Raw genomic sequence first — 72,089 nt, 5'->3', positions numbered from 1 at the left:
TTTTGTCGAGTGAATTTTCATGGTAGAATTCCGAATGATGATGTAGAGGATGTTTGTCTACAGTCTGATAGGTTGCTCTGCTCTCCGCGGATTTCGTGGGATTCGAATTTTGGGAAGTGCGCCAGACGGACGGAACCGAGGTTATTGGGACGGATTAGGCAAGTCTCCTCGATCCCCGCGCCACCTTTTTCACCACGTACTACGCGCGCGACTCTTGCGGGATTTGTTTAGATCGCCTGGGTCCACCCGTCAGTCACTCAGGTGACGACCTTATAAAAGGCCTCGGTCCAGGCCTCTGTCCTGTGCGCTCCCATTCTCTCTTCTTCTTCTCCCGATCTCTCTGCCACGCTCGCTTACACTCTCGTCGCCGGACTCTCGCTCGAGCTCGACCCGTTGCCATGGGGAAAGAGAAGATGGTGGCGCTGGAGCGCGCGAAGAAGGCGACCACTAAGGCGAAGGGCAAGCGGACCAGCCGGGGCGGATCGTCGTCGAGATCCGGTCTGCCGCCGGGCTGGATCCAGGGCGACTAGATCCGCTCGACAATCACCCAGGACGACCTCGACGACCTGGTGGAGGGGGGACTGATCCCCCACAAGTCGGCATGGCTCCCGGGGAACGAAACCGAGCCGCAACCAAGGGAGGGTGAGTGTGTTCTCCTTGCCACCCACGTAGATCGCGGATTCTCACTGCCTCCCCATCCTTTCTTCCGGGGTTTTTTGAACTTCTTTGGGGCTCAACTTCACCATTTCACTCCAAACACCATAGTCTATCTGCCCGCTTTCGTGTCGATGTGTGAAAATTTCTTGGGCTATCGACCGCACTGGGGTCTTTTCAAACACATCTTCACCTGCCGCTCCCAGTCGGTCAAAAAGGCCAAATCGAGTGACGAGAAGACACAAGTGATCCAGATGTGCGGGGGTCTAGGGATCCAGATGAGGAGCAAGAGTACTTTGCCAGCCATGATCCTTCCCGACTCGGTCCGAGGCTGGCAGTCGACTTGGTTCTACTGTAAGGATCAGCCGACCCCGGGTCAGTCGACTGGATTTCCTCCCTTTTCCTTGGCTGGAGTGGAGAAGCCTGCCCCCTGAAGGTAGTTCCAGAAGAGAAGGCGCAGGTCAAGGTGCTGGTCGAACGGGTCGTCCAACTTGTCCGCGACGGGGTGACTGGGATGGACCTGCTGGAGGTCTTTCTCGGTCGGCGCATCCAACCGCTTCAGGCGCGTGATCATCTGATGTGGATGTACTCTGGGCTCGAGGATTCCACTCGGATTCACCCGGAGGATGTCAGCGAGGATACCTTGGAGAAGTGGTTGATGGGGATCACCAGCAACAAAGACAACCCTCGGGGGTCTAGGAGGGTGATTCCATTCGACAACTCGCACCAGCCGGAGCAGGTATAATTCCGTTTTATCAAGTATCTTTCCGATTCATCGCGTGATATCTTGTTTATGGTCGACTGAATTTCCTTTGACCGTTGTCTTTTCAGGCCCTCATCGACATGTACTCAATGCCCAACGGAGTGCAGGACCAAGACACCAAGGAAGAAGCGAGCACGGGCGAGAGCGGCGAGAAGCATTCGGATGCCGAGGAGGATGAGGAGAGCGACGAATCGACTGATGACGAAGAAGTCGACTCGCGTCCTCGCAGGGAGAGGAGATCCAAACACGCTCACGACCCGGCGAGCACTCTGGACTTGGTGGCCGTGCCGACTGGACAGTCTTCGAAGCATCCCAGGACGTCTTCCCCAACGCCGACTGAGAAGGCTCCAAAGCAGTCCAAAGTTGCGCTGCCTCCAGCGCCGAAAGCGCCGAAAGCCACCTCCTCCAAACTACCAAAAGCTTTGCCCAGGATCAAAGTGACCGTTCCTACTATCTCCGGGTAACCATCTGACTTGTCCTTTTCGTCGACTCGATTAACTGGATGTAACCGATTGAATGCGGGTCTTTGCAGTGCTGCTACGTCAGGAACCTCTTCTTTCCAGTACCGGGACGAGGAAATGGAAGATGTGGTAACCTCCAACCCAGGTATAAACTCTTGCGATTTTGTTCTTGATTCTTTGGTCGATTGCGTTCGAGTGGTTCACTTGGGATCGAATGATCGGCCTTGCAGCTCCACCCAACGTCATCGATCTTCCAGATGACGACGAAGATGTGGCTCTTAAGCCCAGGAAGAGCAAGAAGGTAGCAGCTGGTAGGATGTCTCGGCAAGAACCCACTACGACACCTCCCGTCCGTCAACCTGAAGACGCGGGAAAGGCCTCTGTGACCTTTGCTGCGTCCTTGTCGAGTGAGCACCCCACACTGCTGACTGCACCTGTGATTCCTTCAGTCGTCCAACTCCACACCATGGAGCTCCAAGCTACCGCACCTGGGTCGTCTGCTCACTTTTTCACCAGCTATCCCGTCCCGGACAACCAGTCGGAAGCGGCTGCGGAAGCCATTCGACAGGCTGACATGGTGATGGAGCGGGTGAAGACGGTGCATGAGAACAGCCAGGCTGCCTACGACGCTAGTGCTGCCCTTCAGGCCAATGTCCAGGTGAGTAGACTTTCCGACTGTTTTTGCTCTATGAGAAAATGTTACTCGAAAAACCTTCTTCTGCACAGTCTGCTGTTGTTTGCGTCGAATTAGAGCACCCACTTGGTGTTTTGTTGTTTTTGGTAGTTTCTTTCTTCCACTCGGTCTGGGCGAGTGGGATCTGAAACGGTGGGGGCACGCTAAGTGCACCCACTAGGTGTAGTCCCCGAGACCGCAGTCGACTGCTGGCAGTCGACTGGGGTCTGATTTCTTTTTTCCTTTCTTTTTACTCCTTACACTCGACTCAGGCGGACCGGTCGAGTAGTTTCGTTCTTCCACTCAGTCTGGGCGAGTGGGATCTGAACCGATGGGGGCACGCTAAGTGCACCCACTGGGTGTAGTCCCCGAGACCGCGGTCGACTGCTGGCAGTCGACTGGGGTCTGAGCAGTTTTTTGGTCCGGGCGGACCGGTCGAGTTGAGTCTTAGTCAGCGGGGGCACGCCAAGTGCACCCGCTGGGTGTAGCCCCTGAGACCGTAGTCGACTGTGTGCAGTCGGCTGGGGTCTAAGCGAACTTTTTTAGGTTTTGTTCACTCGGAAGTAAACAACCTTTGATCTTATCGACTGATCCGTCTTTTGCCTTCTGCAGAAGTCTTGCACTCTTATTTCTAAGTTTGCTGAACTTGAGGAGAAGCAGAGGCAACTCAACCTCGACTTGGAATTAGCCCAGCAGAATCTGAAAAAAGCTCAAGACGAAGCCGCTGGTATGGAAGGTAACTGACTGTCGACTGACTTTCAATACATTTCTTTGATCTCTTCTTTGATTTGATTGTCTCTTTTGCAGAGAAAATGAAGTTGGCTCTGTAGAAGAAGGACTCGGACCTTGCCACCGTGCAAAAAGCAGCCCAAGATAAAACTGCTCTCGCAGACCAGAAGCTTGCTTCAATCGGAACACTGGAAGGAGAGGTGAACAAACTGAAATCTTGTCTTAATGAAGCTAACCGCGAAGTGACTAGTCTGAAGAAGGACAAGGTCGTCCTGAATGAAAAGCTGGAGTCTGCGATCTGCTAGAGGAATGACACAGAAGCTTATCTGAGGACTCTTGCCAAGAATCTTTATCTCACGCCGGAAGGTATTTCTTTTAATCCGACTGTGTTGATGCTTGCGATCGGATCTTGCTTGGTCGATTGACTAATTTTTGGCTGCAGAATTCTGTCAAGACTTCCACGAGGAAACTGGAAGGGTCGAGACGGGTCTGGACCCTATCGCTTCTCCAATCTGCGACGAAACTGCAATGAACGTGCTCCGACTGGAGTCCTGTATCGCCGGCGCCACAAGCTACCTCGCGCGCCTGAAGGAGATAGTCTCCCGAATCGACTCATCGCTTTGGCCGGGGCGACACTTCAGAATGGCCTGGAATCCCTGATGACTCGACTGAACGAAATCCCTGACTGAGTGCAAGAATGGAAGAAATCCTCCGCCCAGTGTGGTGCTGACGTGGCGCTGTCCTTGGTGCGAGTCCATTGCAAGGAAGCTTGTGAAGACAAGCTGGCTGCGATCAAAGTCGCTAACACCAAAAAGCATGACTTCCAGTCCTTCATGGAGACTTTCATTGCTGCCGCCACTCGGATCGCTGATGGGATCGACCTGGACTCATTCGTGGAGCCTGCCAGCCCTCCTCCGGCCGAGTGAACAAACTTATGAAATTTGAATCTTCTTTAAATTTGCCTCGGAATGTCGAGTGACTGCTATAACCGTTGAACTCCTTCGGGCTTGATGCCCGAGTACTTTTGATTTGCTGCTTGGAACTTTTAGGTTTTATCTGAATTTGGTTTATTTCCGAATGTGCTTGCATTTGCCTTCGAATGGACTTTGCTCACTGCTTGGCATAGTCTTTGCGCTGGAGACGCAACTCTGAGGTGGCGGCTCCAGTCGACCTGCGCTTCGCCGTCCTTGCGGATAGGGATGGAGCGGACGTTGTACTTGTGTCGTAGCTCCGAAGGAGAAGGTTGCAGTCGACCTGCACCTCGTCGTCCTTGCGGATAGGGATGGACCGGACGTTGTACTTGTGTCGTAGCTCCGAAGGAGAAGGTTGCAGTCAACCTACACCTCGTTGTCCTTGCGGATAGGGATGGAGCGGATGTTGTACTTGTGTCGTAGCTCCGAAGGAGAAGGTTGCAGTCGACCTGCACTTCGTCGTCCTTGCGGATAGGGATGCTTAGGCGAGTACTGGACTGCAGCTAAGCCCCCGAGTGGGAGGATTGCTTTCCACTCGGTAGGATTTTTTCAAACTTAGGCGAGTACTGGACTGCAGCTAAGTCTCCTAGTGAGAGAACTTAGGCGAGTACCAGACTGCAGCTAAGCCCCCGAGTGGGAGGATTGCTCTCCATTCGGTAGGATTTTTCAAACTTAGGCGAGTACTGGACTGCAGCTAAGCCTCCTAGTGGGAGAACTTAGGCGTGTACTGGACTGCAGCTAAGCCCCCGAGTGGGAGGATTTCTCTCCACTCGGTAGGATTTTTCAAACTTAGGCGAGTACTGGATTGCAGCTAAGCCTCCTAATGGGAGAACTTAGGTGAGTACTGGACTGCAGCTAAGCCCCCGAGTGGGAGGATTGCTCTCCACTCGGTAGGATTTTTCAAACTTAGGAGAGTACTGGACTGCAGCTAAGCCTCCTAGTGGGAGAACTTAGGCGAGTACTGGACTGCAGCTAAGCCCCCGAGTGGGAGGATTGCTCTCCACTTGGTAGGATTTTTCAAACTTAGGCGAGTACTGGATTGCAGCTAAGTCTCCTAATGAGAGAACTTAGGCGAGTACTGAACTGCAGCTAGGCCCCGAGTGGGAGGATTGCTCTCCACTCGGTAGGATTTTTTCAAACTTAGGCGAGTACTGGACTGCAGCTAAGTCTCCTAATGAGAGAACTTAGGCGAGTACTGAACTGCAGCTAAGCCCCCGAGTGGGAGGGTTGCTCTCCACTCGGTAGGATTTTTTCAAACTTAGGCGAGTACTGGACTGCAGTTAGGTCTCCTAGTGAGAGAGCTTAGGCGAGTACCGGACTGCAGCTAAGCCCCCGAGTGGGAGGATTGCTCTCCACTCGGTAGGATTTTTCAAACTTAGGCGAGTACTGGACTCCAGCTAACTCTCCTAATGAGAGAACTTAGGCGAGTACTGGACTGCAGCTAAGCCCCCGAGTGGGAGGATTGCTCTCCACTCGGTAGGATTTTCTTTCGAACTTAGGCGAAACGGATTCGCGACTAAGCCCACCCACTAGGGGATTTCAGAAGTACATAAGAACACAACAATCGAATGATAGGACTATAAGCTCTTGTCTTTGATAAACAAATTACAAAGGTGTTTCTTATTACATTTTATTCGAACGAGTGCTTAAGTATAAAAGGGGCGGAGCAGCTCCCCGTTCCAAGCCCGTGGCTCGTCTTTCTGATGCTCAATACTGTAAAGATGGTATGCTCCGTTGTGGAGAACTTTGGTGATGATGAAGGGGCCCTCCCATGTCGGGGCAAGCTTTTGTGGTTTCTGTTGATCCACTCGAAGAACCATGTCTCCTTCTTGAAAGGCTCGACCCCTCACATTTCTGGCGTGGAATTGACGCAAGTCTTGCTGATAAATGGTCGAGCGGATCAAGGCCATCTCTATTTCCTCCTCTAAGAGATCGACTGAATCTTGCCGGGCCTGCTCTGCTTCCTCTTCGGAGAAGAGCTCAACTCGGGGTGCATTGTGGAGCAGGTCACTTGGCAGAACAGCTTCGGCTCCATAGACTAAGAAGAAAGGAGTTCGTCCGGTCGACCGATTAGGAGTTGTCCTCAAACCCCACAGAACAGACGGAAGTTCATCAACCCAAGCACCTGCTGCGTGTTTGAGATCACGCATTAGTCGGGGTTTCAGTCCTTTGAGAATTAGGCCATTGGCTCTTTCTGCTTGTCCGTTCGACTGCGGGTGAGCGACAGAAGCATAGTCGACTCGAGTGCCCTAAGAGGCGTAGAAAGCTCTGAACTCATCGGAATCGAAGTTCGATCCGTTGTCCGTGATGATGCTGTGTGGGACTCAATATCTGAATGTCAATTCTCTGATAAAACTGATAGCGGTGCTAGCATCAAGGTTCTTGATAGGTTTAGCTTCAATCCATTTGGTAAACTTGTTGACTGCAACAAGCACATGAGTGAAGCCGCTCCTGCTAGTTCTCAGTGGTCCAACCATATCCAGTCCCCAAACAGCAAAGGGCCAGATGAGGGGGATGGTCTTCAGGGCTGACGCTGTCTTGTGAGACATGTCGGAGTAAAATTAGCAGCCTTCACATCTGTCCACTATATCTTTCGCCATTTCATTTGCTCGTGGCCAATAGAATCCAGCTCGGTATGCTTTAGCCACGATGGCCCGAGAGGACGCATGATGACGACAGGTCCCCGAGTGGATGTCATTGAGGATCATTCGACCTTCTTCTGGTGTTATGCATTTCTGACCGACTCCAGTCACGCTTTCCCAGAAAAGCTGCCCTCTGATCACAGTAAAGGCCTTGGATCGACGGACTATCTGTCGAGCCTCTTCTTCATCCTCTGGGAGTTCTTTCCTGAGGATGTATGCAATGTAGAGCACCGTCCAGTCGGGAGTAATGGCCAGAACCTCCATGATCAGGTCGACCACGGCTGGGACCTCGACTTCAGTCGGATCTGTGGCGCTCTTAGGTTGCGGGGGCTCTTCAGTAAAAGGATCTTCCTGAACCGTCGGCGAGTGAATATGCTCCAAAAACACATTGCTGGGAATGGCTTCTCTCTTGGAGCCTATATTTGCCAAATCGTCGGCTGCTTGATTTTTCAGTCAGGGTATGTGGTGGAGTTCTAACCCCTCAAACTTCTTCTCAAGCTTTCTCACCGCGTTGCAGTAACCAGTCATGGCTGGGCTTCTGACGTCCCACTCCTTCATCACTTGATTAACTACCAAATCTGAGTCGCCATAGACCATGAGGCGACGGACGCCGAGTGAGATGGCCATGCACAACCCATACAGGAGTGCTTCATATTCTGCTTCATTGTTGGAGGAATCAAAGTGAATCTGGAGGACATATCTGAGCCTGTCTCCTCGGGGGGATACCAGAACTACTCCAGCACCAGAACCGTTCAGCATCTTGGGTCCGTCAAAGAACATGGTCTAGTGCTCAGAGTGAACTTGAGTCGGCAGTTGCTGTTCGATCCACTCGGCGAGGAAATCTGCTATTGCTTGGGACTTGATAGCTTTCTTTGCCTCAAACTTGATATCCAAGGGAAGGAGTTCAATCGCCCATTTAGCCACTCGACCAGTTGCATCTCTATTGTGCAGAATCTCTGACAATGGAGCGTCGCTGATGACTGTAATAGAGTGATCCGAGAAATAGTGTGCAACCTTCTTCGTGGTCATGTAAATCCCATAGACAAGCTTCTGATAATGAGGATATCTCTGCTTTGACGGGGTCAGGACTTCAAAAATATAATAAACTAGGCGTTGAACCTTATAAGCTTTTCCTTCTTCCTCCCGCTCGACCGTAAGTACTGTACTGACGACTTGTCCAGTGGCTGCTATATAAAGCAGTAGAGGCTCTTTGTTGATTGGAGTAGCAAGCACCGGCTGGGTGGAAAGCAGGGCTTTTAGCTCTGCAAACGCTGCATTAGCTTCTGGGGTCCACTCGAACTTGGCTGATTTCTTCATCAGTCGGTAAAGAGGCAGCGCCTTTTCATCGAGGCGAGAAATGAATCGACTTAGGGTGGCCAAGCAACCAGTAAGCTTCTGGACATCATGCACACGCACAGGGCATTTCATTCGGAGTATAGCGCCTACTTTCTCTGGGTTAGCATCGATTCCTTGTTCGGAAACAAGAAAACCGAGTAACTTTCCGCTTGGAACTCCAAACGTGCACTTTGATGGATTGAGCTTGATATCATACCTTCTGAGGTTGGCAAATGTTTCAGCAAGGTCAGTCAGTAGGTCAGAACCTTTACGTGACTTGACCACAATGTCATCCATGTATGCTTCCACATTCCGACTGATCTGAGTGAGCAGGCACTTCTGAATCATCCGCATGAATGTGGCTCCGGCGTTCTTCAAACCGAATGGCATCATGACATAACAGAAGCACCCAAAACGGGTGATAAAAGCTGTCTTTATTTTGTCGGGTCCGTATAGACGGATCTGGTGGTACCCGTAGTAGGCGTCCAAAAAGGACAAATGCTCGCACCCTGCAGTCGAGTCGACTATCTGATCGATGCGAGGGAGAGGGAAGTGATCTTTCGGGCAGGCCCGATTGATATGCTTGAAATCAATACACATGCGAAGTGAGTCGTGCGAAGTGAGTCGTCTTTCTTTGGGACCATGACAACATTGGCTAACCACTCGGAGTGATAAATCTCTCGGATAAACTCAACTGCCAAAAGCCGAGCCACCTCTTCACCGATTGCCTTTCTTTTCTGGACGGCAGACCGTCGAAGATGCTCTTTGACTGGTTTCACCTTCGGGTCGACTCGCAAATGATGCTCAGCCAGTCCCTTGGGAACACCCGACATGTCAGAAGGCTTCCATGCAAAGATGTCCCAGTTCTCATGGAGGAACTGGATGAGCGCTTCTTCCTATTTGGAGTCGAGTGTAGTTGAAATGTGAGTCGGAGCTGCATTGGGATCTGTCGGGTGAATGTGAATCGACTTCGTTTCACCAGACGACTGGAATGCTGAATCTATGGCTGGCTTCTTGGCTCGCAGCAAGTCACTAGGATATGCATTTTTCTGATATTCTTGCAATTCTACCACGGCCATCTGGGCATCGGCGATCTTTGAGCCCTTCTGGAAGCACTCTTCTGCCTTCTTCCGATTACCAGAGATAGTGATCACTCCTCTGGGGCCAGGCATCTTCAGTTTGAGGTACATGTGACATGGTCGAGCCATAAATCATGCATAAGCTGGCCTGCCCAGAATTGCATGATAAGCACTCTGGAAATCCACAACTTCAAACGTCAAATTTTCTTTGCGGTAATTTTTGGAATCACCGAAAACCACGTCGAGTGCAATCTGACCAAGGGATGCAACCTTCTTTCCTGGAATGACCCCATGGAAACTCATATGGCTTTCGCTGAGTCTGGACATCGGAATGCCCATTCCCTTCAACGTCTCTGCATACAGTATGTTCAGGCCACTGCCACCGTCCATCAGGACCTTTGTCAGTCGAGTGCCTTCGACCACCGGTGCTTGCCTCCCAGGGGTGGCTATGTGTGCTGGATGGTCAGACTGGTCGAATGTAATGGCAGTCTGTGACCACTTCAAGTAACTGGGTGTCACCGGAGCGACCATGTTCACTTCCCTATTGATGACTTTCAATCGACTTTTGTTCTCAGCGTCAACAAAAATCATCAGAGTGGAATTCACGTGGGTATAACCATCATCATCCTCTTCCTCATCCTCAGCCTTGTCTGCTTCTTTCTCCTTTTCCTTGGGCTGTTTCTCTCGGAACTGCTGGATTAGGAGCCGACACTGCCGAGTGGTGTGCTTCGGGTAAATGAAATTACCTTCTTCATCTTTTTTGGTGTGGATATGGCACAGCAGATCCAACACGTCATTCCCATCTTGATCTTTTACTTTCTTGGGGTTCCACGGCCCTTTGGGCTTCCCTTTGAACTTTCCTTGAACCACAGCCAAGGCTTCACCCGGAGCAGCTGGCTCGGCCTTGCGCTTATGTTTCCGACTGGAGTTTCCTCCTCCGGCTTCGTGGGCGACTGCTTTGTGCTTGCCGCTTCGGAGTCGCTCTTCTTCTTCACCATTGGTATACTTGGTGGCAATTTCCATCATCCGAGCCAGAGTCATATTTCCTGTCCGGCCGAATTTCATATTCAACTCCCGATACCTGACACCTTCCTTAAAGGCACAAATTGCCTGATGATCTGACACATCTTCTACCATGTGGTGTAGGGTGATCCATCTTTGGATATAATCCCTCAGAGTCTCATTCGGTTTCTGGACACAACACTGTAATTCTGTCAAACCTGCCGTCGTTTGCAAGTGCCCTCGAATGTTCTGACAAACACTCGGGCGAGATCTTCCCAAGTATAGATGCTGCCAGGCGCTAACTGATTCAACCATGCTCTAGCCGAGCCCTCCAACATCAGAGGAAGGTGTTTCATGGCCACTTCATCATTGCTGCCACCAATCTGGACAGCCACTCGGTAGTCTTCAAGCCAACTGTCAGGCTTGGACTCCCCGGTGAACTTACTAACTCCAGACGCCAACCTGAAGTTGGGGGGAATCACCGCAGCTCTGATAGCTCTACTGAAGCACTCTGGACCAGAGACATGCACCCTGTTGCTGGTTTGCTGATCTCTGTCATGGCCCTCTCGGTGAGCTCTATTTCTGTCGACCAAGCCCTGCACGAGAATAGATCTCGCATCAAAGCCTGGCTCCCTGGGGTCGACTGGAATACCTCGTCCGACACTATGAGGGCGTCTGTCTTCATGTGGCCGAGGCACGTATGACCCACTCCTTGGAGGAGGCATGGGCATTCGATGGCGATCATCGCGATCGGCACGGCGATCATACTGCTCTCGGTTTCTGTACTGATCACGTCGATCTCCACGTCCCTCACGCCTCGGGGGCGATCTTGGGCTATGGGCCGACTGAACTGTGTCTGCGACCACGGATCTGCTATGGATCCTATTCCACGACTGAGACACGACCGTATTCTGCTCTCCCGCCGCCCGGAGCAAAGCTCTGATCTGCACCAGACCTCGACCAGCTTCTGATTGGGAAGGTTGGATCGACTCTGCTATCCGGGCAGCAGCTGCTAGATTCTGGATCGGTGTTCGGTATACCTGAGTCAGAGGCGGAAAAAGTTGGCGTCGAGTGTATTCGGGAGCGCGCTGCCGAGCGCGATCATCGAGAGCGCGCTGGAGGTTCTCCAGCCGAGTGCGCTCAGCCAAGTTGGCCAAGCGCACCTGCTCCAAGGCCTGGGCCTCAGGGGTTTCTCCAACTGTAGGAGTATGCAGTGCAACCATGTTCCGGCGGCAAAGTTCCTCCTCTGCTGCGAAGAGAGGGGTTCTGGGCGGTACTCTTCATGAATGCGCGACGGATCGTCGTTCCCGTCGCCTCCGTCTTCACGGGTGAAGCCAGGAGGGCTGCGTGGTCCATTGACCATCAGAACTTCAGCCGCTAGGTCGCTGCTGTCGCACTCGGATGCGGTCTCTACGGAGCCAGTCGACAGATCGAACATGCCGTAGAGAGTTTCGTCGGGCTCGATCGCCGCGACTTGAGGGGTGGCCGACTGGCGGGCCACCGCATGCCTCACCCACCGCTGAAGCCTCGACCGACCGGAGCGTTTGCTCCGGCGAGCTGCAGGGAGGGGGAAAACTGCTGGAGTCGACTGGTACTGGGTCGACGGTTGCCGCAGGAGGACGCCGCGGACGCACGCGCGAAAGTGCGTTGCCCCGCGAACGGGGAGCGCGTCGACGTCGAGTGGAGCCTCCTAAAGCCAAGCGGAGTCGTCGGCGACAAACACGAGCGTGCCGAGACGGATCTCGCGGCCCTCAGCCAAACCTTTGCCTGAAACCATGATGAAGGGGATCGAAAAAATTGCAACTTCTCCAACAAGTCGCTAAGACACCTGCCCCAAGGTGGGCGCCAACTGTCGTGGTTCTAAGACTGACAGTAGAATAGGGGGGGGGGTAGGAATGTAGAGGCAAGATCCTAGCTATGGAGGAGTTGTACACACGAGTTTTACGAGTTCAGGCCCTTCTCGGAGGAAGTAACAACCCTACGTCTCGGATCCCGGAGGCGTTCGATTGAATTTATGTGTGTGAATTACAGAAAGTGCGAACCCTTGTCCGAGAGGAGGGGGGTGGCTTATATAGAGTGCGCCAGGACCCCAGCTCCCCTCCGTTACACAAGGTTCAATGCTCATAAAGGAGGGGCGTTACTGGTAACGTCTGCAATAAAGTATTGTAAATGCCCATAAAGCTATGGTTTAAGTCCTGACCGTTGTAGAGTGGAGGGTTTCTCATGTTCTGGTGGCCGAGTGTCTTCAAGGTGGTCGAGTGAGCACATCTTCATGGTCAAGTGGATGATGGTTTCTCTTCGACTGCTTCTGATTCTTTGTAGAGATGTCCTTGGGGAGGGTATGTTGGACAGATCCATGACCCTACCCTAGGTACATAGCTTCATCACCCGGTGCAGTGCACCAGAGGTGCACCAGTGAGGCTAACTAGTGGGTCTAGTCAACTGCTGACTCAGCAGCTGACCGGTCAGCTGGTCTGGTGGGACCCGCATGTCAACGACCCAAGTTTTAACAACATTTTTTGTTTAGTTTTTTTAACCAACCGGGTTTACTATGCAGTGGGCCCCCCGCTAGTGAATGATTAGGGGGGCATTAGTACTAATTGCGGCCACATCAGCGCTTTAAAGATGTCGGGGCCGAGCACGCCGGAGTTTGGCCGTCCGGCCGTTTCCGTTGACGTGGGGAGGCGCAGCTGATGCCGTTGGGAAGCGGGGAGCCTCGCACGCCGGACGGTGGTCGTGGGACGGCCGGGGGTGCAATGCAGCGGTGCCAGCGGCGAGCGGGGCGGCGAACGATGAAGGCGGGCATGGTCGCCGCATGGGTGCCGGACTCGGGCGGCGCTGGGCGGCACCGTGGGGCAGAGGCCGAGCGGCGGAGGGTGCAATGGGGAGCGGAGGCGAAGCAGGGGCGGCCGCGGCGGCTCAGCGATGGAGGCGGGGCGGCGAGCAGCAAGCGGAGGGAGCCGGGACGCGGGCGGCGCAAGGCGGGAGCAGCACACGGGCGCCGGGCTATGGGGGCGCGCGGGGGGAGCAGTTGCTGGTGGCGGGGCAAAGCCGTGCCGGGGCAACGGAGAGCAGGGACGGGGCGAGTGTGTGGCTGTGAGCAGGGGCGCAGGTAGGCCACGACGGAGCGCATCGGTAGTGAGCGTCGCACGGACCCGGCGATCGAGCGGCGACGTACGGCGACTAAGTCGAGAGGCAATCATGGGGAATGGGGAGAGGAGCTCACGATGAGCCGGGAGAGGTGCTCGAGGAGGTCGGGGGAGCTCGGGGGGCGGCGAATCGAGGCGGGCATGGTAGAGGAAGATGGTTCGATGTCGATGAGGCAGTGCTGCTCCGGTCGAACGAGTCGCCGTAGACGATGCAGAAGAAGATGGCGGTCCTCCAGGAAATCAACTCGCGGCTCGTGGAGGCTCCTGGCCGCGTACACGACGGCGGTGCGGTGACGACTACGCTCGGGTGAGCTCCAGATTGGGCGTGGGAGCAAGAGAGAGGGGGAGTCTGAGGGACATGGAGCTAGGGTTTGACAGCGAGGGCAGCGGGGCATCCTTATCCGCGCGCAGGTCTGGTGGATGGTCGACGGGTGGAGATCGGCGCAGGAACGGACGTGCGAGCTCTAGCGCGATGGGGATGAACATGATGTTGAAGAGAGGCCATCCACTATGGGCTGGGCTGCACTGTAGCAGCAACTCGGCCGATTGCACAGTGTTGTCTTTTCCTTTTCCCTTTCTGTTACTTTAATTCTCCTCTATTTCTATTACATTTAGCAACTAATTGATTTTTGTTGAAGGTGAAAACTGGACCAAAAATATTAGGCAATATATTGTAGAGGCCCACAAAGTTTGAGGTCAAATGGAAATTTATAAAGATTTGATTTTTTGAAAAGGCTAAATTATTTGAAGTTGGACCACTTTATAATTTTCTAGGGATTACCAGTTGAGTCAAATGATGTGGGTTTCAACATGGAAATGCTCAGTGGAATTTTTAGAATAATTTGAACATTTTAGCTTTACTGTTTAAAGAATTAATTTATTTGACCTCACTTTAAATTTTAAGTGGAATTCGGTTTTGGATCAAAGTGAGGTTTAAAAGAATAATTGCAATGACATGGCATCATTAGTGCGTGGTTACTGTAGCTCAACTACCGGGGTGTTACAAATCTCCTCCACTACAAGCAATCTCGTCCGAGATTTAAGAGGTGGTGTAAGGGGGAAAGTTTTGGTTACGAAATTCTGACGGATCTTCTCGGTCTTGGTTGCTCTTCTCGCAGAGGTCGACCCACTATGTTGATCTCTTCATTTCTCTACTTCAAGTCATCATGATGAAAGCGACATCCTTTCTACAAGAACTCCGTCGTACTTACGCAAGGATAGGAGGGAAAACTACAAGGACAGATGTCTGCAAGGACTGATATTCGGTAATTAGCTCGGGGATTTTGGCCCAAGGTATCTCCCAAGTTGAAACTTATGAGAACGTCGAGAGCAAAGTAAAAAGGTACAATAAGGAGTTTCAAGCAGGCAGTCAATCGTTTGATGCATAATTAGAAGGTGAGAAGGGTTTCAGGGCAACAAGAATAAATATTGTGTTTGATACTAGAGTAGATCATCTCTAGGTAGGTGGCTCATGAATTTCATACGAAGCCAAGTGCAAAGGATACTATAGAATCAAGGTTGTACAAGAGAGTCAGGTTTTGATCTTGTGGAACTGTGGGTTATGGGCCCACCATGTGTGTTAAAAGTAAAAAGGGCGCTGACATATTGCACGGTCACGATAGCAAGGTATGTTAGAGGGCAGCCTGCCGGTTATGTTGGCAATAACATTGGTACCAAGGGTGAGGGACGAAGAGAACCATTTTCTTGCTCATTAAACGAGGCGGACCAATAGGCAAAGTTCTCATCCATCGGTGGTTACCGGAATATCACCCACAATAGTAACAAAGTCTTACTGACCGAGTTGAACACCGTGGCATTTACATAAGCAGGGAATATTACTGCCTAGATCATATAGATCACAAGAAACGTTAAATCCACCAATGGAAAGGAAAAATATGGTTATCAGATTAAACAGAACAATGGAAAAGAAAATGTGTTTAAACACATATTTCAAGGGTATATCCTTCCCAAGGACAAGCAGAGCATGATATCCATGATATGATATAATGTAGAAAACCCTTTAGGTAGGGGAGAGAAATTTCATGACATTACCCATACAATGGTGTTTGGATAATTGAGAAGGAAACATTTAGCATTGGGCTTCACATGTTCTTGTTGAAAATCGGAGTACCATAGACATGCTTCGAGATAGCATTGACATGGTCAACAGGTGAAGATCAAACTTTGGAAACACAAAGGATCCATCAGGAACAACTTATAGAATAAGTCTTACAATTTCCTCGTGGAAGAATGTTTAACCTGGCTGAAAAGGAAACTATAACAATGGGTCCTCCGGCCAGGTGTGCTAGGTATGACATCACCTTACTGGGTTATATAAATACCAATGTTATGACTCTTGGAAGATGCTCGAACCACCATATCTAACCGAGATTTAGATCTGATTGGCGTTAGGATACCTCAGACTCAGGTTGCATGAGGAGAAAAGTTGCAACACAAATTGACGAGATAGCATTGTAAGATTCTCGGAAAATGAACTATGGAAGCGAACTTCTGAAACAAGGGTTCATCACTAAACCAAGGAGAGGGTGAGGAAATGTCAGATGGACTCAGCGACAATTCATCAAGATTTCCAAAAAAGGTGGGTTTCCACAACCATGTGAACAAGGAGATAACATTTGTCAGATCAAATGATATAATGGTGTATGCTTGAGGAAAGCATACACAATTAAACATTGATTGAAAGGAGCACCCGAAATATGGGGGTAGGTAGCATGATCAATGTTAGAATGGTGATTCAATAACCAATAGTCTAAGAATGAACTATCGATCATTAACTTCAAAGCAATAGGGTTGCTAGAAATTTTGAATTCGCACGTCATAGTTCAATTGTCGGTTTTCCAGTTAGAAACAACATGAGGACCAAGAAAGAATGATGATGGTGAGAAGTATCACTATATCAAGAATTCTTATGAGGTGGAGTAATCCTCACAACATTATTGTCATAAAAGATGGTAATACTCCAAGCTAAAGAAGAACAAATGTTGGATAGCAAGGAACTCAAAGTATAACCCAAAACACGAACAAGTTTGTGTCCGAGGGAAGGCAATAAAGTGGTCTATGACAACACAAATCATCGAGGGCAACCATGGAATTTCTCATCATGAATTCAATTGATATCTCGGAAGAAGTTAAAATGTTGTCGATGATCACGACACACTTGTCGAGAGGTTTCTTGAAGATGTAATCGATCAGCAATGACATCAAGTCAAAGGAATGGTGAAGCGAAAAGTTGTTGGAACCAAGGGTACAACACAAACTCGAAATCAAGCTTGCTGTTCAAGGTGAAATGGTATGACGAGGAAGATCGACGTAAGTTTAGCTCCTCATCGAAAGTTGTGCTCCGGGAATAAGGACCAGGTAGCACAGTTAACATTTAGCACAATAATGAATATAGCCAATCAGGCTAGGAATGACGTGATGGAGTATTAAACTCCTCAACAACAAAGTACTAGAAGGTACTGAATTGTAGTGTAGATTCGATTCACTAATCGGCATTCTCGATTGACGACAACCCAGAACCCGTAGAGTGATTATGACGGGGAAAGGTACTACTTCATCAGAAATTCATAAGATGAAGTGCAATGGGTTGATATCCTCGAGATACCAGGGGGTAATACTCGAAGGTAGAACAAAATAGAGGTTGGACTGGGGGATTGCTCTGCAGAAGACAAGTGCTCAAACTTGCACTAGAAATGGAATCAAGGAGAAACATGGTCGGGACCACGTCCACAGATATAAGATGAACTTATAACAAGGGGGTAATTATTTTAAGAGAAGCTTCTATGATAAGGTATACATCGTGTCCATGGGCATGAACACAGGGTTCAAGGTCGACTCCCACTTGTTCAAGGCATAACCTTTCATTCACCTCTCGTATCTCGAAAATGACATTAGTTGTTGAAAGTTTTTACCTGGTGCGATACCAGATACGTATGACCCATGAAATCTTTCGGGTTCACACGGATTAGGGAAGGCGTAGGTTCAACCCATTAGGGCATCTTAGAAACATATACCACAAACTTCAGAGTAAATAATACAAGCTCGAAAGTAGAGCATGGTTCACAAAGCAGAGGATACAATTTACCAAAGGCATTATATACCCATGGAAAGGCTCACGAGGTTATTCAATAGGAAGGACACTGTTGGATAAAATCCAACAAAGGAACCAATGGTCCTCAAGGGATCTGATGTGAGCATCGGTACTCAACCAGAGGAAGAAGAATGCAAGGAGATATGATTATAGAAACAACTGACTAATTCAAAGCTCAAATGCAAAAGAATTATGATTTCCAAATCAAGGGATCAGAAGCAACGCTCTGATCAAGGATGGATAAGTTGAGTAGGCTTAGGGGTACAATCGATGGCAATTTGATTGGTCGAGATCGAGCTGATGTTTAAAATGACGTCTAAGCCGAAAGGATGAATTCTAGGATCTGATTAAGGATTGCAACATTCGCAACATATTGAATCAAGGGACCCAAGATGATAAAGGCAAAGGACTTCCATGAATATTGCAAGTCATTTGGAATTAACCAAAATGCAGGAAGACAAGCATTTCAAGAGCCATAGGCTAATGAGGATTCTCGAAAGATCGGATAGTATTTCCAAGAATTTTGTGAAACACATGAACAACTGGGGATGAGCGGATACTTGGTAAGAGCGAGAATTATCCGTAGGGGTATTCAGGTGGCAAAGAATTGCAAGCTAGTAGGCAGAAAGTATTCTCGGAACAATACAAAGAATTTCAGGGTATCTTATAATAACAATATCAACAGGGAATGATTGTATGAATGGAAAGTGTATGTGGCTATCCATAGGGTTTATCGATGGAATGGAATTGCAAAGCGATGGCACAAAGTCTCGGGAGAATATCTGAGAGTATTGTTAGAATCTTCTGTTGAAGCATTCGATCGTTCAGACCAAGGGGATCTCCGGGAGAAAGTATTTACGAGAACCTAGAGTTTGAGTTAGCAAATCATTTAGCCCGAATAGGAGAGAGATCAGAGTCCCAGAGTAAGGATTGAGGAGTAAAAGATTCTAATACCACCCAATGGCGACTTGGGCCCGTAAGGCACAACCATGTTAGTAAAAGTTTTGCAGTGTCTAGACTCAACTTCGGCCAAGGAGTGTGGAAGGGGGATTCCTACAGGCAGTCGGCTCTGATACCAACTTGTGACGCCCCCGATTCAATCATACACTAATCACACACGCAAATGTGTACGATCAAGATCAGGGACTCATGGGAAGATATCACAACACAACTCTACAAATAGAAATAAGTCATAAAAGCATCATATTACAAGCCAGGGGCCTCGAGGGCTCGAATACAAGAGCTCGGTCATAGACGAGTCAGCGGAAGCAACAATATCTGAGTACAGACATAAGTAAACAAGTTTGCCTTAAGAAGGCTAGCACAAACTGGGATACAGATCGAAAGAGGTGCAGGCCTCCTGCCTGGGATCCTCCTAAACTACTCCTGGTCGTCGTCGGCGGCCTGCACGTAGTAGGAGGCGCCTCCCGAGTAGTAGCAGTCGTCATCGACAGTGGCGTCTTGCTCCTGGACTCCAATGTCTGGTCGCAACAATCGGATATAGAAAGGGGAAAGGGGGGAGCAAAGCAACCGTGAGTACTCATCCAAAGTACTCGCAAGCAAGGAGCTACACTACATATGTATGCATCGGTATCAAATGGAAAAGGGGTAACATATGTGGACTGAACTGCAGAATGCCAGAATAAGAGGGGGATAGCTAGTCCTATCGAAGACTACGCTTCTGACAGCCTCCATCTTGCAGCATGTAGAAGAGAATAGATGGTAAGTTCACCAAGTATCATCGCATAGCATAATCCTACCCGATGATCCTCCCCTCGTCGCCCTGTGAGAGAGCGATCACCGGTTGTATCTGGCACTTGGAAGGGTGTGTTTTATTAAGTATCCGGTTCTAGTTTTCATAAGGTCAAGGTACAACTCCGGGTAATCCTTTTACCGAGGGACACGACTATTCGAATAGATCAACTTCCCAGTAGGGGTGCACCACATTTCCCAACACGCTCGATCCCCTTTGTCCGGACACACTTGTCTGTGTCATGCCCGGCCTCGGAAGATCAACACGTCGCAGTGATGTCTACTACACAACCTTCTTGTAGACGTTGTTGGGCCTCCAAGTGCAGAGGTTTGTAGGACAGTAGCAAATTTCCCTCAAGTGGATGACCTAAGGTTTATCAATCCATAGGAGGCGTAGGATGAAGATGGTCTCTCTCAAGCAACCCTGCAACCAAATAACAAAGAGTCTCTTGCGTCCCCAACACACCCAATACAATGGTAAATTGTATAGGTGCACTAGTTCGGCGAAGAGATGGTGATACAAGTGGCATATGGATAGTAGATAATGGTTTTTGTAATCTGAAAATATAAAAACAGCAAGATAACTAATGGTAAAAGTGAGCGTAAACGGTATTGCAATGCTAGGAAATAAGGCCTAGGGTTCATACTTTCGCTAGTGCAAGTTCCCTCAGCAATAATAACATAATTGGATCACATAACTATCCCTCAACATGCAACAAAGAGTCACTCCAAAGTCACTAATAGCGGAGAACAAACGAAGAGATTATGGTAGGGTACGAAACCACCTCAAAGTTATTCTTTCCAATCAATCCGTTGGGCTATTCCTATAAGTGTCACAAACAGCCCTAGAGTTCGTACTAGAATAACACCTTAAGACACAAATCAACCAAAACCCTAATGTCACCTAGATACTCCAATGTCACCTCAAGTATCCGTGGGTATGATTATACGATATGCATCACACAATCTCAGATTCATCTATTCAACCAACACATAGAACCTCAAAGAGTGCCCCAAAGTTTCTACCGGAGAATCATGACGAAAACGTGTGCCAACCCCTATGCATAGGTTCATGTGTGGAACCCGCAAGTTGATCACCAAAACATACATCAAGTGAATCACGTGATATCCCATTGTCACCACAGATACGCACGGCAAGACATACATCAAGTGTTCTCAAATCTTTAAAGACTCAATCCGATAAGATACCTTCAAAGGGGAAAGTCAATCCATTACAAGAGAATAGAGGGGGGAGAAAACATCATAAGATCCAACTATAATAGCAAAGCTCGCGATACATCAAGATCGTACCACCTCAAGAACACGATAGAGAGAGAGAGAGATCAAACACATAGCTACTGGTACATACCCTCACCCCCGAGGGAGAACTACTCCCTCCTCGTCATGGAGAGCACCGGGATGATGAAGATGGCCACCGGAGAAGGATTCCCCCCTCCGGTAGGGTGCCGGAACGGGTCTAGATTGGTTTTCGGTGGCTACGGAGGCTTCTGGCGGTGGAACTCCCGATCTATTGTGCTCCCCGATCGTTTTAGGGTATATGGAGATATATAGGCGGAAGAAGTACGTCAGGGGGGGGGGGGCACGAGGGTGGAGGGTGCGCCCAGGAGGGGTGGGCGCGCCCCCTACCTCGTGGCTTCCTCGTTGATCCCCTGACGTCCACTCCAAGTCTTCTGGGCTTCTTCTGATCCAAAAATAAGTTCCGTGAAGTTTCAGGTCAATTGGACTCCGTTTGATTTTCCTTTTCTGCGATATTCTAAAACAAGGAAAAAACAGAAACTGGCACTGGGCTCTGGGTTAATAGGTTAGTCCCAAAAATAATATAAAAGTGCATAATAAAGCCCATAAACATCCAAACTTGATAATATAATAGCATGGAACAATCAAAAATTATAGATAGGTTGGAGACGTATCACGCAACCCTACCTAGGCACAACACAGAGGTCAGCACGCCGGTCTAAATCCTATGGCACAGGGGTCTGGGCCCATCGCCCATTGCACACCTGCACGTTGCGTACGCGGCCGGTGAGCAGACCTAGCCTTCCTTATACAAGAGCAGGCGTTCCAGTCCAACCCGGCGCGCGCCGCTCAGTCGCTAACATCACGAAGGCTTCGGCTGATACCACGACGTCGAGTGCCCATAACTGTTCCCGCGTAGTTGGTTAGTGCGTATAGGCCAATAGCCAGACTCAGATCAAATACCCAGATCTCGTTAAGCGTGTTATTTTGAAGTAACTGCGAACACCGACCAGGGCCAGGCCCACCTCTCACCTAGGTGGTCTCCGCCTGCCCTGTCGCTCCGCCTCAAAGTAACAGTCGGGGGCCGTCGGGAACCTAGGCCCACCACTACCTGGGTGGAACCACCTGCCCCTTCAGCCCCCACATCGGAATCACTTGCAGGTACTCTATGAGCCGACCCGACTTTAGTCACAACATGTATAGTATGTATGTATAGTAAATACCCGTGATCAACACCCGACGTGATCACTGCCTGATAGTATAGCATGGAAGACTGACAAGAATGTAGGGCCACTGATGATAATCTAGCATCCCATACTAAGCATTTAGGATTGCAGGTAAGGTATCAACAGTTGTAGCAACAATGACAGACTATGCAACAGAATAGGATGAACGGAAAGCAGTAGCATGCTACACTACTCTAATGCAAGCAGTAGAGAACAATAGGCGATATCTGGTGATCAGGGGGGAGGGGGCTTTCCTGGTTGCTCTGGCAAGAAGGAGGGGTCATCTTCGATGTAGTCGAACACACGGACATCGGCAGCGGTCTCGGAGTCTACCGGAAATAAGTAACGGAGGGGGAACACAATAAATAACAGAGCAATCAAATGTAACACAAAGCAAGACGTGGCAATAGGTTGTGCTAGGGGTGACCTAACGTAGGGACAGGTGATACCGGTGAAGGGGGGGGGGGGACATCCGGGAAAGTATCCCCGGTGTTTTGCATTTTTGGACAGATGAACCGGAGGGGGGAAGTTGCGTGTTCGCTATGCTAGGGATGTGTGGCGGACAAATGGACCGCGTATTCGGATTCGTCTCGTCGTACTGAGCAACTTTTATGTATAAAACTTTTTCATCCGAGATACGGTTTATTTTATATTAATTTTCAAAGTTCTAAACATTCTTTTTGAAATTTAATCTAATTCAAAAATAAGAGTGAAATAGCTAGGTGCATCCGGTGCAGTGCACCAGAGGTGCACCAGTGAGGCTAACTAGTGGGTCCAGTCAACTGCTGACTCAGCAGTTGACTGGTCCATGGTTGACCGGTCAACTAGTCTGGTGGGACCCGCGTATCAGCGACCCAAGTTTTAACTACATTTTTTTGTTTAGTTTTTTTAACCAACCGGGTTTACTATGCAGCGCCCCCCGTCAGTGAATGATCAGGGGACCATTAGTACTAATTGCGGCCACGTCAGCGCTTTAAAGACGCCGGGGCCGAGCATGTCGGAGTTTGGCCGTCCGGCCGTTTCCGTTGACGTGGGGAGGCGCAGCTGACGCCGTTGGGAAGCGGGGAGCATTGCACGCGGACAGTGGTCGTGGGACGGCCGGGGGTGCAACGCAGCGGTGCCAGCGGCGAGCAGGGCAGCGGATGATGAAGGCGGGCGCGGGCGCAGTCGCCGCGTGGGTGCCGGACCCGGGCGGCGTTGGGCGGCACCGCGGGGCAGAGGCCGAGCGGCGGAGGGTGCAACAGGGAGCGGAGGCGAAGCAGGGGCGGCCGCGGCGGCTCGGCGAGCAGCAAGCGGAGGGAGCCGGGACGCGGGCGACGCAAGGCGGGAGCAGCACCCGGGCTACGGGGGCACGCGCTGGGAGCAGTTGCTGGTGGCGGGGTTAAGCTGCGCCGGGGCAACGAAGAGCAGGGACGGGGCGAGTGCGTGGCTGTGAGCAGGGGCACAGGTAGGCCGCGGCGGAGCGCATCGACAGCGAGCGTCGCACGGACCCGGCGATCGAGCAGCAACGTACGGCGACTAAATCGAGAGGCAATCATGGGGAATGGGGAGAGGAGCTCACGGTGAGCTGGGAGAGGTGCTCGAGGAGGTCGGGGGAGCTCGGGGGGCGGCGAATCGAGGTGGGCATGGCGGAGGAAGATGGTTCGATGTCGATGAGGCAGTGCTCCTCCGGTCAAACGAGTCGCCGTAGACGATGCAGAAGAAGATGGCAGTCCTCCAGGAAATCAACTCGCGGCTCGTGGAGGCTCCTGGCCGCGTACACGATGGCGGTGCGGTGACGACTACGCTCGGGTGAGCTCCAGATTGGGCGTGGGAGCAAGAGAGAGGGGGAGTCTGAGGGACAGGGAGCTAGGGTTCGACAGCGAGGGCAGCGGGGCATCCTTATCCGCGCGTAGGTCCGGTGGATGGTTGACGGGTGGAGATCGGCGCAGGAACGGACGTGCAAGCTCCAGCGCGATGGGGATGAACAGGATGTTGAAGAAAGGCCATCCACTATGGGCTGGGCCACACTGTAGCAGCAACTGGGCCGATTGCACAGTGCTGTCTTTTCCTTTTCCCTTTCTGTTACTTTAATTCTCCTCTGTTTCTATTACATTTAGCAACTAATTGATTTTTTTTGAAGGTGAAAACCGGCCCAAAAATATTAGGCAATATATTGTAGAGGCCCACAAAGTTTGAGGTCAAATGGAAATTTATAAAGATTCTATTTTTTTGAAAAGGCTAAATTATTTGAAGTTGGACCACTTTATAATTTTCTAAGTATTACCAGTTGAGTCAAATGATGTGGGTTTCAACATGGAAATGCTCAGGGGAATTTTTAGAATAATTTGAACATTTTAGCTTTACTGTTTAAAGAATTAATTTATTTGACCTCACTTTAAATTTTAAGTGGAATTTGGTTTTGGATCAAAGTGAGGTTTAAAAGAATAATTGCGATGACATGGCATCATTAGTGCGTGGTTACTGCAGCTCAACTACCGGGGTGTTACAGGGCACCCCCATATGCACCCCATATTTGGGTTGTATATGGGGGTGCCGGTCAACCCGACGTTTGATGGCCGTTTGAAGGGCCCGTCTGGGTCAAAAAATCGTGACTGGGAAGTGACCGGGCGGCCTGCCCGGGTGTATAAGGCGGGTTTGAGAGGTCCGGTTGTAGATGCTCTTAGCACGATGACTTCCTGACTTTTTAGTACAATAAGGTTTGCTCGGCTCTGATGAGGGAAGGGTGATGATGGCGGCATGACTCTGGCCAGCTGCAATGCTTGTTGTCGTCGCTAGCTATAGGTGATCTACGGACCTGTATGTATTTTTTTTACTTTTGGTGTTCTTTGTATTACTTTGACAGTTGATGAACAGATCGAAAGTTTTCCTCGCAAAAAAAAGATGCCCATGTGGGATTAAGTATATGTGATGTGCAACACCCATATCTACTACTTCTATCTTTTTATGTATATTTTACTACCTATATCTAAATAGACAGGGCTCTGTCGAATTTTAATCCTAACTTTAAAACCTGAAAAGGCTTTCGCCCCACCTTATATATAAAGGCAAAAATAATAATACAAAACCAGGATGCAACACACCACACACCCACCCAAGCCTAGATACAAGGGAGCCGACCAACAAAAACACTACACCCAAACACTAAGTAAACAATACGTGGGAAAATAAAGCACCGCTAGGAGTCTACGGAGCTCTCAAGCGTGAACGTGCCACCGGAGAGAGACGAATCCGAAACTCAACACACCATTGACTCTAAAGCGGTGCCTTCAAGGAAGATACAACACTGGAGCACCGCCATCACCCGATCTAATGGATCAAGGTTTTCACCTGGAGTAACACGAGGGACAAAGGGCCATCAGGATGACTCCTTCAAGAATTGAATGACGCAATGGATGTCATTGCTGTCATCCTGGCCAGAGCCAGATGAGGTTTTCACCCTAGCCACAACCCTTCACTTCTGCTGGGGGTACGACCCGTCACGAGAACGACAGTCGCACCACCACCATAGAACGTCGAAGACCAGCCACCATGCCGCCCATCCGGCCATGACGGCTAGACCATCCGCACCCGAGTCGTGAGCTCCGCCCATGAGCACTATAGCTCTCACCACCAAGGTCACCGCCGTGCAACCAGACACTCCGGAAACCATCAAAGGTACGGGCTTGGAACCGACCAGCAGATCCCTAACACCAACAGAGCCACCGGTAATTAACCGGCCTACCCCGAACATCTTAATCTAGAGCCATGCAGGACTAGGCATGAGGAATGGGGAGAAGAGGAGTTGAGCATGTCCGGACTGACAGCCCCCTACACCGGTGATGGGTAGCCAGACTACCCATCCCTCCTGCAACCTCCCCTCCTTTCACCCCTAACACCCACCACGTCCTCTGGCCAGATCCACGCGGGGCAGCGTGATATGTCTCCAATGTATCTATAATTTTTGATTGTTCCATACTGTTATATTATCAATCTTGGATGTTTTATAATCATTTTATAGTCATTTTATATGATTTTTTGGTACTAACCTATTGACATAGTGCTAAGTGTCAGCTGCTATTTTTTGCATGTTTTTACATCACAGAAAATCAATACCAAATGGAGTCCAAATGCAACGAAACTTCACGGTGATTTTTTATCGGCCAAAAGACACCCAATGGGCCAAGGCAGCGCCTGGGGGTGCTCCGAGGGGAGCACAATCCACCAGGGTGCGCCTGGAGGCCCAGGCACGCCCTGGTGGGTTGTGCCCACCTCGGGTGCCCCCGGACCGCCTCTTTGTTTTATAAATACCCCAATATTCCAGGAGACTTGGAGTTGACGTCAAGAAAGAATCAAGGAGGCCACGAGGCAGGTAGGCGCGCCCCCACCCTCGTGGGTCCCTCGCAGCTCCACCGACGTACTTCTTCCTCCTATATATACCCATATACCCTGAAAACATCCAGGAGCACCACAAAACCCTAATTCCACCACCGCAACCTTCTGCACCCATGAGATCCCGTCTTGGGGCCTTTTCCGGCGCTCTGTCGGAGTGGGAATCGATCACGAAGGACTTCTACATCAACACCATAGCCTCTCCGATGATGTGTGAGTAGTTTACCTCAGACCTTCGGGTCCATAGTTATTAGCTAGATGGCTTCTTCTCTCTCTTTGGATCTCAATACAAAGTTCTCCTCGATTCTCTTGGAGATCTATTCGATGTAATTCTTTTTGCGGTGTGTTTGTCGAGATCCGATGAATTCTGGGTTTATGATCAAGATTATCTATGAACAATATTTGATTCTTCTATGAAATCTTTTATGCATGATTTAAATATCTTTGCAAGTCTCTTCAAATTATCAGTTTGGTTTGGCCTACTAGATTGATCTTTCTTGCAATGGGAGAAGTGCTTAGCTTTGGGTTCAATCTTGCGGTGTCCTTTCCCAGTGACAGCAGGGCAGCAAGGCACGTATTGTATTGTTGCCATCGAGGATAAAAAGATGGGGTTTATATCATATTGCTTGAGTTTATCCCTCTACATCATGTCATCTTGCCTAATGCGTTACTCTGTTCTTATAAACTTAATACTCTAGATGCATGCTGGATAGCGGTCGATGTGTGGAGTAATAGTAGTAGATGCAGAATCGTTTCAGTCTACTTGTCCCGGACGTGATGCCTATATACATGATCATGCCTAGATATTCTCATAACTATGCGCTTTTCTATCAATTGGTCGACAGTAATTTGTTCACCCACCGTAGAATTTGCTATCTTGAGAGAAGCCACTAGTGAAACCTATGGCCCCCGGGTCTATCTTCCATCATATTATTTTCATATCAACTTGCTATTTCTATTACCGTTTATTTTGCAATCTTTATTTTCTAATCTATACAACAAAAATACCAAAAATATTTATCTTATTATCTTTATCAGATCTCACTTTCGTAAGTGACCGTGAAGGGATTGACAACCCCTTTATCACGTTGGTTGCGAGGTTCTTGTTTGTTTGTGCAGGTACGAGGGACTTGCGTGTAATCTCCTACTAGATTGATACCTTGGTTCTCAAAAAACTGAAGGAAATACTTACGCTACTATGCCGCATCACCCTTTCCTCTTGAAGGGAAAACGAACACAAGCTCAAGAGGTAGCAAGAAGGATTTCTGGCACCGTTGTCGAGGAGATCTACGCACAAATCAAGACATACCAAGTACCCATCACAAACTCTTATCCCTCGCATTACATTATTTTCCATTTACCTCTCGTTTCCTCTCCCCCACTTCACCCTTGCCGTTTTATTCGCCTTCTTTTTCGTCCGCCTCTTTTCCGCCCGTCTCTTTTTGCTTACTTCTTGTTTGCTTGTGTGTTGGATTGTTTGCCGCGATGGCTTTACCAAAAAACGTTGATCCTCACCTTAGAAGGTTGGAATAAATTGAAAACAACGTTAGAAGTTTTATGTCCTTGCAGTTTGAGCACAATAATTTCTTCAGAAACGAGCTTAAAGAACAAAAAAGTTTCATGGGGTACATGAATAAAGAGCTCGATGATATGTCTAAAGAATTTCATGGTTTGAAATCTCAATTTGCTCATCTTGAAAACTTAATAGCCCAAATTTTGGATAAGCAGGCCACCTTAGTAAATAAGATGGCCGCCAAACCGGAAGAGCTTCACGATAATAAGGATGAAGATCTAAAAGTGATTGATGTGTCTCCTATTAAATCTTTGTTTTGCAATATGAATCTTCATAATGATGGGACTAGAGATGAGTCAACTTTAGCTAAAAGGCGTCCCAATGATTCAGATATTTTAGATCTTGATGCAAAAATTGGTAAAAGTGGGATTGAAGAGGCCAAAACTTTACATATCAATGAACCCACTATTTTGGATTTCAAGGAATTTAATTATGATAATTTATCTTTGATAGATTGTATTTCCTTGTTGCAATCTGTGCTAAATTCTCCTCATGTTTATGATCAAAATAAAGCTTTTACCAAACATATCGTTGATGCTTTAATGAAATCTTATGAATAAAAGCTTGAATTAGAAGTTTCTATCGCTAGAAAACTTTAAGATGAATGGGAACCTACTATTAAAATTAAAATTAAAGATCATGAATTCTTTGCTTTATGTGATTTGGGTGCTAGTGTTTCCACGATCTCAAAAACTTTGTGCGATGTGTTAGGTTTCCGCGAATTTGATGATTGTTCCTTACATTTGCATCTTGCAGATTCCACTATTAAGAAACCTATGGGAAGGATTGATTATGTTCTTATTTTTGCAAGTAGGAATTATGTGCTCGTAGATTTCATTGCTACATGTCCTATTATTCTTGATAGACCTTTCCTAACAACGATTGGTGCAATTATTGATATGAAAGAAGGAAACATTAGATTCCAATTTCCGTTAAGGAAATGTATGGAACACTTTACTAGAAAGAAAATTAAATTACCTTATGAATCTATTATGAGAGCCACTTATGGATTGCATACCAAAGATGACAATACCTAGATCTATTCTTGTTTTTATGCCTAGGTAGGGGCGTTAAACGATAGCGCTTGTTGGGAGGAAACCCAATTTTATTTTTGTTTCTTGATTTTTGGTTCTGTTTGGTAATAAATAATTCATCTAGATTCTGTTTAGATGTGGTTTTATGCTTTTAATTAGTGTTTGTGCCAAGTAGAACCTTTGGGAAGACTTGGGGGAAGTTTATGTGATCTTGCTGTAAAAAAGAGAAACTTTAGCGCTCACGAGATTTGCTGCCATGTTTTACTGGAGAGTGCGATTAGGTTGATTCTTTTTGCAGATTATTAATAGACATATTTCTCACGTCAACCAATTCATTTCAGAATTTTCGGGGTTACAGAAGTATTCGAAACCTACAGATTACTACAGACTATTCTGTTTTTGACAGATTCTGTTTTTCGTGTGTTGTTTGCTTATTTTGATGAATCTGTGGCTAGTATCGGGGGATATGAACCATAGAGATGTTGGAATACAGTAGGTTTAACACCAATATAAATAAAAAATGAGTTCATTACAGTACCTTGAAGTGGTGGTTTGTTTTCTTATACTAACGGAGCTCATGAGATTTTCTGTTGAGTTTTGTGTTCTGAAGTTTTCAAGTTTTGGGTAAAGATTTGATGGATTTTCGAATAAGGAGTGGCAAGCGCCTAAGATTGGGGATGCCCAAGGCAGCCCAAGGTAAATTTCAAGGAAAATCAAAAGCCTAATCTTGGGATGCCCCGGAAGGCATCCCCTCTTTCGTCTTCGTCTATCGGTAACTTTACTTGAGGCTATATTTTTATTCACCACATGATATGTGTTTTGCTTGGAGCGTCTTGTATGATTTGAGTCTTTGATTTTTAGTTTACCACAATCATCCTTGCTGTACACACCTTTTGGAAAGACACACATGAATCAAAATTTATTAGAATACTCTATGTGCTTCACTTATATCTTTTGAGCTAGATAATTTTGCTCTATGTGCTTCACTTATATCTTTAAGAGCGTTGTCGGTGTCAAAACCGGCGGATCTCGGGTAGGGGTCCCGAACTATGCGTCTAAGGCAGATGGTAACCGGAGGCAGGGGACACGATGTTTACCCAGGTTCGGGCCCTCTTGACGGAGGTAATACCCTACGCCCTGCTTGATTGTTCTTGATGATATGAATAGTACAAGAGTTGATCTACCACGAGATCAAAGAGGCTAAACCCTAGAAGCTAGCCTATGGTATGATTGTATGTTGTCCTACGGACTAAACCCTATGGTTTATATAGACACCGGAGGGGGCTAGGGTTACACGAGGTCGGTTACAAAGGAGGAGATATACATATCCGTATTGCTTAGCTTGCCTTCCATGCCAAGTAGAGTCCCATCCGGACACATGACAAAGTCTTCAATCTTGTATCTTCATAACCCGACAGTCCGGCCAAAGGATATAGTCCGGCTGTCCGGAGACCCCCTAATCCAGGACTCCCTCAGTAGCCCCCGAACCAGGCTTCAATGACGATGAGTCCAGCGCGCAGTATTGTCTTCGGCATTGCAAGGCGGGTTCTTCTCCAAATCTTGAATATCTGTAAAGTAGTGTCCGGCTCCTATAAATGTTGGACTTCTAGGCTTCTGTGCCCAATAAGTACCACTCTCCACGCGTCTAGCAAATGCGAGGAGCCAGGGCGTTTTTACATTCACCCCCCTAGCCAGGTAAATAATTGTCTATTAAAGGGTTCTTAGATCCAATCCACACCCTCCTCCCCCAGCGAAAATCCATCGGAGCGTGCTCAGAAAAAATCCATCCCATCATGGCTGACCACCGTAGCTCCTCCTGTCGCCCCCGTAGCCCTAAGCCCGGTGATTGGGAGAGGTGTTCCGTCCCGCGCAGTCGTTTGGTAGAGCTGCAGACCCAGGGATTTCTCCCTCCGGCGTATTTGGTCCTCGTCCGAGCCGGGCTCGCCACCTATAATGGCGGGGAGCAAGCGGAGAGCTTCCCCAGCCCCTCCAAGGGGGCGCGAGTGTGCCTTGTTCCTTACTTACTAAGGGGACTCGGATTTCCAATTCATCCGTTCCTCTGCGGGCTCCTGGAGTTTTACGGCCTCCAACTGCACAATTTTACCCCTGCTTCCATATTACACATCGCCGTATACGTTGCCCTTTGCGAGCTATTTCTGGGCTGCGAGGCTCATATCGAGCTGTGGAAGAGGTTATTTTGCCTTGTGCCACGCACACAAAAGGGGTCACTTTATCAGGTGGGCGGAGCCGAAATATGGCGCATCGCCGAAACCGGATACCTGTCCGGTACTCCGAAGAAGACGTCCGAAGATTGGCCTTCGGAGTGGTTTTATATGGAGGACGTCCCCCTTCCAGACCCTGTTCGGCGGGGTATTCCTGAGTTCAACAATGCTCCTTTGAAGAATTCCGAAGTTGGCATCCACGGAGCCCCCAGGAGGAACACAACGGAGAAGTCCTCTACCTGATGAACCGGATTAAAGCGCTGGCTCAATCAGGATTGACAATAATTGAGGTTATGTCAGTATGCATAATGCGGGGAGTGCAGCCACTTCAATATCGAGGGCACCCCCTATGGTGTTTTAACGGGGAAGATGATGCCACCCGTTGCGGGCATAAGGGACCGGACTCCGCTGCTGCTTTAGCAAAAATTTTGTTCGAGTTGTTCTAGGGAGAGGAAGAGGAGTTCATCCGTATCAAGCCACGGGATGGATTCTCCATGTACAACCCTCCAAGCTGGGTGAGTTATACCTCTTTACTCCCATTCCTCCCGCATTCTTCGTCGTAGGTACTCACCTTGCCATTTTACGGCAGGAACTGCGAAAAGCTATAAGGGAGATCAACAGCCCATATCCACAACCAGAGGACCCTGGCCGGGCCCTCGGTCCCGGACTCGAAGAGGATCCGGACATATTCGTGGAGCTGATAGACAGGCAATTCTATCAATTGAGCTGCGATGACGCCATGGTGGCCATAACGACCGACTATCCCGGGCTGCTCCCTGCGTCGCACGTAAGAAAAACCAAAATCCCAACTCCGAAAATAGGATCTCCCTTTAGACACTTCACCTACCGTACACATATGGTGTTTTACAGGGAAGGCATTCGAGGCGCTGTGCCGAACCCGTAGCAACTCGCCAACAAGTGGCACCGAAGCCGGGTAGGTCAAAAAGGAAGGCAGTCAGGACGGAGACGCCGGCGCAGAGGTATGCCACAAAACCTCGCTCCGTGGTTGTCGTATTTCTGAAAATGCAATGACATCCATGCTTCTTTAATAGAAAAAACACTCCCCGGACTATATCCGGAGAGGCCGCCGATCATGCCTCCACCAGTCGGGCCCCAGGGCCGGACATACAGGCGGAAGCCAACATGGGGCGGACGCCGGATGCTCCTCCTACAGAGGATGCAGATAGACTATCCGCTACAAATTCAGAAGTGGAGAGCGCCATGAATCATAGGCGTCGCCGGGCCGTACTCCGTGCCGATTGTTTCTCGCTAGAGGCATTTGATGCCTTCAATTCCGGAGACGCGTACATCCATGCTGCTTGATCTATTGTAAGTACAGTGGGATATTTTGCCCGGACTGCGAGTGTCGTGTTCTCCACAGGGACTAGGCGACAATAACTATGCTCGGCCAAAGCTAGGTGATAGAATTTAGATGATGATAGCAAGGAAATATAGATGTAAACTAACCAAAGTTGATGACAAACAAAATGAGAATAAGCAATGAAAGGTTCAGATTATCTTCACTGTATTTTTGGTATTTTTGTTTTACTAGAGACAATAAAACACCAACACATGCATACATAGACTACAAAAGGAAATCTACAATAAAAGAACACATATATTACTAGAAAGTATGTAAAAGGGGCAAAAGTAAGATTACGGAACAAGGAAAGAAATTTCACATCACAATCACACTCACATATGTATACATCACAGGTACTTGATATTACAACACAAACATATATAACTAACATACAATGTAACAGAGGGAAGAAGCAATAATGTGACAGGATAGAAATATATCACCATACAAATATATATTTATATCACAGGTACAAAGCTACCACAGGTACTACAAGATGAACTCCTTTATTCAAGAAGTACATAACACAAGTGACAGGTTTAACTAATTACCACACATAAGAACAGAGGGTCATATGCCACAATTCAGTTTTCAGATCAACAATTTAAAACCACACAAGCTTGAGTCTGAAACTAAACATATCATAGCACTAGACAAATCTGAATATTACATTCAATCTCAAATATACAGAAATTTAGAGAGAGGGAGATAGCAGCAGCAGGAGGTTAAGGGAGAAGAAGTAGCAGCAGGTTGGTGGGTGAGGAGCAGCAGAGAGGGAGAGAGCAATAGCAGGGGGCGCAAGAAGCAGTAGCAGGGGGCATTTGAGATGAAGAAGCAGCAGCAGTAGGTTCAGATAGCAGCAGCAGGAACGAGGGAAGGAGCGGAAGGAGTCGGAGAAGAACAGCAGCAAGGGGGCACAAGGAGAGAGGAACAACAGCAGATTCATGGGAGAGGGAGCAGCGGCAAGAGGTGGAGGAGAGAAGGAGCAGCAGCAGGGGTTCAGGAAGAGAAACAACAAGATTAGGAGAGGAGGAGCAGCAGGAAAGGGAAGAAGGGCTTCCGGTCCTTGGTCAGTCGATGGGTATGGAGCAGCAGCAAGGTTCACAGGGAATGGCAGAAGAATTCAGATCGGAGGAGAGGAGCGGCAGAGGTTCGGGAAGACGAAAGCAGGGGTGCAGCGAGGGGAGAGGTGGTGATGGTGCTGGTGGTGGGTGGATGGCGATGAGGTGTGGAGAGATGGCACTGGTGATGGATGGCAATGAGGTGTGGATAGATGGCGCTGGTGATGGATGGCGATGGTGGTGTCTTGCGGGGCTGATGGATGGGAGGCGCGCCACCACGCCGGCCTGGCCGTGGCAGTGGTCGGAGCTGGAGAAGGAGAGGTGAGGGAGAGACAGAGGTGTGGCCAGGCCCAAAGGGGATCGGTGGTTAGCGCTAGGGATTTGATCCCACGATCAGATTTGCCACTTTTTGATTTGGCCCTCCTGCTCCCTTCTTTCTTCACAAGCACATCCCTTCCCTTCTCTAGTTTGGCCCTCGGTCTCTTCTTTCCTTCATGCTCAGGTCCCCCTTATTTCTTTCCCGTCCTTGTCTTGTATTCTTCGGCCTCTTAGTCAGAATCTTGTGGTTTATAGTGCCTTTGCGCACTTTTCTGCAGAAGAAACAAATGACGAGTAAATGATCTTTTATATGATTTTCATCCAAATATGTCACAGTTCATAGTAAGAATGGATGAACATATATCAATAAATGGTGTATATATGTGCCAAAATTATGTATATGAAATGTGCTTATCAAGTTCCCCCACACTTAAATATTTACTTGTCCTCAAGTAAAGGCATATGACAAGAGCAAGATAGTGAATAGTGAGCTGACTAGAGAATGCCAAGTGAAGTAGATCTCTAAACAATGCATGCTTCAGACTTAGTTAGTGAAAATTAATGGTTAGAGTGCTACAAAGCAGTAGGATACCAGTAGACTTGACCATTTTAAACCTTTACAATGATAAAATAAGATTAGAAAGTTCAAATGCTGATTGTGCCAAAAGGTTCCTAAAGAGAGCATGATCCCGAGGACAAAATGAACTGGAATTAAATCTTGAGATCAAATCACTTATTTACAGAGATAAAGCAATGATTATATTATTATTAGTCTCACCATAGGAACATACCACCGATCCCGAGAACATGGTATACACCCGGCTCGACCAATTATTAGTTTTTTGTTTGTCTCCCCAAAGGAACATACCACCGATCCCGAGAACATGGTATACACCTGGTTCGACAATTACATATTTATTTATTAATAGTTACTGCCCAAGCTAACCCGATTTCACATGCCACCGATCCAGGGAACATGGCATGCTACTGTAGGTAGTCAGACTTATCATTCATTATAAGATTTACTTTTTTTTAAATGAACAACGCATAAGCACAAAAATAGGAATCCTCACTTCTCCATGTCTGGTTCACATGCTACCGATCCAGGGAACATAGCATGCTAATCCATAGTGGTTAGGTGATTGCTCTCAATGGGAACACACTTAGCACAAATTCAACATCTAACACATGGTGATCTAGGTGTATCATAGTAAATGCAGAAAATGATGAAATTTTCTAGTGTACTAGGGATGTGAGCACTCAAAACTAATAGTTCTCACTAATTTCAGCCAAGCACGCATGGTGTAGATCACTAGTTTACAAGGCATTTAAAAATCAAGGTCATAAATTCACATCAAGCACGATGCCAAAGGTGAATTTCAGCTTGACAACAAGTAATAACTGGCTCAAGCAACCCAACTAGCAATTGATTTCAGCTTGTATCAATAGATGATATATTCAGATTGGGGTCATGAAACAGCTCACCGGGCTTTATGAAGTAGAACTCGCTCGATCAGCTCACATCCTCTTGCATCGTGACTCCTCTCGTTTTGCTTCTCTATCCTTATGCTCTCTATCCTCGTGCACACTCCAGCTTTTCTCTTCCTTGTATGTGCCCATTGCTTATCCTCTTCACCATGCTCTAAATCCACCGGGGTCCCAAGGAATGCCACCTCGAACCTGGTCAGCATGTAGTGAACGGTGCAGTAGCAAAAACCTGAAAGAGCACTCGACAAAAGAGACCATACAAGTGAAAGGGGTAATACCCTCTAAATCATGAATAGAGTACACAATTACATAAGCATAGCTATAAAGAACATGGCGAGTATGATAGGAATCAGCAAGCTCAATACTAACATGAGGATGATATTTATCATTAAGCATAGGTTTGGCATGAGGAAAATAAGAGTGATCATCATTAATATGAGCAATGCCACCAACAGTATATGTATCATCATATCCAAGCAAACACTTCTTCAAATCTACTTTAACAGATAACATCATGCAATGCAAGGTAGTAGCAAACAATTCATATGGACGCATGTCATCAAGAGGATTAGATAAACCTGCTATATCACGCTCTTGTATGACGATGGGAAAATGAATTTCTGGTTCTTCATCTTCAACTACAGGAGCTTCTTTTACTTCTTCAGGAGTGATAGGCAACGAATCTTCGTCTTGATCACTTGGGCATTCAAGCTCTTGGTCATCTTGTTCCTTGTCTTCTAGTTCATCTTCTTCAATCTGAGATATCTCTTCCTCAAGGCACTTGCTATCTTCCTTGGCTGGATATGAAGGTGTTGGAACCTCACATGTATCAAGGGGAATCCCAGAAACACTCAGCTCAAGCTGTGAAGAAATAGTGCTGCCAGCGTTGATGTTCTTCTCAATCTTCCTTACTTCTTCAACTATCTCTTTTCCACTCTTGATCTTCTTCATTTCCTCTAGTATAACCTTCCTAATAGGATCATCCTCGGCACTCCAAGTGAACTCGAGACTAAGCAATGTGAGCTTGTCTATATCATCAAATTCATATTGTGTGGGCACTTGCACATGAGATTGCTTGGCGGTTGCTGGAGTTGATGGTTGACCAAATGGAGGACCATTTAACTCCATTGGCAACATCTCCTGGTGTTGAGGTATATGAGTAGGAGCTGAATAAATCTGTTGTGGATCATATTTGTGGCTCTCCTCATTGTACCTAAATCCCTGCATATGATTACTAGAAGTAAACGGTGAGATCTCAGGGTTGTTGCTCCTATGACATATTCTGGTTCTCAGGCCACCCATATGAGTAATTTTTTTGGTATGAGCTAGGCTGTGGGGCGAATCTCATGCCATAACAATCAGGAGGGTGAGAGTAACCACACTGACATTCAGCGGGTGAATGGCCCTGCAATCCACAAATATGGCATGTAGGAGCAACATAAGGATGACCTCTAGAATAAGGATCATAAGAGCCAGGCCTATCCTCAAAAACTACTTCTCGCCGCCGAGCTAAATCATCTAATTGATGGGAAATCTTACTTATTAGTTCTTGAATACTTCCCGTGCTGTTTGTAGTGTTGCTCGCATATCCTTGGTGATTTGAGTAATATGCCATAATCAAGAAGATAGTTCTAACATGCAAAACAAACAAGAAAAAGAAGAGAAAATAACTAGAACAGTGGTTAGGGGTTATATATATATATCACATATAAATGTCACAAAAAGAAAACAAGAAACCTAGTCTATAGCCTAACACAGTCACTCGACGCTAGTCCCCGGCAACGGCGCCAAAATTATCTATTGTAAGTACAGTGGGATATTTTTCCCGGACTGTGAGTGTCGTGTTCTCCACAGGGACTAGGCGGCAGCAACTATGCTCGGCTAAAGCTAGGTGATAGAATTTAGATGATGATAGCAAGGAAATATAGACCTAAACTAACCAAAGTTGATGACAAACAAAATGAGAATAAGCAATGGAAGGTTCAGATTATCTTCACTGTATTTTTGGTATTTTGTTTTACTAGAGACAATAAAACACTAACACATGCATACATAGACTACAAAAGGAAATCTACAATAAAAGAACACATATATTACTAGAAAGTATGTAAAAGGGGCAAAAGTAAGATTACGGAACAAGGAAAGAAATTTCACATCACAATCACACTCACATATGTATACATCACAGGTACTTGATATTACAACACAAACATATATAACTAACATACAATGTAACAGAGGGAAGAAGCAATAATGTGACATGGACAGAAATATATCACCATACAAATATATATTTATATCACAGGTACAAAGCTACCACATGTACTACAAGATGAACTCCTTTATTCAAGAAGTATAGAACACAAGTGACGGGTTTAACTAATTACCACACATAAGAACAGGGGGTCATATGCCACAATTCAGTTTTCAGATCAACAATTTAAAACCACACAAGCTTGAGTCTGAAACTAAACATATCATAGCACTAGACAAATTTGAATATTACATTCAATCTCAAATCTACAGAAATTTAGAGAGAGGGAGATAGCAGCAGCAGAAGATTGAGGGAGAAGAAGTAGCAGCAGGTTGGTGGGTGAGGAGCAGCAGAGAGGGAGAGAGCAATAGCAGGGGGCGCAAGAAGCAGTAGCAGGGGGCATTTGAGATGAAGAAGCAGCAGCAGTAGGTTCAGATAGCAGAAGCAGGAACGAGGGAAGGAGCGGAAGGAGTCGGAGAAGAACAGCAGCAAGGGGGCGCAAGGAGAGAGGAACAACAGCAGATTCATGGGAGAGGGAGCAGCGGCAAGAGGTGGAGGAGAGAAGGAGCAGCAGCAGGGGTTCAGGAAGAGAAACAACAAGATTAGGAGAAGAGGAGCAGCAGGAAAGGGAAGAAGGGCTTCCGGTCCTTGGTCAGTCGATGGGTATGGAGCAGCAGCAAGGTTCACAGGGAATGGCAGAAGAATTCAGATCGGAGGAGAGGAGCGGCAGAGGTTCGGGAAGACGACAGCAGGGGTGCAGCGAGGGGAGAGGTGGTGATGGTGCTGGTGGTGGGTGGATGGCGATGAGGTGTGGATAGTTGGCGCTGGTGATGGATGGCGATGAGGTGTGGATAGATGGCGCTGGTGATGGATGGCGATGAGGTGTGGATAGATGGCACTGGTGATGGATGGCGATGGTGGTGTCTTGCGGGGCTGATGGATGGGAGGCGCACCACCACGCCGGCCTGGCCGTGGCGGCGGCCGGAGCTACAGAAGGAGAGGTGAGGGAGAGACAGAGGTGTGGCCAGGCCCAAAGGGGATCGGTGGTTAGCGCTAGGGATTTGATCCCACGATCAGATTTGCCACTTTTTTATTTGGCCCTCCTGCTCCCTTCTTTCTTCACAAGCACATCCCTTCCCTTCTCTAGTTTGGCCCTCGGTCTCTTCTTTCCTTCATGCTCAGGTCCCCCTTCTTTCTTTCCCGTCCTTGTCTTGTATTCTTCGGCTTCTTAGTCAAAATCTTGAGGTTTATAGTGCCTTTGCGCACTTTTCTCCAAAAGAAACAAATGATGAGTAAATGATATTTTATATGATTTTCATCCAAATATATCACAGTTCATAGTAAGAATGGATGAACATATATCAATAAATGGTGTATATATGTGCCAAAATTATGTATATGAAATGTGCTTATCACTGCTTAAAATGGTCTAGCCAGTGCAATGGACCAGTATGTAAGGGATATACGGGTAAGAAAATCTGACGAATATATGTATCAGTAGCCCCCGAGACTTGAAACAGTTGACGCAACTGATTTAAGGATCATTATTCATGCAGGTTCTTATGGAGAAGAATTCCCAATTGTCTCAAGAGCTGGACAAGTGCAAGGCCCAGCTGGAAGCCGTTGTTGCCGCATTGAAGGAGTCCAAAAAGGGTCCCCCTGGTACCTATTTTTTTATTGCAAAGAATATAGGTACCGGGTAGTATGCAGCATGTATGCACACCTAACAATAGATGTTGTAGGTGGCCCCGAAGTGAATCCGGAGGCTGTGGAGGCGGATACGGTGCGTGATGATCGACAGCGAAATGCTGGCGAGCGCGTGCTGACGCGAGTCAGGCAGGAGAAAAATGATCTCCAAGATGCCAATATCCGGCTGGGCATGGAACTGAAGGATGTCCGGGCCCAGCTTGCGGACTCCGTGAAGGAGAATAAACGGCTTTGGCGCGAAATTTTTAGTAAGTGCTTGAATGGACTTCTTAAAGGAGTTCGGCGGAGAAGCCTGCTAACAGCGTTATGTCTGCAGATATGCTGACGGGTCGTCCCGCGGAGGAGATGCCCGGGTCTTCGGGTGATCTTCTACCAGAGCTCTCACAACTGCACGAACAAGTTCGGCAGGTGATGCAGAGTATTGCCCAAGCCTTGTGGCCATCCGCGTCCTCGCCAGGAGGCATGGGGGAGCTTATAGAGAAGCTCAAGGAAGCACGGCGGCGCTTCCGATTATGGAAGATATCAGCCTGCCGACAAGGTGCAAGGGAAGCCTGGGCTATGGTGAAGACACGATATACCAAGGCTGACCCAAACCACATGGCCGAGGTCGGACATGTGGGGCCCGATGGGAAAGAGATCCTCGTCAGTTTAGTGTATGATCAAGTAGAATTAGCCGCAAAGTATTCCCAACAGGATTGTAGGCTAGACAGCCTGTTGGATGGTATAGAAGAAGAATTTAATCAGTCTTAGTGACTGTGTACTTCAAGTGACATATGTAATGTCCCTAGCTGGATTGTAAATCATTTGTCATGGCGGACCTTTTTGCTTCGACCTCTAGACCCGATAGTCCGGAGTGTATCCGAATACCCACTTGGTTATATAAGAATCGGGGTATGCATGGAAACCAGACGTAGGGGTCATAAGTGCTTGAACAGACAAGTACCCAACTAGCTATGTTATATTACATGGATAGTGAGAAACATCTTCCAGGGAGAATAGTTCCGTTAAGGGTTCCTTTCCCTGGGTACGCATGCCCTAATGTGCATGTCCGAACTGTGAGACGCAGGCTAAAAACATCTGGGGGCGTGTAGTAATTTAAATGAAAGTCATCTTTTATTCACCGATCGAATATTCCCTTAAGAATGCTAGCTTTCGGCTTCACCCAGTCCGAGGTACACATCCGGCTGACCCGACAGTAATTATCGCAGGGGTGCTCCCCTTATGCCCTAGCCGAATTAACGGTAATGTAGGGCATAAATACAAGAGCCAGGCAACCCAGCTTGGCCAAAACTTAAGTCATATCGATGCATATAATGGCGAAAAAAGGTACATGCGGAAGAATAACACATGTGCAGGGCATAAAGCCCGGAAAGGTAATTAGATTAAGCTTCTGTATAGGAAGCCCCCAGGTATATTGAGCGCGGTTAGCGCGTCAAGATTGTGTAACCAAGACACAAGTGTAGCCCTTTAGGGCCTTGAAGGAAAAATATAGAAAGAAAGAGAGAAAAAAATGTGCAAAAAATTGATGGAGGTAAGGAGACGAACATAGAGTCCGTCGCTAGGCGTAGAATCTTCGGAGTCTGGCTGCGTTCCATGGGTTTGGCTCGAGTCGACTATCCGATGCATCTCGCAGATGGTACGCTCCACCGGTCAGAACCTGGTCGATAATGAAGGGACCTTCCCATTTGGGCTTGAGCTTGTTCTTTTTCTTCTCTGGCAGGCGTAGAACTAGTTCGCCAACATTATAGGTTTTGGCCCGTACTTCTCTGCTTTGATACCTTCGAGCCTGTTGCTGATAGAATGCGGAACAGGCCTTTGCTACATCGCGTTCCTCCTCCAGGGCATCCAAACTGTCCTGCCGATCGAGCTCGGCCTCTCTTTCTTTGTACATGCGCACTCGAGGCGAGTCATGAATTATGTCGCAAGGCAGCACCGCCTTAGCACCGTACACCATAAAAATGGTGTGTATCCGGTAGTGCGATTCGGCGTGGTCCGCAGCCCCCATAGTACGGAGTCGAGCTCCTCTACCCAATTCGTGTCTGATTCCTTTAAGGACCGCATTAATATGGGTTTAATACCGCTCATGATAAGACCATTCGCTCGTTCGACTTGACCGTTAGTTTGCGGATGATAGACAGAAGCATAATCAAGCTTAATTCCCATGTTGCTGCACCAAAGTTTCACCTCGTCGGCTGTAAAGTTCGTGCCGTTGTCAGTGATGATGCTGTGGGGGACGCCATAACGGTGTACAACCCCGGATATGAAGTCTATCACCGGTCCGGATTCAGCCATTTTGACAGGTTTGGTTTCTATCCATTTGGTGAATTTTTCCACCATGACTAGTAAGTATTTTTTCTTATGGATTCCCCCTTTGAGGGGTCCGACCATATCAAGCCCCCAGACCGCAAAGGGCCAGGTAATGGGGATTGTTTGGAGGGTGGTAGGTGGCATGTGGCTTTGGTTTGCAAAAAGCTGGCAACCAACACAATGTTGGACCAGATGTTGTGCATCTGCCTGGCCGTCAGCCAATAAAAACCTGTACGGAAGGCCTTGCTTACAAGGGCCCGAGCTGCGGCGTGGTCGTCTCCAAGTCCGGCATGGATTTCTGCCAAAAGCTTCCACCCTTCCTCTTCGGAGATGCACCTTTGAAGGACTCCGGTTGTGCTTTTCTTATAAAGCTCTCCCTCGTGGACCTTGTAGGCTTTAGATCGCCGCACTATGTGCAGCGTGCCTCATTTTGGTCCTCGGGTAGTTCCTGCCTAGTTAGGTAGGCCAGGAATGGTTCTGTCCATGGGGCGATGACGGCCATTATCACGTGGGCTGAAGGTGTTATTTCGGTGGCGGAACCTCCGATTGTGTCAGGGTGTTCGTTATCTGGGGTTGTGGCCGGGTCCTGACTATTTTTGCCGGTGTCCCCTTCCCATACTACGGATGGTTTGAACAGTCTTTCCAGGAAGATGTTCGGTGGGACAGGGTCGTGTTTAGCGCTGATACGGGCAAGGATGTCCGCCGCCTGGTTGTTTTCCCGAGCCACATGGTGGAATTCAAGCCCCTCGAACCAAGCTGACATTTTGAGGACGGCGTTGCGATATGCCGCCATTTTTGGATCCTTGGCATCGAAGTCTCCATTTATTTGGGATATTGCAAGGTTCGAGTCCCCGCGCACTTCGAGGCGTTGAATGCCCATGGAGACTGCCATCCGGAGACCGTGTAGAAGGGCCTCATATTCGGCCGCGTTATTGGAGTCTGTATATAGTATTTGGAGCACGTATTGTACTGTATCTCCGGTGGGGGACATCAGGACGACGCCAGCCCCGAGACCAGCCAGCATTTTAGAGCCGCCGAAGTGCATGGTCCAATTGGAGTATGCGCCGTACTCTTTAGGGAGTTCGTCTTCCGTCCATTCGGCGACGAAATCGGCCAATACTTGCGACTTAATGGCTCACCGAGGTTTGTATGTTATGTCGAACGGGAGGAGCTTGATGGCCCACTTGGCAATCCGGCCCGTGGCATCGCGGTTGTTTATTATGTCATTGAGTGGTACTTCGGAGGCCACCGTGATTGAACACTCTTGAAAGTAGTGCCGTAATTTCCGGGATGCCATAAATACCGCGTATGCTATCTTTTGATAATGTGGGTACCGTGATTTGCATGGGGTGAGGACGGTGGATACATAATATACCGGCTTTTGAAGTGGGAATTTATGTCCGTCCATCTCTCGTTCGACGCCGAGCACTGCGCTTACAACTTGATGAGTTGCCGCTATATATAATAGCATTGGTCGCCCACAGTTGGCGCAGCCAAGATTGGGTTGGTGGCCAGGATGGCTTTTATTTCTTCCAGTCCTGCCGTGGCTGCGTCCGTCCACTCGAAGTGTTCGGTGCGCCGAAGAAGGCGATAAAGGGGAAGTGGCTTTTCTCCTAATCGGGAGATAAAGCGGCTTAAAGCCGCCACACATCCAGTCAATTTCTGGATTTGCTTGAGGTCAGTTGGGATAGCCAACTGCGACAGAGCCTGGATTTTAGTCGGATTTGCTTCAATTCCTCTACCCGAAGCCCAGGAGCTTTCCGGCGGGAATGCCGAAAACGCATTTTTCCGGATTGAGCTTAATGTCATATGTTCGGAGATTGGTGAATGTGAGCCTCAAGTCGTCTATTAAAGAGTCGACGTGTCTGGTTTTAATGACCACATCGTCTACATATGCCTCCACAGTCTTGCCGATCTGCTTTTCCAGACATGTCTGGATCATGCGCTGATATGTTGCGCCAGCATTTTTGAGCCCGAAGGGCATTGTGTTAAAACATAAGGGGTCGTATGGAGTGATAAATGCCGTTGCGGCTTGATCGGACTCCGCCATCTTAATCTGGTGGTAACCGGAGTATGTGTCGAGGAAGCACAATGATACGTGCCCTGCGGTAGCATCGATGATTTGATCGATGCGAGGGAGTGGAAAGGGATCCTTTGGGCAAGCCTTATTAAGGTCTTTGAAGTCGACGCATAGGCGCCATGATTTGTCCTTCTTTGGTACCATCACCAGGTTTTCGAGCCAGTCCGGATGTTTTATTTCTCTAATAAATCCGACCTCCAGTAGCTTGGCTAGCTCTTCTCCCATGGCTTGTCGCTTAGGTTCAGAGAAACGCCGAAGAGTCTGCTTGACCGACTTGAATCCTTTTAGAATATTAAGGCTATGCTCGGCCAATCTGCGTGGGATTCCTGGCATGTCTGAAGGATGCCAGGCGAATATGTCCCAATTCTTGCGTAGAAACTCCCGTAGTGCGGCGTCTACAGCGGGGTCTAACCGTGCCCCGATGGATGCTGTTTTTGTGGAGTCCGTTGGATGGACTTGGAATTTGACTATTTCGTCCACTGGTTTAAAGAAGGTGGACTTGGATCTTTTATCTAGTATCACGTCGTCCCTGTCCACCGTGGAGCGCAGCGCGGTTAACTCTTCCGCCACAAGGGCTTCGGATAATGCCTCGAGGGCTAGTGCGGTTGTTTTGTCTTCGGCGCGGAGTGCTATGTCCGGATCACTAACTAGGGTGATGATTCCATTGGGCCCGGGCATTTTGAGCTTCATGTACCCGTAATGGGGTATGGCTTGAAAAATCATGAATGCCTCCCACCCTAGAAGGGCGTGGTATCCGCTACTGAACGGGGCCACTTGGAATGTAATTTCTTCGGACCTGTAATTCTCCGGAGTGCCGAATACCACTTCGAGTGTGATTTTCCCAGCGCAACGTGCCTCCCGACTAGGGATGATTCCTCGGAAGGTCGTACTGCTTTGCTCAATACGGTTGCTATCTATTTCCACTTTTTTGGAGAGTTTCCTCAAAAATGAGGTTTAATCCGCTGCCGCCGTCCATGAGCACTTTATTGAGCCAAAAGCCGTCCACAATTGGACTGAGGACTAAAGTGGTTGGTGTTTGGGCTGTTTGGAATTTAGGTTTGTCACTGGCATTGAAGGTGATAGCCGTGTTGCTCCATGGATTTATTGCCGCCACGTGACAGACTTCGGCGAGGCTGCGGAGTGCTCGCTTACGCCTATTATTTGAGGCGAAGGTCGCGAAGACCGTTAACACTGTATTGTTATCCGTGGGAAGGTGCTCTGAGGTATTTTCGGTGAGGAGATCCTCACCGCTTTTGGCCACCTACCGGAGTACCCAACATGCTCTAAGGTTGTGTGTTGATATGGTATCTGCTGTACTATGGATTTTGCAGGGCCCGTTAAGCCATCCCTCCAATATGGTTCCACGCCCTGTAGTGGGCTTTTGCTTCTATGGAATTGAGTCGGGCGACTTATGAGAGTGTACCCTTTTAGTTAGGACCAGGGGTTTTGTTAGGGCCGGATTATCCCAGAATTGTGTTTGGGTTTTCCAGGCACTTTCCATCGCACAGTATTTCCATACTATGGCCGCCAAGTCAGCGAAGTGTGTTATGTCACGGCGACTTATGGCGTTGAGGACTCCCTTGTCCGTGCAATTGTTGCAAAAGAACGAAATTGCGTCTTCCTCCCGACAGTCCTTAACCTTGTTCATTACAAGGAGGAACCTGGCCCAATAGTGATGTACTGTCTCTTGGGGCGCTTGTCTAATGTGGGAAAGATCGTTTGTATCTGGGTGGGTGGGTGGATTTGAGTCTAGACCTTGACCCAATTTGTGATCCCGGGGCAGGGGAGTTTCCGATCTTGGAAGTTCGGGCTCCGGGATGTTGCCCTGTGGGTTCAGTATGCGGCCTGATTCTGGATTCAAGGCTAGGGCGGTGTCTTCCCGTGAATGAGTATCCGGCTCGGGGAGCTCGGGAATCCGGACATAGTTCGTCCTCAGGATAGGGGGAGAATCGCCGCATTGCTCCTCCACCACCTCTATCTGATGGGTGACCGACGGAGAGTTAATCTCCCTTTGGTCAGGCTTAAGCCCGATCCGATCATAGTCCGTAGTGACTCCCAGAGCGGCGATGTGATCCAAGAGCTCGTTCAAAGAGGAGAGCTCCATTGGATCCATCTGCTCGGTAAATTTCGAGCTGATGTGGAGGCAATTTTCGATGACCCAAGAAGTCATCGTCGGCGCGGCGGCCGAGCGGCCAGACATGATGAGGCTGCCTAGTCGGAGAGTTTGGCCTGCAGCCAGGGCTCCCCCAGAGGTGATGTTGTCCTTGACAACGAGACGAGCCATCCTCCTTATGATGACGACATAGCGGAACTCTCAATGAAAGCACCAATGTCGGTGTCAAAACCGGCGGATCTTGGGTAGGGGGTCCCGAACTGTGCGTCTAAGGCAGATGGTAACAGGAGGCAGGGGACATGATGTTTACCTAGGTTCGGGCCCTCTTGATGGAGGTAATACCCTACGTCCTGCTTGATTGTTCTTGATGATATGAATAGTACAAGAGTTGATCTACCACGAGATCAAAGAGGCTAAACCCTATAAGCTAGCCTATGGTATGATTGTATGTTGTCCTACGGACTAAACCCTCCTGTTTATATAGACACCGGAGGGGGCTAGGGTTACACGAGGTTGGTTACAAAGGAGGAGATATACATATCCGTATTGCCTAGCTTGCCTTCCACGCCAAGTAGAGTCCCATCCGGACACGGGACGAAGTCTTCAATCTTGTATCTTCATAATCCGACAATCCGGCCAAAGGATATAGTCCGGCTGTCCGGAGACCCCCTAATCCAGGACTCCCTCAAGCACGGTGGTGGTTTTATTTTATAGAAATTATTGATCTCTCATGCTTCACTTATATCATTTTGAGAGTCCTTTAGAACAACATGGTAATTTGCTTTGGCTATAAAATTAGTCCTAATATAATAGGCATCCAAGTTGGGTATAATAAAAACTATCATAAAGAGTGCATTGAATACTATGAGAAGTTTGATACTTGATGATTGTTTTGAGATATGAAGATGGTGATATTAGATTCATGCTATTTGAGTAGTTGTGAATTTAAGAAATACTTGTGTTAAAGTTTGTGATTCCCATAGCATGCACGTATGGTGAACCGTTATGTGAAGAAGTCGGAGCATGATTTATTTATTGATTGTATTTCTTATGAGTGGCGGTCGGGGATGAGCGATGGTCTTTTCCTACCAATCTATCCCCCTAGGAGCATGTGCGTAGTACTTTGTTTCGATAACTAATAGATTTTTGCAATAAGTATGTGAGTTCTTTATGACTAATGTTGAGTCCATGGATTATACGCACTCTCACCCTTCCACCATTGCTAGCCTCTCTAGTTCTGCACAGCTTTCGCTGGTACCATAAACCCACCATATACCTTCCTCAGAACAGCCACCATACCTACCTATTATGGCATTTTCATAACCATTATGAGATATATTTCCATGCAACTTACCACCGTTCCGTTTGTTATGTCACGCTTCATCATTGTCATATTGCTTTGCATGATCATGTAGTTGACATCTTATTTGTGGCAAAGCCACCGTTCATAATTTTTCATACATGTCACTCATGAGTCATTGCACATCCCGGTACACCGCCGGAGGCATTCACATAGAGTCATATTTTGTTCTAAGTATCGAGTTTTAAGTAAATAAAAGTGTGATGATCATCATTATTAGAGCATTGTCCCATGTGAGGAAAGGATGATGGAGACTATGATTCCCCCACAAGTCGGGATGAGACTCCGGACGAAAAAAGAGAAAGCCATAAAAAAGAGAAGGCCCAAAAAAATGAGAGAAAAAGAGAGAAGGGACAATGTTACTATCCTTTTATCACATTTGTGCTTCAAAGTAGCACCATGATCTTCATGATAGAGAGTCTCCTATGTTGTCACTTTCATATACTAGTGGGAATTTTACATTATAGAACTTGGCTTGTATATTCCAGTGATGGGCTTCCTCAAAATGCCCTAGGTGTTCGTGAGCAAGCAAGTTGGATGCACACCCACTTAGTTCTTTTGTTGAGCTTTCATACACTTATAGCTCTAGTGCATCCGTAGCATGGCAATCCCTACTCACTCACATTGATATCTATTGATGGGCATCTCCATAGCCCGTTGATACACCCAGTTGATGTGAGACTATCTTCTTCTTTTTGTCTTCTCCACAACCACCATTCTATACCACCTATAGTGCTATGTCCATGGCTCACGCTTGCTACCTCTTGAGCACTGCGTTGGTTTTCCCTTGAAGAGGAAAGGGTGATGCAGCAAAGTAGCGTAAGTATTTCCCTCAGTTTTTGAGAACCAATGTATCAATCCAGTAGGAGACTACAAGCAAGTCCCTCGTACCTACACAAACAAATAAGAACCTCGCAACCGACGCGATAAAGGGGTTTTCAATCCCTTCACGGTCACTTAGGAGAGTGAGATCTGATAGAGATAATAATAATAAGATAAACATTTTTGGTATTTTTATGATATAGATTGAAAGTAAAGATTGCAAAATAAAATAGATTGGAAACTTATATGATAAAAGATAGTACGGGGGCCATAGGTTTCACTAGTGGCTTCTCTCAAGATAGCATAAGTATTACGGTGGGTGAACAAATTACTGTCGAGCAATTGATAGAAAAGTGCATAATTGTGAGAATATCTAGGCATGATCATGTATATAGGCATCATGTCCGCGACAAGTAGACCAAAACGATTCTGCATCTACTACTATTACTCCACACATCGACCGCTATCCAACATGCATCTAGAGTATTAAGTTCATAAGAACAGAGTAACACATTAGGCAAGATGACATGATGTAGAGGGATAAACTCAAGCAATATGATATAAACCCCATATTTTTATCCTCGATGGAAACAATACAATACGTGCCTTGCTGCCCCTGCTGTCACTGGGAAAGGACACCGCAAGATTGAACCCAAAGTTAAGCACTTCTCCCATTGCAAGAAAGATCAATCTAGTAGGCCAAACCAAACTGATATTTCGAAGAGACTTGCAAAGAAACCAATCATACATAAAAGATTTCAGAGAAGAATCAAATATTGTTCATAGATAAACTTGATCATAAACCCACAATTCATCGGATCTCGAGAAACACACTGCAAAAAGAGTTACATCAAATAGATCTCCAAGAAGATCGAGGAGAACATTGTATTGAGATCCAAAGAGAGAGAAGAAGCTATCTAGCTAATAACTATGGACCCGAAGGTCTGAAATAAACTACTCACACATCATCGGAGAGGCTATGGTGTTGATGTAGAAGCCCTTCGTGATTGATTCCCCCTTCGGCGGAGCTCCGGAAAGGCCCCAAGATGGGATCTCTTGGGTACAGAAGGTTGCGGCGGTGGAAATAGGGTTTCATGGTGCTCCTGGATGTTTTCGGGGTATATGGATATATATAGGAGGAAGAAGTACGTCGGTGGAGCTACGAGGGGCCCACGAGGGTGGGGGCGCACCTCCCTGCCTCGTGGCCTCCTCGTTGATTTCTTGACGCCCACTCCAAGTACTCTAGATCACGTTTGTTCCAAAAATAACTCTCCCAAAGGTTTTATTCCGTTTGGATTCCGTTTGATATTTCTTTTCTACGAAACACTGAAATAGGCAAAAAAAAACAGCAATTTGCGCTGGGCCTTGGGTTAGTAGTTTAGTCCCAAAAATAATATAAAAGTGTATAAATAAGCCCATTAACATCGAAAACAGATAATATAATAGCATGGAACAATCAAAAATTATAGATACGTTGGAGACGTATCAACGCTCATATATTGCGTGAAGATTGAAAAAGTTTGAGAACATCAAAAGTATGAAACAATTGCTTGGCTTGTCATTGGGGTTGTGCATGATTTAAATATTTTGTGTGCTGAAGATGGAGCATAGCCAGACTATATGATTTTGTAGGGATAACTTTCTTTGGCCATGTTATTTTGAGAAGACATGATTGCTTTGCTAGTATGCTTGAAGTATTATCATTTTTGTGTCAATATTAAACTTTTGTCTTGAATCTTTCGGATCTGAATATTCATGCCACAATAAAGAAAATTACATTAAGAATTATGCTAGGTAGCATTCCACAACAAAAATTCTGTTTTTATCATTTACCTACTCGAGGACGAGCATGAATTAAGCTTGGGGCTGCTTGATATGTCTCCAACGTATCTATAATTTTTGATTGTTCCATGCTATTATATTATCTGTTTTGGATGTTTAATGGGCTTTAATATACCTTTTTATATTATTTTTGGGACTAACCTACTAACCAAAGGCCCAATGCAAATTGCTGTTTTTTGCCTATTTCAGTGTTTCGCAGAAAAGGAATATCAAACGGAATCCAAACGGAATGAAACCTTCGGGAGAGTTATTTTGGAACAAACGTGATCCAGGAGACTTGGAGTTGACGTCAAGAAAGAAGTGAGGAGGCCACGAGGCAGGGAGGCGCGCCTAGGGGGGTATACACGCCCCCACCCTCGTGGGCCCCTCGCAGCTCCATCGACATACTTCTTCCTCCTATATATACCCATATACCTCGAAAACATCCAGGAGCACCATGAAACCCTAATTCCACCGCCGCAACCTTCTATACCCGTGAGATCCCATCTTGGGGCTTTTTCTGTCACTCCGCCGGAGGGGAAATCGATCATGGAGGGCTTCTACATCAACACCATAGCCCCTCCGATGATGTGTGAGTAGTTTACCACAGACCTTCGGGTCCATAGTTATTAGCTAGATGGCTTCTTCTCTCTCTTTGGATCTCAATACAAAGTTCTCCTCAATTCTCTTGGAGATCTATTCAATTTAATTCTTTTTGTGGTGTGTTTGTCGAGATCCGATGAATTGTGGGTTTATCATCAGGGATATCTATGAACAATATTTGATTCTTCTCTGAAATCTTTTCTGCATGAATTAAATATCTTTGCAAGTCTCTTTGAATTATCAGTTTGGTTTGGCCTACTAGATTGATCTTTCTTGCAATGGGAGAAGTGCTTAGGTTTGGGTTCAATCTTGCGGTGTCCTTTTCGAGTGACAGCAAGGGCATCAAGGCACGTATTGTATTGTTGCCATCGAGGATAAAAAGATGGGGTTTATATCATGTTGCTTGAGTTTATCCCTCTACATTATGTCATCTTGCCTAATGTGTTACTCTGTTCTTATGAACTTAATACTCTAGATGCATGCTGGATAGTGGTCGATGTGTGGAGTAATAGTAGTAGATGCTGAATTGTTTCGGTCTACTTGTCGCGGATGTGATGCCTATATACATGATCATGCCTAGATATTCTCATAACTATGCGCTTTTCTATCAATTGCTCGACAGTAATTTGTTCACTCACTGTATAATTTGCTATCTTAAGAGAAGCCACTACTGAAACCTATGGCCCCCGAGTCTATCTTCCATCATATTATTTTCATATCAACTTGCTATTTCTATTACTGTTTATTTTGCAATCTTTATTTTCCAATATATACAACAAAATACCAAAAATATTTATCTTATTATCTTTATCAGATCTCACTTTTGTAAGTGACCGTGAAGGGATTGACAACCCCTTTATCACGTTGGTTGCGAGGTTCTTGTTTGTTTGTGCAGGTACGAGGGACTTGCGTGTAGTCTCCTACTGGATTGATACCTTGGTTCTCAAAAAACCAAGGGAAATACTTACGCTACTGTGCTGCATCATCCTTTCCTCTTCAAGGGAAAACCAACGCAAGCTCAAGAGGTAGCAGGCATCACGGGAACGGATTTCTCCGATGTGCTACTTTCCAATTCGAGAGAAGGTACAATTACCTTATCAAGTTCTACTTTCCTCCCACTCGCTTATTTTGAGAGAAACCCCTTCTCTAGAAATGTTCCATTCTTGGAAACAAAAATCTTGCCTTCAGATCTGTGGTAGAAGGTGTACCCAATTGTTTGCTTAGGGTATCCTATGAAGACGCACTTCTCCGATTTGGGTTTGAGCTTATTAGGCTGAAGCCTTTTGACATAAGTGTCACAACCCCAAACTTTAAGAAACGACAGCTTAGGTTTCTTGCCAAACCACAATTCATACGGTGTCGTCTCAACGAATTTAGACGGTGCCCTATTTAACGTGAATGCGGCTGTCTCTTGTATAACCCCAAAACGATAGTGGTAAATCGGTAAGAGATATCATAGATCACATCATATCTAATAAAGTCCGGTTACGACATTCGGACACACCATTACGCCATGGTGTTCTAGGTGGCGTGAGTTGTGAAACTATTCCACATTGTTTTAAATGAAGACCAAACTCATAACTCAAATATTCGCCTCCGCAATCAGATCATAGACACTTTATTTTCTTGTTACAATGATTCTCCACTTCACTCTGAAATTCTTTGACCTTTTCAAATGTTTCAGACTTAGTGTTTCATTAAGTAGATATACCCACACCTACCCAAATCATCTGTTAAGGTCAGAAAATAACGATACGCGCCGCTTGCTTCAACACTCATCGGTCCGCATACATCGATATGTATTATTTCCAATAAGTCATTAGCTTTCTCCATTGTTCCAGAGAACGGAGTTTTAGTCATCCTGCCCATGAGGCATGGTTCGCAAGTATCAAATGATTCATAATCAAGTGATTCCAAAGGTCCATCTACATGGAGTTTCTTAATGCGCTTTACACCAATATGACCTAAACGGCAGTGCCACAAGTATGTTGCACTATGATTATTAACTTTGCATCTTTTGGTATCAATATTATGAATATGTGTATCACTATGATCGAGATTCAATAAACCATTCACTTTGGGTGTATGACCATAGAAGGTTTTATTCATGTAAACAGAACAACAATTATTCTCTGACTTAAATGAATAATTGTATTGCAATAAACATGATCCAATCATATTAATGCTCAACGCAAACACCAAATAACATTTATTTAGGTTCAACACTAATCCCGAAGGTAGAGGGAGTGCGCGATGGTGATCGTATCAACCTTGGAATCACTTCCAACACATCGTCACTTCATCTTTAACTAGTCTCTATTCATTCTGCAACCCCTGTTTCAAGTTACTAATCTTAGCAACTGAACCGGTATCAAATACCCAGGGGCTACTACGAACACTAGTAAAGTACACATCAATAACATGTATATCAAATATACCTTTGTTTACTTTGGCATCCTTCTTATCCGCCAAATACTTGGGGCAGTTCCGCTTCTAGTGACCAGTCCCTTTGAAGTAGAAGCACTCAGTTTCAGGCTTGGGTCCAGCTTTGGGCTTCTTCCAGGGAATGGCAACTTGCTTGCCATTCTTCTTGAAATTCCCTTTCTTCCCCTTGCCCTTTTTTCTTGAAACTAGTGGTTTTGTTAACCATCAACACTTGATGCTCTTTATTTATTTCTACCTTCGCTGATTTCAGCATCGTGAAGAGCTCGGGAATTTTTTTCATCATCCCTTGCATATTATAGTTCATCATGAAGTTCTAGTAGCTTGGTGATAGTGACTAAAGAACTTTGTCAATCGCTATCTTATTGGTACCTCTTGAGCACTGCATTGGTTTTCCCCGAAGAGGAAGGGATGATGTAGCAAAGTAGCGTAAGTATTTCCCTCAGTTTTTGAGAACCAAGGTATCAATCCAGTAGGAGGCTACGCGCCAGTCCCTCGTACCTACACAAAACAAATAAATCCTCGCAACCAACGCGATAAGGAGTTGTCAATCCCTACACGGCCACTTACGAGAGTCAGATCTGATAAATATGATAAGATAATATTTTTGGTATTTTTGTGATAAAGATGCAAAGTAAAATAAAAGCGAAGTAAAAAGCAAAGGGAATAACTAAGTATTGGGAGATTAATATGATGAAGATAGACCCGGGGGCCATAGGTTTCACTATTGGCTTCTCTGGAGAGCATAAGTATTCTACGGTGGGTGAACAAATTACTATTGAACAATTGACAGAATTGAGCATAGTTATGAGAATATCTAGGTATGATCATGTATATAGGCATCACGTCCGAGACAAGTAGACCGACTCCTGCCTGCATCTACTACTATTACTCCACTCATCGACCGCTATCCATCATGCATCTAGAGTATTAAGTTAATGAAAACAGAGTAACGCCTTAAGCAAGATGACATGATGTAGAGGGATAAACTCATGCAATATGATGAAAACCCCATCTTGTTATCCTCGATGGAAACAATACAATACGTGCCTTGCTGCCCCTACTGTCACTGGGAAAGGACACCGCAAGATTGAACCCAAAGCTAAGCACTTCTCCCATTGCAAGAAAGATCAATCTAGTATGCCAAACCAAACTAATAATTCGAAGAGACTTGCAAAGATAACCAATCATACATAAAAGAATTCAGAGAAGATTCAAATATTGTTCATAGATAGACTTGATCATAAACCCACAATTGATCGGTCTCAACAAACACAGCGCAATAAGAAGATTACATCGAATAAATCTCCACAAGAGAGGGGGGGAACATTGTATTGAGATCCAAAAAGAGAGAAGAAGCCATCTAGCTACTAACTATGGACCCGCAGGTCTGAGGTAAACTACTCACACTTCATCGCAGGGGCTATGGTGATGATGTAGAAGCCCTCCGTGATCGATGCCCCCTCCGACAGAGCTCCGAAACAGGCCCCAAGATGGGATCTCGTGGATAAAGAAAGTTGCGGCGGTGGAATTAGGGTTTTGGCTCCGTATCTGATCGTTTGGGGGTACGTAGGTATATATAGGAGGAAGGAGTACGTCGGTGGAGCAACAGGGGGCCCACGAGGGTGGAGGGCGCGCCTGGGGGGGGGGGGGTAGGCACGCCCCCTACCTCGTGGCCTCCTCTTTTGTTTCTTGACGTAGGGTCCAAGTCCCCTGGATCACGTTCGGTGAGAAAATCACGTTCCCGAAGGTTTCATTCCGATTGGACTCCGTTTGATATTCCTTTTCTCCGAAACCCTGAAATAGGCAAAAAACATCAATTCTGGGTTGGGCCTCCGGTTAATAGGTTAGTCCCAAAAATAATATAAAAGTGGATAATAAAGCCCAATAATGTCCGAAATAGTAGATAATATAGCATGGAGCAATAAAAAATTATAGATACGTTGGAGACGTATCAAGCATCCCCAAGCTTAATTCCTGGTCGTCCTCGAGTAGGTAAATGATAAAAACATAATTTTTGATGCGGAGTGCTACTTGGCATAATTTTAATGTAATTCTTCTTAACTGTGGTATGAATATTCAGATCCGAAAGATTCAAGAGAAAAGTTTATATTGACATAAAAATAATAATACTTCAAGCATACTAACAAAGCAATTATGTCTTCTCAAAATAACATGGCCAAAGAAAGTTCATCCCTACAAAATCATATAGTTTATTCATGCTCCATTTTCGTCACACAAGAATGCTCTCATCATGCACAACCCCGATGACAAGCCAAGCAATTGTTTCATACTTTAGTAATCTCAAACCTATAAACTCTCATGCAATATATGAGCGCGAGCCATGGACATAGCACTATGGGTGGAATAGAATATAATGAGGGGGTTATGTGGAGAAGACAAAAAAGGAGAAAGTCTCACATCAACAAGGCTAATCAATGGGCTATGGATATGCCCACCGATTGATGTTAATGCAAGGAGTAGGGATTGCCATGCAACGGATGCACTAGAGCTATAAATGTATGAAAGCTCAACAAAAGAAACTAAGTGGGTGTGCATCCAACTTGCTTGCTCACGAAGACCTAGGGCACTTGAGGAGGCCCATTGTTGGAATATATAAGCCAAGTTCTATAACGAAAATTTCCACTAGTATTTGGAAGTGAGAAAACAAGAGACTCTCTATCATGAAGATTACGGTGCTACTTTGAAGCACACGTGTGGCAAAGGATAGTAACATTGTCCCTTCTCTCTTTTTCTCTCATTTTTTATTTGGCCTTTTCTCTTTTTTATATGGCCTTTCTCTCTCTTTTCTTATAATTCCTCTTGGGACAATGTTCTAGAAAATGATGATCATCACACTTCTATTTATTTTACAACTCAATGATTACAACTCGATACTAGAACAAAAGATGACTCTATATGAATGCCTCCGGCGGTGTACCGGGATATGCAATGGACCAAGAGTGACATGTATGAAAGAATTATGAACGGTGGCTTTGCCACAAATACTATGTTAACTACATGATCATGCTAAGCAATATGACAATAATGAATGTGTCATGATAAACGGAATGGTGGAAAGTTGCATGGCAATATATCTCGGAATGGCTATGGAAATGCCATAATAGGTAGGTATGGTGGCTGTTTTGAGGAAGATATAAGGAGGTTTATGTGTGAAAGAGCGCATCATATCACGGGGTTTGGATGCACCGGCGAAGTTTGCGCCAACTCTCAATGTGAGAAAGGGCAATGCACGGTACCGAAGAGGCTAGCAAGGATGGAAGGGTGAGAGTGCGTATAATCCATGGACTCAACATTAGTCATAAAGAACTCACATACTTATTGCAAAAATCTACAAGTCATCAAAAACCTCGGCACTATGCGCATGCTCCTAGGGGGATAGATTGGTAGGAAAAGACCATCGCTCGTCCCCGACCGCCACTCATACGGAGGACAATCAAATAACACCTCATGTTTCAAATTTGTTACATAACGTTTACCATACGTGCATGCTACGGGACTCGCAAACTTCAACACAAGCATTTCTCAGTTTCACAACTACTCAACTAGCACGACTTTGATATTATTACCTCCATATCTCAAAACAATCATCAAGCATCAAACTTCTCTTAGTATTCAAAACACTCATAAGAAAATTTTACTAATCTTGAGTACCTAGCATATTAGGATTTTAAGCAAATTACCATGCTATTTAAGACTCTCAAAATAATCCAAGTGAAGCATGAGAGATCAATAGTTTCTATAAAACAAATCCACCACCGTGCTCTAAAAGATATAAGTGAAGTACTAGAGCAAAACTATATAACTCAAAAGATATAAGCGAAGCACATAGAGTATTCTAACAAATTCCAAATCATGTATGGCTCTCTCAAAAGTTGTGTACAGCAAGGATGATTGTGGTAAACTAAAAAGTAAAGACTCAAATCATACAAGACGCTCCAAGCAAAACACATATCATGTGGTGAATAAAAATATAGCTCCAAGTAAAGTTACCGATAGAAGTAGACGAAAGAGGGGATGCCTTCCGGGGAATCCCAAAGCTTTGGCTTTTATGTGTCCTTAGATTATCTTGCGGGTGCCATGGGCATCCCCAAGCTTAGGCTCTTGCCACTCCTTGTTCTATAATCCATCAAACCTTTACCCAAAACTTGAAAACTTCACAACACAAAACTCAAAGTAGAAAATCTCGTGAGCTCCGTTAGCGAAAGAAAACAAAAGACCACTTCAAGGTACTGTAACGAACTCATTCTTTATTTATATTGGTGTTAAACCTACTGTATTCCAACTTCTCTATGGTTTATAAACTATTTTACTAGCCATAGATTCATCAAAATAAGCAAACAACACACGAAAAACAGAATCTGTCAAAAACATAACAGTCTGTAGTAATATGTAGCTAGCGCAAGATCTGGAACCCCAAAAATTCTAAAATAAATTGCTGGAAGTGAAAAATTTATCTATTAATCATCTGCAAAAATAATTAACTAAATAGCACTTTCCAAATAAAAATGGCAGCATTTCTTGTGAGCGCTAAAGTTTCTGTTTTTTACAGCAAGTTTAACAAGACTTTCCCCAAGTCTTCCCAACGGTTCTACTTGGCACAAAAACTAATTAAACACAAAAAACAAAACCTAAACAGAGGCTAGATAAATTATTTATTACTAAACAGGAGCAAAAAGCAAGGAATAAAAATAAAATTGGGTTGCCTCCCAACAAGCGCTCTCGTTTAACGCCCCTAGCTAGGCATAACAAGCAAGGATAGATCTAGGTATTGCCATCTTTGGTAGGCAATCCATAAGTGGCTCTCATAATAGATTCATAAGGTAATTTAATTTTCTTTCTAGGAAAGTGTTCCATTCCTTTCCTTAATGGAAATTGGAATCTAATATTTCCTTCCTTCATATCAACGATGGCACCAATCGTTCTAAGGAAAAGTCTACCAAGAATAATAGGACATGAAGGATTGCAATCTATGTCAAGTACAATAAAATCTACGGGCACATAATTCCTATTTGCAACAATAAGAACATCATTAATTCTTCCCATAGGTTTCTTAATAGAGGAATCCGCAAGGTGCAAGTTTAGAGAGCAATCATCAAAATCACGGAAACCTAACAAATCACACAAAGTCTTTGGAATCGTGGAAACACTAGCACCCAAATCACATAAAGCATAGCATTCATGATCTTTAATTTTAATTTTAATAGTTGGTTCCTGTCGGTGTCAAAACCGGCGGATCTCGGGTAGGGGGTCTCGAACTGTGCGTCTAAGGCGAATGGTAACAGGAGGCAGGGGACACGATTTTTTTACCCAGGTTCGGGCCCTCTTGATGGAGGTAAAACCCTACGTCCTGCTTGATTATACTTGATAATATGGGTAGTACAAGAGTTGATCTACCGCGAGATCGGAGAGGCTAAACCCTAGAAGCTAGCCTATGGTATGATTGTATGTTGTCCTACGGACTAAAACCCTCCGATTTATATAGACACCGGAAGGGGCTAGGGTTACACAAGGTCGGTTACAAAGGAGGAGATATACATATCCGTATTGCCTAGCTTGCCTTCCACGCCAAGTAGAGTCTCATCCGGACACAGGACGAAGTCTTCAATCTCATATCTTCATAGTCCAACAGTCCGGCCAAAGGATATAGTCCGGCTGTCCGGAGACCCCCTAATCCAGGACTCCCTCAGTAGCCCCTGAACCAGGCTTAAATGACAATGAGTCCGACGCGCAGTGTTGTCTTCAGCATTGTAAGGCGGGTTCCTCCTCTGAATACACCATGGAAGAATTTGAATACAAGGATAGTGTCCGACCCTGCAAAATAAGTTCCACATACCACCGTAGAGAGAATAATATTACCACAAATCTAATCTGCTGACACGTTTTGGCAGCATGACATCACGCCACGGCCCGGTAATTATTTGAACCGTTTTTCTTTAACCAACCCCGCACATAACGCGAGGCGGTTTCTTGACACGTCTTGTCAAAGCAGAGATCGTGTTCCCCTTATTACGGGATTCTCATCAATACGGACGTGGGTAACCCAACCGTGCCTAGGACTCCTAGATTTTAGGCAAGTCCCAAACGGCCACGAGGAGGACGCTTGATATTCACCCTCTTTATAAAGGGACAAGGCTGTTACTTTTTTCCCTCCTGTGCTCAATTGAATCCCTCCCCCGCCTCGAGTTCTAACACCCAAAGCCAAGGTCAGGTGCTTCGGACCTTCAATCATGTCCGGATCCAGCCTTCAAGGCCGGTGGATGCCCTCCTCCGTCACGGAGGAGGACATCAAGAAGTTGAGGGAGGCCAGATATCTGACCGCCGAAATTTCGCATAGACTGCCCGCCCGAGGGCAGGTCGTCCCTACTCCCGAACCCAACGAGAGTGTTGTGTTCATCTCCCACTTCCTCTAAGGACTAGGGCTCGCTCTGGATCCCTTTGTTAGGGGTCTCATGTTGTATTACAGGCTGGATTTTCACGATCTGGCCCCGGATTCCCTTCTTCACATCTCGTCATTTATTGTCGTGTGTGAGGCATTCCTCCGCATTACCCCTCACTTCGTCTTGTGGCTTAAGACCTTCGATGTGAAGCCGAAGATGGTCGAGGGACAGTACGCAGCGTGCGGAAGTGCTTTAATAAGCAAAATTGCTGATGCTCCACGGCCAAAGGGTTCTTTTCCAGAGGTGTCCGGATTGTGGCAACGGGAGTGGTTTTACGTCACAGCTCCCCGAAGTGCCAAGTGGGTAGCTGCCCCCACCTTTCGCTCGGGCCCTCCACCACAACTGATGTCATGGATCAGCAGGGGACTGAGCTGGGGTCCAGCCAAGGACGTGCCAATACTGCAGAGCCGTATCCGAGATCTCTTTGAGGGAGATTTCAGTCTGGTTATGGTAATGCAAGTCATGCTGGTTCGTCGAGTCCAGCCTTGCAAATGTCGGCCCCTCCGCATGTGGGAATTCAACCCAGAAGGACGGCACACTATTCAGAATTTCCTCGGCATGACGCACGAGGAGATGTACAAATCGTTCTTCGGACCCCAAATAGTGTGTTCGGACACTACCGAGGACGTGGGCCTGAGCAGCAACCGCACCGCTGCCCAAGTAAGTAATCCCATGGCCGAACACACCGTCCTTTTATTTATCATGACATCATTCTGAAGAATCGCTCTTTGACCAGGACTGGATAACAAAGGCGAAGATGATCCGGTGTTTGGCCCCCCTTCCTGAAGGCTTGGACAATCTGGTGCTGGAAAAGATGCTCGAGCCAGCACCTTGTCCGGTGCCCTCAAAGGAAGATGAAGGGGGGAATAAAGAGGGCGAAAGCGGGCCTCCATCGCTACCTATTCCAACCGAGCGAATAAGTGCCTCCGCGAGGGAGGATAACTGAGGGGAAGAATCTGATATTCTCTCTCCCCGGGGAAGGAAGAGGACTACCTCCGAAGATCCGGAAATCAAGGTTTCCAAACAGGAGAAGAAATCTCCGCCAGAGGGCCCTACCTCGGAGGGTGTTCTTGCCGCACAATGTTCGCGCGGGGATCATCCCTCTAACGAGCTGTAAGTAATCAAAAGGTATTTAATAGTGAAGATATCCTACCTTACTTCTGAGGAAAATAACTGAAGTATTTATCTTGCAGTTCGGATCTTAGCCCTTCTCAGCTGAGCTCGTCTTCGGGGGATCTTCTTCCGGAGATGATGGAGAGCAAAACGCCTCCTCCTGCCACACCGCCTTATGAAGCGGGCGACCCTGAGGTGTCGTCGCGGAGGGCTTCTCCTGATCCGGCAAGGCCAGAAGGTAATCCTATGGCCACCCGTAGTCCTCAGTATCCGGCTCTCGAAGAGAGAAATCAAAAGAGTCTGACATCGTCTGGTGCGCGGTCAGATGTACGGAGGGATCTGCTGGAGAAGGCGGCTATCTCAGAAGAGCACCGCACATTGATGGGTACGGTGATTGAAAGGATTTCGTCCGCCGAAAGCGGGCTGCATGAAGCCTTTATGAGTCTACTGACGGGTTTTGAGGTACGTGAAATGATGTATGTTTTTGAAAGTACCACACATTTTTAGATGTGCCATGTGTAGATAGTAGCCCCTAAGACTCTGGTTGTCGTCGAAAACGGCGGCAAACAGAGGATCATAGTCCCAGGTAATAACCAGACTGCCTTTATGTGCAGGTGATGGAGGCTCCGGTGGCTAGCCGGACTGATGGGTATGCCAAACTAAAGCGGCAGTTGGATGCGGCAGATGCCGACATCGTGCTTGTCAACGAGCGGCTTGACAAGGCATAGGGTGACTGGCCTTTCTGGTGATCGTCACATAATAAGAGCAGCATGATGCCAGTATATTTAATATGTTGTGACTGCAGATGGAGCGGCCACCATGGAGACCCTTCGGGCGGAGCTTGCCCGAGCCAAGGAGCAAGCAAGGAGTAGCAATGTGTCTGCTTTGCAAGCGGCCGAAGAGTTAAGGGCCGAACAGGCTGCACATTGCGAGAGCAAAAAGAAAATGGCCAAGATGGCTGTAAAGTTAAAAGATACTGCCGACCGTTGCTAGCTTCTTGAAGAAGAAAACCGGGCGAAAGCGACGGACCTGGAAAAGGCCACGATGGCGACCAAAGACACCCGCTCTGCGATGAGAGCGAAAAAAGAGGAGCTGCGTCAAGCCCGGGATATCGCGGCTGGGAAACCCTTTATGCTACGGAGGAAGTTTGGAGATCCTCGGTATGCCCCTCTGGAACGGCTGTGGAGTTCGGCGGACTCATATCTAGACTTGGCGGCGAGTGCTGTCGATGCGGCCGAATACTTCCGAGATCAAACAGATCGTGAAGTGGACAAGCTATTCTGGTCACAATTTAACGTTCCAGAGCATCCTCTTCCATTGACTGATCGGCTTGCCGAATGGGCTGAGCTGAATAGATTGTCCGGACTCGCCATGAGGTCTGTTGTGGATCATCTGTGGCTGGAAATGCCAAAGCCGAACAGCTATTTTAGTTTGGTGCAGCAGTTCCTTGGTGCGGTGCCGCGCATTAATGTGATGAAGAGGTCGGCGTGCATAGAAGGCTCGCGGATGGCCCTTGCCCGTGTCAAAACATACTGGGCGGAGATGGATGCCACAACTGTTGCGGCGCAGGGTTCGGCCATAGGCCGAGTGGCTATCGGGCACTATTTTGAAGAAGTTCTTGAAGGCGCTCGTTCGGTAGAGGCCCAGTGCTCGAAGAATATTATGTTTGAGTGACATGTATTCCCATTGTAAAAACAATGTTTTATTAAGTTTATCAAGGCTGTATTTATACTTTTGCCCGAAAGTATTATGATGCCTCCCGTGCGGTCGTTTATGTATATATGTATATAACCTGAAAGATTGCAGTCGTTAGCTTCAGCCCCCACGCATATAATGCGGGGGTGTTCGCAGAAGACGCATGTTCACACTTGATCCAACGTCTTGGTCCATTAAGGAGGTGATAGCGCAGCGAACTAGGCAACCGGACTATAATGCTTTAACACTTTCACTTAGCTAGAAGAGTTTGACAGTGGGGCTACTATACAGCCCCTGGTGGCTCCGCACTCATCCGAATTCGTGGTGCGTACATGCCTGGCCGGGAAGCGTCCCTTCGTTAAGGCGGAGGAATCCCGAAGATTCCGATAGGTCATCGAGTGGTTGACCAGTCTCACGCTATATCATGACAGTCAGTTTTCGGCTTTCTCTACTGAGGTGCTCGTCCGGATGAACCAGGGCACAATCGCAGTAGTTCTCCTGGTGCCGCCTTAGCCGATAGAGCGGAACGTAAGGCAGCAAAACACAGGAGCCGGGCAAACCCAACATTTAACCAAAGACATGATTCGGAGCTGATGCATATAAGGCCAAACTCGTGACGCCGAACACTCCCTAAGGTATTCGGTCTTTATGGTGTAAATCGAGCCTAAACAGTGCCCTTTGTAATAAGCCCCTGGTGTCCAGGTACGTGCAATATTCTGACGTGGCCACATGCCAATACGTTAGCATCCTTCTCAATTGTACTGAGAATCCGAGGGATGTGTATCAATAAGAGACAGTAAAAGAGGTTTACGCAGGGTCTTAATCTAAAAAGAATCCTTGGAACGGGTCCCTGCTACACGTCCGCACCTGTGTCTCCGTTGTGCCGTATTCTGGACGGGTGTAGCACGATGGTCATCTGAAAAAGAGAGGAATTTAATTGAAAAGTTGTCGTGTAAAAGGTAAGTTATACTAAATAAACAATATGAGTAAAGTTGAGCCTGATTGTCACTTGTGCGCGCGTGTTGAGCCCCTTGTATTGTAATAGTGGTATAGCCATCAAACCCGTATCAATTACATATAGCAGTACCGGACTCGTCCAACCATGTCCGTGGTCTTAACGATCTGTCAGATGCTTTAGTTGGTGAGGCCGTTTAGTGTGCGGCTGCCAAGGCAGCCGCACGGTCTTCCGCGCACATTGAGTGCTCAATATTTGCATTTACTGTAATGATGCCACGTGGACCGGGCATCTTAAGCATGAGGGAAGTGTAATGCGGTATTGCGTTAAACGTGCGAAAGCTTCGCGTCCGAGTAGTGCTTGATAGCCACTTTGGAACGGAGCGATGTGGAACGTTAAATTTTCGCTGCGGAAGTTATCGGGAAAGCCGAATATAACCTCTAGTAGCAGGGAGCCCGTGCAATGGGCCTCTAGGCCTGGCGTTACTCCTTTGAAGGTAGTATTGCTGCGGCTAATTTTTGTTGGGTCTATCCCCATTTTCCGGACTGTGTCCTGATATATCAGGTTTAAACTGCTGCCACCGTCCATCAAGACTCATGTGAAGTGGTATCCGTCAATTATTGGGTCTAATACCAAGGCAGCCCATCCTGCCCGCCGGATACTTGCCGAGTAATCTCGATGGTCGAAGGTGACCGGTTGGGATGACCAGTGGAAGAACTCCGCTGTGATAGGCCCTGGGACATGTGTTTCTAGGAGTGCCACTTTGTTTCTCCCCTTTGTCACATGTAATACGTTTACTGTTTTGACTTCTGGTGGGAACTTCTTCTGGTCCCCAGTGCTTTGCTTGCGAGGCTCGTCCTCGTCTTCGCTTGGTGTATCCTGCCCCTTGTGTTCGGCGTTGAGCTTGCCGAACTGCTTGAAGACCCAACATTCTCTATGGGTATGATTTGCATGTTTATCGGGGGTGCTATGGATCTGACATATTTGGTCCAGAATCTTGTTTAGGCTGGACAGTTCGTCTCTGTTGCCTTTGGGGGGCAGCTTTTGCTGACCTGGCCGAGAGCTTTTGAATCCGGCGTTTACCGCTGTGCTCTTCGGGCTGTCTTCTTTATTCCGGCGCTTGTTTTTTCTGCGTCGTGATTTCCCATTTCCGTCCCTGACTTAGGATGTACTTGGGTCGCTGGTGCTGCATCGGGCTAACCAGCTATCCTCGCCCGCGCAAAAGCGGGTCATGAGGCTTGTTAATGCTGCCATTGTTCTCGGCTTTTCTTGGCCGAGGTGTCTGGCAAGCCATTTGTCTCGAATGCTGTGCTTGAAAGCTGCTAAGGCTTCGGCGTCCATACAGTCGACTATTTGGTTCTTTTTAGTGAGGAACCTGTTCCAAAGCTTTCGGGCTGACTCTTCGGGCTGTCGAGTTATATGACTTAAATAGTCTACATCCGGTGGTCGGACATAGGTCCCTGGAAAATTTGCCTGAAAGGTGTCTTCGAGCTCTTCCCAGCTTCCAATGGAGTTTTTGGGGAGGCTTTTAAGCCAGTGTTGAGCTGGCCCTTTGAGCTTGAGGGGTAAGTACTTGATGGCGTGGAGATCGTCTCCGCGAGCCATATGGATATGGAGGATGTAGTCCTCAGTCCAGACCCCAGGGTCTGTCGTTCCATCGTACGCCTCTATGTTTACGGGTTTGAATCCCTCTGGAAATTCATGGTCTAGCACCTCATCGGTGAAACATAGGGGGTGTGCGGCACCCCTATATTTGGGTGTACCGAGGTATTGGGATGTTTGTTGTGTTGCATTGCATGCTGGAGCGCACTTGCGTGGCCCGTAGATGGATCTGGTTGCGCCGTACTTTTGATGCGAGTCCTCGCGTGGATCGCATACCGACTTATGTGCGGCATCATTTGCTGTTCTATGTTGGCCACGAGGTCGTCTATCTGACTGGATGGCCGTTTTGTTTTTTGGTTGCGGGGGATCTAAGGCCTCCTCATCGAATTCAGGTAGTAGCTTTCGCTTCGGGTAGCTCTTGGTGTGGCGATTATCACCGTACTTCGCTGCAGTGTTCAGTACTTCACTCCATCTGATTCTGAGTGTGTCTTGTGCAGCCCTGAGCCTTTGCTTCTGCTTTTTCAGACTCCTCGCAGTGGCAACCAGCCTTTGATGGGCATTCTGTTGCTCCAGGTGCCTGTCCGGTGTGATGTCGTCCGGACTGTTATCTTCGACGGGGTCGGGTTGTTCGGTTTGATTCTCCGTGTTGCCCTAGTCGCGCGATGGTTCACCCTGCTCTATCGCTGGGTCTATATGACTGCTGTTTCTGCCGAGGCGGGATTTGGAGCGGCGCTTACGCCACCGCTTTGACTACTTCTCGAGGGAACAACCCTTCGCTGCGTCCTTCCGTTCCTCGTCGTCGTTTTCTTTGGGTGTGTCCACCATGTATACATCATATGATGAAGTGGGCGTCCAGTGCCCTGTGGGCAGTGGTTCCTGTTCATCTCCTGCATCATCGTCCATACCATCGATGTCTTCGGAGTCGAAGTCGAGCATGTCAGTCAAATCGTCGACAGTGGCTACTAAGTGGGTGGTGGGTGGGCAGCGAATTTCTTCGTCATCCGCATCCCAATCCTGCCGGACATAGTTCGGCCAGGACTCTCCTGACAAGGAGAGAGACCTTAATGAGTTCAGTATGTCGCCGAAGGGCGAGTGCTGAAAAATATCCGTGGAGGTAAACTCCATGATCGGCGCCCAGTCGGATTCGATAGGCATGGGCGCAGGCGGTTCGGAGTCCGGGGCCAGGGAAGAATCCGGTAGTTCGGTGTCACGGCTCCCGTGAAGGGTAAGGTCGATATTCGGCTCGATCACCGATGAGAGTGCGGCCTCCGTGGCGGGGTCTATCCACCCGTCCATGGATGGCGCAATTGGCTCCGAATTGAGGGTCGGAGCGGTTGCCTGAACACTGTCTGATGGTAGAGCTAAATCATGCTTACCGTGAACGTGCGGCGCTCTTGGCAAGGGCTCGAATCCATCGAGGGTCGAGTCTCCACGAATGTCGGCTGTGTAATTTAAGCTTCCGAACCTGACCTGGTGGCCAAGGACGTAACTTTCGATCTGCTCCAGATGGCCAAGCGAGTTGGCCCGCAGTACGAAGCCGCCGAATACAAGGATCTGTCCGGGGAGAAAAGTCTCACTCTGGACTGCATTCGCTATGGATGATCGAACGAGCCATCCAGCCTAATGACGACGACACAGAGGAACTCTCAATGAAAGCACCAATGTCGGTGTCAAAACCGGCGGATCTCGGGTAGGGGGTCCCGAACTGTGCGTCTAAGGCAGATGGTAACAGGAGGCAGGGGACACGATGTTTTACCCAGGTTCGGGCCCTCTTGATGGAGGTAAAACCCTACGTCCTGCTTGATTATACTTGATAATATGGGTAGTACAAGAGTTGATCTAGCGCGAGATCGAAAAGGCTAAACCCTAGAAGCTAGCCTATGGTATGATTGTATGTTGTCCTACGGACTAAAACCCTCCGGTTTATATAAACACCGGAAGGGGCTAGGGTTACACAAGGTCGGTTACAAAGGAGGAGATATACATATCCATATTGCCTAACTTGCCTTCCAAGCCAAGTAGAGTCCCATCCGGACACAGGACGAAGTCTTCAATCTCGTATCTTCATAGTCCAACAGTCCGGCCAAAGGTTATAGTCCGGCTGTCCGGAGACCCCCTAATCCAGGACTCCCTCAGTTCCCACTCATCATAAAGTTTTCTAGGGATAGAAACTTCCAATTCAAGTTTTTCTTCATAAGATTGCATCAAGGCATCAACGATATGTTTAGTAAACGCTTTATTTTGACTATAAGCATGAGGAGAATTTAGCACGGATTGCAACAAGGAAATACAATAAATCAAAGAGCAATTTTCATAGTTAAATTCCTGGAAATCCATAATAGTGGGTTTAGCAACATCTAGGGTTTTAATTTCTTCAATCCCACTTTTATCAATTTTAGCATCAAGATCAAAAAATTCTGAATTCTTGGAACACCTTCTAGGTAAAGGTGGATCATATTCAGTCCCATCATTATCAAGATTCATATTGCAAAACAAAGATTTAATAGGGGACACATCAATAACTTTTAGATCTTCATCTTTATTTTCATAGCAATCCGGTTTAGCAGCCATCCTATTAACTAAGGTAGCCTGCCTATCCAAAATTTCAGCAGTCAATTTCTCAAGACGAGCAATCTGGGATCTTAAACCATCAAATTCTTTAGACATATCATCAAGCCTTTATTCATAAAACTCATATGTTCCTTAAGCTCGTTTCTAAAGAAACTATTATGTTCAAATTGCATAACCATAAAACTTCTGACATTGTTTTCGATCTCTTCTAACCTTTTAAGGTGAAGATCACCAAATTTAGGTAGAGCCATAGTGGCAAGCAAGCAAACTAACACACAAGCAAACAAAAAGCGGGCAAAAGGAGGCAAACGGGAAAGAGAAGGAGGATAGAGAGAGAGAGGGCGAATAAAATGGCAAGGGTGAAGTGGGGGAGAGGAAAACAAGAGGCAAATGGCAAATAATGTAATGCGGGAGATAAGGGTATGTGACGGGTACTTGGTATATTGACTTTTTCATAGACCTCCCCGGGAACGGCGCCAGAAATTCTTCTTGCTACCTCTTGAGCACTGCGTTGGTTTTCCCCGGAGAGGAAGGGATGATGCAGCAAAGTAGCGTAAGTATTTCCCTCAGTTTTTGAGAACCAAGGTATCAATCCAGTAGGAGGCTACGCGCCAGTCCCTCGTACCTGCACAAAACAAATAAATCCTCGCAACCATCGCGATAAGGGGTTGTCAATCCCTACACGGCCACTTACGAGAGTGAGATCTGATAGATATGATAAGATAATATTTTTGGTATTTTTGTGATAAAGATGCAAAGTAAAATAAAAGCGAAGTAAAAAGCAAAGGAAATAACTAAGTATTGGGAGATTAATATGATGAAGATAGACCTGGGGGCCATAGGTTTCACTAGTGGCTTCTCTTGAGAGCATAAGAAGTCTACGGTGGGTGAACAAATTACTGTTGAGCAATTGACAGAATTGAGCATAGTTATGAGAATATCTAGGTATGATCATGTATATAGGCATCACGTCCGACACAAGTAGACCGACTCCTGCCTGCATCTACTACTATTACTCCACTCATCGACCGCTATCCAGCATGCATCTAGAGTATTAAGTTAATGAAAACAGAGTAACGCCTTAAGCAAGATGACATGAAGTAGAGGGATAAACTCATGCAATATGATGAAAACCCCATCTTGTTATCCTCGATGGCAACAATACAATATGTGCCTTGTCGCCCCTACTGTCACTGGGAAAGGACACCGCAAGATTGAAACCAAAGCTAAGCACTTCTCCCATTGTGAGAAAGATCAATCTAGTAGGCCAAACCAAACTGATAATTCGAAGAGACTTGCAAAGATAATCAATCATACATAAAAGAATTCAGAGAAGATTCAAATATTGTTCATAGATAGACTTGATCATAAACCCACAATTCATCGGTCTCAACAAACACACCGCAAAAAGAAGATTACATCGAATAGATCTCCACAAGAGAGGGGGAGAACATTGTATTGAGATCCAAAAGGAGAGAATAAGCCATCTAGCTACTAACTATGGACCCGTAGGTCTGAGTAAACTACTCACACTTCATCGGAGGGGCTATGGTGATGATGTAGAAGCCCTCCGTGATCGATGCCCCCTCCGGCGGAGCTCCGGAACAGGGCCCAAGATGGGATCTCATGGATACAGAAAGTTGCGGCGGTGGAATTAGGGTTTTGGCTCCGTATTTGATCGTTTGGGGGTATGTAGGTATATATAGGAGGAAGGAGTACGTCGGTGGAGCAACAAGGGGCCCACGAGGGTGGAGGGCGCGCCTGGGGGGGGGGGTAGGCGCGCCCCCTACCTCATGGCCTCCTCTTTTGTTTCTTTACGTAGGGTCCAAGTCCCCTGGATCACGTTCGGTGAGAAAATCATGTTCCCGAAGGTTTCATTCCGATTGGACTCCGTTTGATATTCCTTTTCTTCAAAACCCTGAAATAGGCAAAAAAACAGCAATTCTGGGCTGGGCCTCCGGTTAATAGGTTAGTCCCAAAAATAATATAGAAGTGGATAATAAAGCCCAATAATGTCCAAAAAAGTATATAATATAGCATGGAGCAATCAGAAATTATAGATACATTGGAGACGTATCACTTGTCTGGAAGATTAACTCCTACTTGATTCAAGTGATTGTAGTACCCAGACATTCTGAGTACATGCTCACTAGCTGAGATATTCTCCTCCATCTTGTAGGCAAAGTACTTGTCAGAGGTCTCATACCTCTCCACATAGGCATGAATCTGAAATACCAATTTTCAACTCTTGGAACATCTCATATGCTCCGTGGCATTCAAAACGTTTTTGAAGTCCCGGTTCTAAGCCATAAAGCATGGCACACTAAACTATCAAGTAGTCATCATATTGAGCTTGCAAAACGTTCATAACGTCTACATCTGCTCCTGCAACAGGTTTGTCACCTAGCGGTGCATCAAGGACATAATTCTTCTATGCAACAATGAGGATAATCCTTAGATCACGAACCCAGTCCGCATCATTGCTACTATCATCTTTCAACTTAGTTTTATCTAGGAACATATCAAAAATAACGGAGCTATATCGCAAGCTATTGATCTACAACATAGATATGCAAATACTATCAGGACTAAGTTCATGATAAATTAAGTTCAATTAATCAAATTACTAATAAACTCCCACTTAAATCAACATCCCTCAAGTTGTTTAAGTGATAATGATCAATATCAACTAACCCATGTCCGATCATCACGTGAGATGGGGTAGTCATCAGTGGTGAACATCTCTATGTTGATCATATCTACTATATGACTCATGTTCGACCTTTCGATCTCCAGTGTTTTGAGGCCATGTCTGTACATGCTACGCTCGTCAAGTTTAACCCAAGTATTCCGCATGCGCAAAACTATCTTGCACCCGTTGTATGTGAACGTAGAGTCTATCACACCCGATCATCACGTGGTGTCTCAACACGACGAGCTGTAGCAACGGTGCATACTTAGGGAGAACACTTTTTACTTGAAATTTAGTGAAGGGATCATCTTATAATGCTACCGCCGTACTAAGAAAAATAAGATGCATAAAAAGATACACATCCCAAGCAATCAAAATATGTGACATGATATGGCCATCATCATCTTGTGCTTTTGATCTCCATCTCCAAAGCATCGTCATGATATCCATCATCACCGGCTCGACACCTTGATCTCCATCGTAGCATCGTGGTCGTCTCGCCAACTATTGCTTCTACAACTATCCTAACGCATAGTGATAAAGTAAAGCAATTACATGGCGTTTGCATTTCATACAATAAAGAGACAACCATAAGGCTCCTGCCGGTTGCCAGATATCTTACAAAACATGATCATCTCATACAATAACGTTTATCACATCATGTCTTGACCATCACATCACAACATGCCCTGCAAAAACAAGTTAGACGCCCTCTACTTTGTTGTTAAAATTTTTACGTGGCTGCTATGGGCTTCTAGCAAGAACCGTTCTTACCTACGCATAAAACCACAACGGTGTTTCGTCAAGTTTGTTATTTTAACCTTCTTCAAAGAACGTCCGTAGTCAAATTCGACTAAACTAAAGTAGGAGAAACAGACACCCGCCAGCCACCTTTATGCAAAACTAGTTGTATGTCTGTCGGTGGAACCGGTCTCATGTGCGTGGACATGTAAGGTTGGTCCGGGCCGCTTCATGCGACAATATCGCCGAATCAAAATAAGACGTTGGTGGTAAGCAGTATGACTATCATCGCCCAAAACTCTCTGTGTTCTACTCGTGCATATCATCTACGCATAGACCTGGCTCATGATGCCACTGTTGGGAATCATTGCATGGAAAACAAAAAAATCTACGCACACGCAATGATATATCCATGGAGATGCATAGCAATGAGGGGGATAGTGTGTCTACGTACCCTCGTAGACCGTGATCAGAAGAGTTTCTCAACGCGGTTGATGTAGTCGAACTTCTTCGTGCTTCAACTGATCAAGTACCGAACGCACGACATCTCCGTGTTCTGCACACATTTAGCTTGGTGACGTCCCTCGCCTTCTTGATCCAGCAAACGTCGAGGTAGTAGATGAGTTCCGTCAGCACGACGGCGTGGTGACGGTAATGGTGAAGTGATCCTCGCAGGGCTTCGCCTAAGCACTACGAAGATATGACCGTGAGAGTAAACGGTGGAGGGGGGGCGCACACGGCTAATAATTGTCCGGGGTGTGCTAGCACTACAAAAAAATACACATCCGTGATGATACGTGTTTGTCATAGTAGGTCGTGTTTTCTGTCATGCATGTACATCCATGACAAATTTATGACAGAATCAAGATAGTCATACCTGTGCTGTCGTAGAAGTGTTCCATGACATTGCCAAAATTATGACATTGCCAAAATTATCATCACGGAAGTGTCCACTTCCATGACGATAAATCGCGCGTCACAGAAGTGCTTTCGTCAAGGGTGACCGACATGTGGCATCCACCGTAATGGAATGCTGTTAAGCTATCGGGTCAGATTTTGGATCCGATAACCCGTTAACAGCCATGACCAATGCCGATTTTCCACGTGTAAAATTCTCATTGGCTAACGGATCCACGCGTCAGCTCCGCGTTGGCACATGTGACACTCATCCAACGGTCGAGATGGGCCTATGATATGTTGACATGTGGACCGGCCCAAAAGTGGCCCACAAAGATTAAATGGGCCGGCCCAACCGAAGGCCCATAAGATTTATCGGACCATAATGGGCCGGCCCAGCTAAAGGCCCACAAAATTTAGAGGACCATAATGGGCCGGCCTAGCTAAAGGCCCACACGATTTTGCAGACCATAATGGGCTGGCCCAGCTAAATGCCCACAAGATTTTGCGGACCACAATGGGCCGGCCCAGCTAAAGGCCCACAAGATTCTGCCGACCATAATGGGCCGGCCCAGCTAAAGGCCCAACATTCTCTGTCAAATCGGCCTGTCAACGGCCT

General features: G+C 46.8%; 1 protein-coding gene across 1 annotated transcript; it reads right to left on the bottom strand.

The window, feature by feature from the left end:
- Positions 1-35,378: 35,378 nt before the first annotated feature.
- LOC147971768 (uncharacterized) lies at positions 35,379-36,476 on the bottom strand. Its single transcript, XM_087522844.1, has one exon. The coding sequence runs from the start codon at positions 36,459-36,461 to the stop codon at positions 35,379-35,381; it is 1,083 nt and encodes a 360-aa protein (XP_087378970.1). The 5' UTR covers positions 36,462-36,476.
- Between the last annotated feature and the right edge of the window lie 35,613 nt (positions 36,477-72,089).

This window comes from Triticum urartu, chromosome 5A (assembly GCF_056163025.1).
Source record: "Triticum urartu cultivar PI428250 chromosome 5A, HENAU_Tu73, whole genome shotgun sequence".
Lineage (NCBI taxonomy): Eukaryota > Viridiplantae > Streptophyta > Magnoliopsida > Poales > Poaceae > Triticum > Triticum urartu.
This window is presented reverse-complemented; position numbering and strand designations above follow the sequence as displayed.

Coding starts and splice junctions, on each gene's coding strand:
- LOC147971768 (XM_087522844.1), bottom strand. CDS start 36,461: ATGCAGGGATTTAGGTACAATGAGGAGAGCCACAAATATGATCCACAA.